The sequence below is a fragment of the Nylanderia fulva genome, unplaced genomic scaffold (genome assembly GCF_048542155.1).
Source record: "Nylanderia fulva isolate GAGA-0341 unplaced genomic scaffold, ASM4854215v1 Scaffold205, whole genome shotgun sequence".
NCBI lineage: Eukaryota > Metazoa > Arthropoda > Insecta > Hymenoptera > Formicidae > Nylanderia > Nylanderia fulva.
The window spans coordinates 1-55,000 of NW_028190270.1; the positions used below are offsets into that span (position 1 = coordinate 1).

Sequence of the window (55,000 nt, forward strand, 5' to 3'; positions counted from 1 at the left end):
GGTGGAATGAGGACATTGCTGCCAAACGCAAGGAATGCATTCGATCAAGAAGAGCGGAGAAACGTGGCAGGAAGAAGAAGAACCACGAAGAGTTGAAGGAGCAGTTCAAAAAAGCAAGACAAGAGCTGGCTAAAGCCATAAAAGCCAGTAAAAGGCAATGTTGGGAGAAACTACTTCAGGAAGTTGATAAAGATCCCTGGGGTAGACCATATAAGGTAGTCATGTCGCGGCTTAAAGGCAAGGCAATGCCCACACCGACATGCCCAAAACTACTGCAGAAGATAGTCACGGAGCTCTTTCCACAGAGGCCAAATTTTGAGTATCGGGTGGAAGTGCTTGAGGACAAGATATCCCGCCGGTGACGATAGAAGAATTGAAGAAGAAGCATGTTCCAAAATAGGAAATTCAAAAGCGCCAGGGTTAGATGGAATCCCTAATATTGCGCTGAAGGCGGCCATTAAGATGGCTCCTGAAATGTTCCGGAGCATGTACAATAAATGTTGGAAAAAGGAGTCTTCTCCACTAAGTGGAAACAGCAGAAATTGGTTCTTCTCCCTAAAGGGAAAAAAACCACCGGACCAACCATCGTCATACCGTCCTCTTGGCATGCTTGACACGGCAGGGAAAATTTTGGAACGCATTATTCATGGTAGAATCGAAGAGGTGGCGGAGAAGTACTTATCGGATAATCAACATGGTTTCCGCAAGGGTCGCTCCACGTTTGACGCTATCGACCTGGTAGTAAAAACTGCAAGAAAAGCAATTGCTGGTGAAAGATGGAAAAGTGGAGAGAAGGAATATTGTTTGGTAGTAACGCTGGACATAAAAAACGCTTTTAATTCCGCTAAGTGGGACTACATTATGGAAGCACTAAAGAAGATAAACGTCCCAGGACACCTTCAGAAAATGATAAGCAGCTATTTTGTAGATCGGATTTTGAAGTATGACACGGAAGACAGACCAAAGGAGTATCAAGTGACTGAGGAGGTACCACAAGGATCAGTTCTTGGGAACATAAGACGAAAGCGGTACTAATCACTAGCAGGAAGGAGGTGGAGATGATAAAGCTTCGAGTAGGAGAATACGACATTACATCCCAGCCGAACATACCTAGGGGTGTTGATTGACTCCCGGCTTAATTTTAAAGCACACATGGAGTATGTAAGTGCAAAGGCAGCCGGAGTAAGGTCAGCTCTATCGCGACTCATGCCCAACGTAGGAGGTCCGAAGCAGAACAGAAGAGCATTACTAGCATCGGTCATTACATCAATTATGACGTATGGCATTGCCATCTGGGCCGATGCATTAACAGCGGAGGAAACTCGAAGGTAAGTTGCATCAATAACCAGATTGAACACCCTTAGGGTAGCAAGTGCATTTCGCACAGTATCGAAGAAAGCTGCAGAAATCATCAGGTATTCTTCCTATAGAAGTTTTGGCAGAAGAGCAAAAACTCATATATCAACACGGAGGAAACTTGGACGCAGATACAGAAGATTTAAAGATAGAAGAGAGACATAGAAACATACAGCGCTGGCAAAAGCTATGGGATGCCTCTACTAAAGGAAGATGGACTCACCAATTAATCCCGCAAGTGGATAAGTGGATCAAACGTAGACACGGTAGTGTAAATTACTACCTGACCCAGATGCTGTCAGGACACGAATGTTTTCGGGTATATTTTTTCAAATTTAAATATGAAGATTCCCCAAAATGCCCATCCTGCACTGAAGTAGACGAAGATGTTAAGCATGTCTTCTTCGAGTGCCCCAGGTTCGAAGTGCAACGACATAAACTAGAGGCAATTCTTGAGCAGGAAATTAAGCCAGAAACTTTAGTCCAGGCAATGCTCAAATCCGAAGAAGCATGGAAGACTATAGTATTATTCACAACAAAAGTACTTAAAGAACTACGTTGCGAAGAACGAAGAAGGACCAAGCAGAAGCTGACGACGCAAACGACGGACTTCGTAGAAGATACGGATATGTAGGCAGAGCTATTAGCTAATGCCTCCCCCCGCGAAGCAATGCCTGACGGCGGTCCTGCAGGGAAGTAAATAAGGCCGGATGTAGGAGGGGTTATTTTTTAATGGGTATTGGTTTTGGCATTCAAGAGCCACACAAGATATGGTCAATGACAACACGACCAGACGAGTTGACTTCATCTAACTCGGCGAGTCCCACACAGCGTACGTAAAAGTATTTTTTTTCCTCTCATTGAAAAAAAAAACACGCACGCACGCACGCACATACACACACAACCAAGGCAAAGAAGGTTTGGAGTCGCTATAAATACTACGGGAGTGACGAACCGTGGGGGTCTTTATCTGTGCCTTGGGAACACACACACACACAAAACTCTCTCTTTCATATCTGCATGTGGGTTTAATATCAAAAAAGTATGGCTTATCATAATATATTCCTGTTGCAAACTGCCATTAGCTGAAACCTGAAACTCATTTTTCCACCCTTTAATGCCTTATATCTCGGAAACAGTCCATTTTTGGGTTTGGTACCCATGGACATTTTTTATCAGCATGTTATAAACTACATTATCCTACATTATTGTTAAATTTGACTGGGACCCAAAACCCATAAGGATCGTTGCGGGATTCTTTCCCCAAAACAAATTTAAGCAAAGCTTAGCAACCGAGCGTAAACCGGAATTTTGCGAGATGTTACGCTTATCAAGAACAATACTTTCGGTTTTCTCGTACTCCCGCAGGTATTACTCTTTAGCATTATCGTCCGCGCATTTAGTCGGCCATTCGCTTGCCTCCTGTTTAAGTTGTAAAAATGAATTTATATATTCGGCGAACAATCCACCCTGCCGTGTTTTGCGATTATATTGACTAATTTTATATCGCCAAATTTTATTTACTTTAGTCACAACCTTTTTGGACGGCCTTGCGTAATTCGCAGCTCACCCACGTACCCTCGAATTCGCGTTCGCTAGGCTCGTGCGTACACTACGTTTGCGAAAATGTTTCACAGCAACTACGACACAGTGCAAATAATAATTTTCCGTGCGCGCGATACGGGAGTACCGGATGAAATAAATCGCGCGGAGGAAGTATCGTACAGCGTACGAGACCTTCGACGGTGTCAAAATTATAATTCGGAGCCGTACCGATTAAAGTTGAACATTCATCGCCGATATAAATGTCGGGATGACCGATAGGGAAAGCACCCGTCTTCAATGCATATGGGTATAACGAACATACGTCTACGTAGCGTATTTTCTTCGCGTATTTTTTGTGATTTTACAGAGTCGCGATATTTCCCGTACGTCCACCAAAAAATGCGTCGCAAGGATCGAGCGGTGCTGTTTTCACCATCGGATGACTCTCGAGAAATTCGCGCATCTCACGATTATCCCGCATTTCTCGATCAAAGCTACACTCCCACTTTTCAGTCAGCGTGTACCCATACTGCCGAAGTCGCCACGAGATTGCGAGAGTTCGCTCGTATCGCGAGTCAATCGTATCTCTACGTTCCTCAGCCGACGAAAGCGATCTATTGCGATTTATCGGAAAGCACGACGTACATCCGTGCCAAAAGTAACCGTGGAATTGCAACACGTGACGCGACGTTACTCCCGTTTCTGATGTTTCTTCATAATAACCATCGACGAGTGTGCCATCGATCGTACGGTATTCGCGCGCACGTCCTGCGTGGTTTATAAGATGACCGAGCTCGCGCTCCTTCCATACCAACCACTGTAGAGCTTTGCGCAAATGTATGTTCGCTTTTCTGTATCCGCCCGCTGGAATGACGCCTATCGTATTCGGCTGTAAAAAGTTTTTCCGAAAAATTGTCATACACGTTGAAGCAATAGTTGTACATTCCTCGAACGGACATACATTTCCGCGAGCTATAAAAATTTTTCTAAACACCATGCACGCTCGTCGAAGTATATCAACATCGGTACGGCAATATTGTACTATCTCGCGTTGAAAATCAAACACGGTGTGTTTTAATCGCATGTCCGTATGCCACGCGAGAAAGCATTCGCGCTTTTTCGATTTCATGGTTTTGGGAGAGTAATAATGCGCGTCGGGTAATGGCCCGAAATACATTTGATTTTCGATAGTATTGAATAAATGCGGAAAAATGCCTTTACCCGATGTATCCTTCAGCCCGAAAGCTTTCGGCAAATCGGATAATCGCAATTGGCATGTAATTCACGCTATCGATAAACTTTGTATGTCCAACTGTTAATACGACGATTTTTGTTCCGTTCAAAATCACTTTCGGCACGAGATTGACACGATTTTCTACGATATATTTCAAAATAAATTGAGCGTCGAACGCTTTCGCATTGTGGGCTATGCAAATTATCTGTTTGAAATATTTCGTCCTTCGCGTAGCAAAATCGACAAAATATTTCACCGGATCATTACGAAATACAAACTCTCGCATCCCGCACCAGCGACAACGCACAAAGATATCATTGTTTTGCGCGCACGCTTCGCAAATTTGATGCGCGACGCAAAGTGTCGAGATGTGTCTTTTTACGGACGTCATACCTTTGAGCGTCTCGTCCTGCCGTGTTTCAAAATCATAATACGAATGCTACGCGTCCTTTTCTATCTGTCAATGCCAATTTGCTTGTTTTTTTGTTATCAATTATGCTTTCTTTCTCCTCGACGGATACACCTACCGTCGCTTCTACCTCTGGAGGATATGTCGACGACAACGGCTCGGTAGATGAATTAACGTCGTTGCGAAGAGGTCTCATATAACACAAATGATTTCGAGGTTGCTCCGAATGGCATAATCTGCAGTAAGAAACGCCGCATTCGTGCTTCGCTTTCGCTTTAACTATACATCCACATTCATTGCAAAATCGTATGACGCTACAAACACTCGCGAGCGATTTACCGTCATAAGATTTTTCCCTACAATGACGCTCAAAACACGAAGCACCGAAAAACGTCCGATTGCATGTATCACATTTTACTATTCACGCGTCGTCGGAGTGTTCGCACGGCGGCGCGGTAAAACATCGCGGACATTTATTCGAGCACCGGTGACCGCCACCTCTATTGTTCCGGAAGCGTACATTACACGTTACACAAAAATTACGAGAACCCGCAGCGGCTTTTAAATTTAATATAGGGTTAAAATGACGCGAATTCTCATAATACATAATATTTAGTCGATGAGAGGATTCACGCCCAAGAGAAGCGAGTATCGCTGTTCCGTCATAGTACGGTTTCGTACCGTGACCGAAAGTAATAAAATTATATACAACGATAGCGACATTGTCCGCGGCAAGATATCGCTGGAAACGCTCAATTTCATGAATCTCGCAACCCTCTTCGAGAATTATTACTCCGGCTTTTCTAGTTAATTCCAACGCCTATTCGCGTTGTAACTTCGATTGCGGATGTCTTACTCTATTTCATTTCTCGTGCAATTCCCCCGTACGTATATTACCGCGTTCGCAATAAGTTTGCGCTACTACGAGGAAGCGCGGAAAACACAAGTTGTCGAAATTATGTATTTCGACTATTGAGCGTTTCGCGATATTTTTATGCGTTAATGCAACGCGGCCGCAATCTGAAGAAACAGCGATGTTGAAAATGCGTATGTTAAACTGCTCCGCGATATCAAGTCCTCTCGCGCTCTGTGCTACCGCGGTCACGAGGCCCCAAATATCCTCGTGAGTCAAATCGCGCACCGAACGAAAAGATAATCCCGCGGAACCGTGCGATAAATTCAGCGAATCAAATGATAAACCTACGTAATTTCCTGGTTCACTTGAATTTATTGCATACGCGTTAATTTCGCGAAACGCATTTTCCAAAGACCAATAAATATCCCCGCCTTCAGGTAACTGTCGTATCGCGAATCTCGCTTTTCTCTCGACTATCCCAAATCTTCTAAACTGCCGCGCGTTTTCTCTAATTAAATTTATATAATTAAAACGATCATCGACCTGTCGATGTTGATGATGTTGCTGTTGTTGCTGTTGTCAATGCTCTTCCCCCCCCCTCCCACCTTCTCTTCACTCTCCTCCGTCTCCAGGGAAATATCGTTGCGATTTTCTGTAGTGTTGCTCCCTCCACCGTCTCCGCCTCTTTGTACTAAAAAAAAAAAGAAAATTGTAAAATTGAATATAAATTATATAAATTATATAAAGTACTGTTATATTGCTTTTATTTTTATGCTCAAATTTAATCTTTTACACAACTATTGACATTATTATTTGGCGAGATAACTCACTTTTTGACAATATCCGGTCTCGAGTAACGCTTCCGTACTCTCGAAGCTAATATTCCGGAGAATAATTAATTTGTAAGCGACGAATTGCTAAAAATTTAAATTTATTTATTAAATTCAAACATAAAAATTTTGGAAAAAGTAAAATAATTTGTAATAAATTTGATAAAAGGCTGTTAAGAGCAGTAAATATAAAAATTCAAATTATGTTAGACAGAAAGTCATATATAAAAATAATATTTCTTAATATAATGTTTACTAATAAATTACAATAAAAGGTGACAAAAAAGAATTAAACATAAGTACTTTTTAAATACAAATATAAAGCAAACGTTTCGGTCAATATTTTGACCATTATCAACGCTGATTAAATTCTGAATTTAACAAATAATAAACGATGTCATAACGGTAATATATAAATCAAGTATAGTAAAAAACGTCATAAAGTATGTAACGCATTAAAATACAATAATGATTAACAATTATTATCGTAAGGGAAAAAGAGAACATGATGTAAAAATGCAGAAAAGCGATATTCCTTCAACATAGTAATAATGTGATGGTTAAAAATCTTAAATTGTGTTTCTACTCCGGTTATTAGACCCGATAGACACATAATGATTTGAATCCTATAATATTATTAGATATTTATTGATTTATTTAAGCTTAATAGGTTGTACGAAAATTAAGAAGTTTGTAGACTTACATATGATTAGATTGCACCGTAAAAGCAATAGTGTAGGAGGAACATCGATTCTTGAGGTCCGCACACTTATAATGTCACAGACAAAATGATCGAAAGGTGAAAAATAAGCGGAGTTAACTTATTATATTTGTGTATCTATTTTCAGAGTTTCGGTAGTTTGTCAATACTGTCTATATATGTGTCAGGTAAACATTCTGTGTCCGTTTGCAAGTTGAAACTATTTGTTTGTCTTTTAATGTAAATCATCTCGGAGATTGATCTTTTTCCGAGGATACTTTCTTTATCAAGAATTTTTACTTCATTCCATTTAAATTTGTGGTTGAAATCGAGCCTATGGTTAGTTATAACAGATTTATTTATTGTATTTTTATTAATGTCAAGTTTATGTTCCAAAATCCTAGTACTTAATTTACGTCCCGTTTGGCCCACATATGATGCATTACAGTCAGCACATTCAATTCTATAAACAATATTGGTATTGGAAAAAATTGAAACTTTATCTTTATGCACTTTAATGTGTTTGTTTAACTTATTTAAACTGAAGTAAGAGAGTTTTGTATTAAGATTCTTTGTGATATTTTTAAATTGTTCAGATATGGTTGGTAGATATGGAATGGTCTTCCTGCTCCTCAAGCGCCTCCTCTTCTTCCTGCTCCTCAAGCGCTTCCTCTTCTTCCTTCTCCGGTTCCTCTTCCCGCTCTATTAATATTATTATAACATTAGAAATTTTGTTATAAAAATAATACATATATATTTTACAAGTTTTATATTACTTTGTATATTCAAAGTCGGTTGTTTTGTAAATCTATATTTTTTAAATATCACCTTATCTGGTGTAAATATTAAGCTATCCGCTGGGCTTACGACGATGATAGAATCGTATATAGAATCGTCGTCGTTGGCATCGTCGTTAGCTTCGGGAATAACGATGTTAGCATCATCGTCGTCGTCGTCGTCTGAAATAATATATTTATACATTAAGTTTCTTACTATATTTTTTATATTTCTTTTTAAAATATTTTATTATTTCTCTAAAATGTTAACTTACCCGCTATATCGACAACAATTGGAACCGGATTTTCCGCCGGCAGTATTCAGGCTCTCTCCCTTAAATATTTAATTTTTAACAGTAACTGTTATATATATATATATATATTTTTTTTACAAATAATTATATATTTTACGCGCATATAAACTTACGTGAGGGTCTTGCCTCGGACTCTTCTGCCGCTCGCCTCTTTTGAGAGGGACGAATTATTGCAAGATTTACTGGAGAGTTCGCTAAGGATTATTAATAACGATTTAGGCTTATAATGCAATCACCGGCACGTTAAAAGTATATAAAGTAATTACCTCTTATTTCCATTCTTCGTTAGTTCGCCAGCAGATAGGCGGCATATCCGCCAACATCCTCTTCTTTGTGCCGCAAATCTTTGCGAAACGATATAACTTCGGCGGCAATGTTCAATAATTCCTTATCACCTCCGAAATGCCCCAATCTGTACAGAACTCCGAGTAAGGAGTTTGAGATTGAATACGCGAATTTCTCGAAAATATAAAAGTTATTATCCCGATCTTCTGTCAGGCGGGGCAGATACGTCTCCAGCTTTATCTCCCGCGATAAATTTGCTGCCAAATTTATGCACGTCGATATCAGCATTTTCTGAGCCGACATTTTCACTTGCACTTAACTCGCAACACGTGACAATAACACAAACGCGTACGTTCGAGGAAACTGACAATCTCGAGCAATGTCGAACTTAAAATGCACATTTTCTTTTATACTGCGGGAAATTTATATTTCATTTCCCGTCGAAAAATTTGACATTTTCCCCCGTTTAGATTTTAAAAGAGCGGGAGAATCGAAAAAAAATTTCAATTTTCTCGCTAGCGATTTCTTCGTTTTTCACGAAGGAGGGGACGAAGAGTATTCTTAATCTAGTTTACTCACCTATCGGATAATACTTTTCTTAAATTCTCGGTATTTCTTAAAACTAAAATATTTCTTAATTTGTTACCTACCTTTGGAATGTGCTTTTTTCTTCACAAATAGGCGTGACAGAAAAATTTTTAGTTATTTTATTGGCGAGCGTCAATTTCCTTTCTGGCAAATATTTCAGATGGTGTTATTAAGTTTTACAACTATTTTCTAAGTGTAGTTCGAAAAATCGTAAAATATAATTTATTTTTTATTTTACAAGATACAATAAACTACAAAAGATCAAAAGGACTGATTTTTTATCCCGTCATATATTGGTGCATGTATTAAATCTCAGACCTTTTTTTTGACGAAGTTTATTGGTACTCCAATTTTTATCCTATTCAGGCGTTCTCGAACTCGTAAATCCCTTGCTATATTTTAAAAGGATAAAAAATATTTTCAAATCAAATCTTCCGAGCGTTTTCTTTTTGTTTAATACATGTTTGTTTAAACATAAGAATTCGATTTGACATGAAAAATTGATTTTTTGTTTATTCATTTACACACACAGATTTTTCTTTCGTCCTCTTCTCGCGTTACATGATCTCGTTTCTAGAAATTTCTAAATATTTCTAGAAATTTTTTATTTAACGCGTACAGGTCTGAACATGAAAAATCATAATTTTTTACGTAAAATACGTCTTCCCCACTTTTATTTTTTAAATTTTTGCGAGAGAGGGAGAACGGTAATATAAGCGAGTCGACAAGTCGTTCTTCCTCATTCATTCGAGTTCGAGTTTACAGAAATACAAGTTCAAGATACGAAGAAAGAATTTCTCGTAGTTTTGCCATTTTACCGGGTTGTCCTGACTATTCGTGAAATTTTACAAGTGAAAACAATGGTTACGCGCAAGGAAGTATTCGGCTTTGCGAAAAATCTGATCGCAATCGCGATATTCGCAAAATAACTAACAACGACGGCATCGATAACGCCAGAAGTCACGAACAACGTTACTTATTGTTATCGACGACGTACAGACTTAATTCTTCTCACACTGAGAAGATACATGTTGGATTGCAGTCAAAGAACAATGGCGGCTTCATGCCGATTGTTAAATTAACGGGCAATTACGCCGAAAGAATTTGTTTCGACCTCAACACGTGGCATCAGTTTCAAATCAATATGAAACATATGAATCTATATTTGAATGAGAATTTAAAGATTAAACCAGATCCTATTATTATCGAGAATATTTCGATCATCTTCACTACTGCTTACGGAGCGAGGGCTGTACTGGTGGCATACAAGAAAAACAAGGATCATGCAACGGAAGATAAAGCGGAAGAAGAAGAAGAATCTCAACCGCCGTTGAAAAAACAAGACTTACGCAGTTGCAATAGTGATGCAGAAAACTACTTTTCTCGGCTTGGAACATATTAGAAAATGCGTGGATGCACATTTGATGCAACTAGTTTCCATACTGTCGATACTGTTGATGCAACTGCGAGATATTTAATTAATGAAATATAATTAAAACTTCCCTTGTCTTACATTGATCGTGAAATTATAAAACTTACTATCAGAGGCAATTATCAGGAAATTAAACGTAATGTACAAACGCAAATAAATAACTTAACATTTTTAGATGTTTACTTTAACATTGTATTTGTAAAATTACTTACGCTTCGATTTAATGAAATTCTTCGTATTATTTTGCTAAAACGCAAATCTTAATTTTTTATTAAAAAAATATTACTAATAAATGAAATTGTTTTTATCTTAAGGGGATGCCGGAGTGTTGGCCAAACTCTATGGCATCTCTCTAGTAACTTTATACCGCGCACATGTGCACTAGCCAAAGATGGTTCCTATCTAGATATTAAGTAAGCTAAGTTCTTCCTCACCGAACACACTCTCTTTTGTCTGCCTTTAATACTGTGATACTGTCTGTTACCAAAGAAGAAATAAAGTATTTTTTATACATATAAAAAATATACTCATCACATACTTATCGATCCGAGACGCCTCAGCAGTGGTTTCCAAATAGTTATTATATATCTACCTGCATCCAAGACGCATGAGCAGAAATCTCTTTCCCGCTAAATATATATATATATATACACGTGCACGAGCGCTACAACTCCGACGGGTTAGCGCCTTCATTTGAGTGGAACTAAAATTGTCGATAATTACCGAGAATTTTAATTCCGCTATTATCGATAATAATCCATATATGTCAAAAAGCCATTTTAGTGTGTTCAACATATTGAAATCAGACAACATAATATATTTTTACTGTTGAATCATCTCGCACACGCATCTAAGCGTGTCAATGACAATAAAACATACATATACAGTGGCGGATTTTGGTTTCTGCCGCCCCTAGGCTGAATCAAATTTGCCGCCCCTTAATGACAGTAGAGCAAGGGGAAATTTTTTTATTAATTAAATAAGAAATTGATAATAAAATAGGAAACGGGTATCTTATATATAAGATTCTCTGAATAATAATAAATAACACACTCCATTAATTTTAAAAAATCTTTTTTGGAATATAAAATAATCAGCTTAAATCTTAAACTTAACTTAAACTAATCTTTGGAAATCAGGAACTACATTAACAAAACAATTTTCTTGTTTAAAAAAAGAATATCAAAGTTTAAAAAAAATGTCGCCTCGCTTTTATTTTGGCAAACGAATAAATAACGTCATCAAAAGATATTCTTGACATTATTTCCAACTCAATTGACAGAATTGCCGATGCGTTTAATCTATCTTATGACATTGTAGATCGCATATAATTTTTTATTCGTCGTAAGCACGAAAATGAACGTTCACCCGTACAGTTTGAGGATGCTTTAGTTCTAAATATTCTTGCTGCAATATTCACATTCGGATACACATCGTATAAGTCATTTTTATACATCCATGTGCATATATCTTGCACTGACACGGATATATTTTCGGGCAAGAGTAATTGTTCACGCAAATGTATTATAAGAATTCTTCAACAATACTGACTTCAATATCATCTGGAAAGCTTTCACAGACGCGGATAGCATATTTTCTTATTTCTGCTGAACTCAACTCTCTTAATTTGATGAGCACAATGAATCTATCATATATAATTTCATACCCAGAACACCGTTTTTCTAATTCAATTCGTAAACTATCTAAAATTACGAGGAATGTTTCAATTCAAAAACGATCTCTGCTGCTGAACGTTTCATCAGCATCGCCATCTCGTGATTCGTCAAGTTGCAATTTTCTTTTCTTTATTCGGGATTTACATCTTTCATATTTCTGCTCATTTGACAATAATTTCGCTTTGTTCTCAAATTCATCAAAGTCGTTTCTAATCCTTTGGACGAAATTAATAAAAGACTTATACAATTCTAAAACAATGGAGATATCAATATCTATACTTTGTAGTTTCTTGCTTGATGCGTTTAATCTTGAAAGTAAAGTACTCCAAAATACAGCCATAAACGCGGTTTCCAATCGTTCTAAACGAATTCGCAATCCCTTTGCTTCACTTCTGATTATATTTTTTTCTACTGCGTTATTTTCAATGAAGGATAAAGCTTCAATAATCTCCAACCAAGATTCATTCAAACTTCGGCAAGCGTCATCTCTAGCAGACCATCGTGTTGTTGACAGTCGCTTTAGTGTTAGTTTGGCTTTTATATATGATTGTAATATTTCCCACCGGTATGTGGATGCCGAGAAAAATTTAAAAAGTTCCTGGAGGACACCGAAAAAATTTGTTGCTTCAGTACAACAACTTGCGGCACAGTTTCCTACGAGATTTAAAGAGTGGGCAGCACATGATACATACTCAGCTAAAGGATTTAGTTCTTTGATTTTCATCTGAAGTCCCGAATAAGCACCAGACATATTAGCAGCATTATCATAAGATTGGCCTCTACAATTAGATATGTCAATTTCCAAATCAATAAGTATTTTACTGACGGTTTCTGCTAATTCCTGTGATTTATGTCCTGTATTTGGAAGAAACGTAATAAAACGTTCTACTGGTGAACCACATTCTTGAACATATCTTATAATAAAAGACAACTGATCGATATGTGATATATCGGGGGTAGAGTCTACTATCACAGAATAATATTTCGCTTTTTTAATTTCCGCAAGAATAGTCTTTTGTGTTTTCTTGGCCATTAGCTGAACTAATTCTTCATAAATCGTTGCAGATAAATAATTAGTGTGCCTACTACCTGGATTACCATACCTTTTAATATGTTCGGCCAAAAAAGGGTCAAATTGTGAGATCAATTCCAGTGCCATAAGAAAGTTTCCATTTTTGAGTGATCCAAACTTTTCTTCGTGACCTCTCAGTGGAAGTGCACGAGAAGAAAGTGACCTCACAACAGCTACTACTCTTTGTAACACTTTTCTCCAATAAGATATTTCTTCATCTAATTGCTTTATTAACGTTTTATCAACTTGTGCTATTTTGTTTCCTTTTATTTTTAATGTTTATGAAGTTAGCACCGCCATTTTGGAAAACAAAAAAAATCAAAGTTGTGCTAGATTGTGTTAGGCTTGTGCTATGTTGTGCCGCAAACCGCACTTCGATATCTCAAAAAAAGAAGCGAAAATTGAAAAAAATCGTTTTTAAGGCCCAACACCGCCATTTTGTCAGAATGAAAAAAACACAATTGTGCTAGATTGTGCTAGACTTGTGCTAGTTTGTGCCGCAAACCAAAGTTCGATAACGCAATTAATTTATTAGAAAATGGCAATTTAAAAAATAGTCGCAGCACCGCCATTTTGAAAAACAAAAAAAATCAAAGTTGTGCTAGATTGTGCTAGGCTTGTGCTATGTTGTGCCGCAAACCGCATTTCGATATCTCAAAAAAAAAGAAGCGAAAATTAAAAAAAATTGTTTTTAAGATCCAACACCGATTCTATGTCCATAATTCGGCTTTTCAATTACCCGACGAAGACAGTATTGCATATCTGAGTTGTGCTAGCCTAGCACAAGTCAGCACAACTGTCTATTTCCTCAGCACAGCGATATTAAGGACACTTTACTCTTGAGTGCGACTCTTTGCGCTCGCATTCTATGTCCATAATTCGGCTTTTCGATTATCCGACGAAGATAATATAGCATATCTGAGTTGTGCTAGTCTAGCATAAGTCAGCACAATTGTCCATTTTCTCAGCACAGCGATATTAAGGGCACTTTACTCTTGAGCGCGACTCTTTGCGCCCGCATTCTATGCCCATAATTCGGCTTTTCGATTATCCGAAGAAGACAGTATTGCATATCTGAGTTGTGCTAACCTTTTTTTTTTTTACGTCAGGAATGTGTTCAACACATACCCTCCACTTCGGGGGAGGCTTCGGGTTATGCGGGGATGGGAGAGGGCAGAAGGCCCAACTCCCGACCCGCTAAACCTGACGGTGGTTCTCCTGGCGCTACTCGGAGGCCCCGGGAATCGCTTTCGCATGCAGCCGGGGCCTCCGAAACGCCGTGACGCACCCCTTTCAGGTGCGTCCCCTCCGTTTGACGGGTTAAACCCGTCAGGCAGAGAGGAGTGGGGACCACCACCACTCCTCTCTCCTCCTTGGAGAGCCGCGTGCAATGAGTTCAAGGGCCCCCGCCCTTGATACTCTACGACTCTCCCGTCTCAGGTGTTGACGCTCCTTCCGCCCCCAAAGGGGGTTAGGATTCGGCGCCAACACCCGAGACTTCTCCCGGGAGACTCCCTCCATAAAGGAAGCCTCCCTCAGCGGGAGGGAGGGGACGCTTGATCCCGCCCTAGGGGCGTCCCCTCCGTTCCGCTTCTCCTGTTACATTTCTCCCCCGGGGATCAGGCGAGTTGTGCTAGCCTAGCACAAGTCAGCACAACTGTCCATTTCCTCAGCACAGCGATATTAAGGACACTTTACTCTTGAGCGCGACTCTTTGCGCCCGCATTCTATGTCCATAATTCGGCTTTTCGATTATCCGACGAAGATAATATGGCATATCTGAGTTGTGCTAGCCTAGCACAGGTCAACACAACTGTTGATTTATATGCAATACCGTCTTCGTCGGATAATTAAAAAACCAGCATAACTGTTGATTTCCTTAGATTGATGATGTTAAGAGTACTAAACAACAATTTATATGAGTCTCGCCTTGGCTATTGAAGAGATTATAAAATTTCTTTATCAAGCTCCAAACAAATCTGTCATTGCGGAAACTAATGCCCGCACGATCGACGTTAAGATCGATCCTTATCAAGATTTTCGATTGATAAGGAGAATTAAGGAGAATTGCGAGTTAAAAACCCCAGGTTAAACCAATGCTCGGTTACTCGATATATGCAACTTCCGAGAATATACTTACTTAAGATTATAAGGATAGATTATACGGCAGTAATTGAACAGAGGGACTAGCACTTTCATCACCACTCGTTTCAGTCGATAAGCGTTTTTCTTCTCTCGCGTGCCAGTGACTATCCTCTTCAGATTGTCGTTGTTGCTCCAACAACCGTTGTTCCAGTAACTTTTGTTCATTGTCAACACCACTGTTAAAACTGTCGATCGGATTGGCGCTACGCAATTGCGACTGCTCCGTCGTATTCTGTGGTTGTCGGGAGGGTTTTGGTGACGGCACATCATCTGCACCCCAGGACATGGCTTGTACTCTTCTGTTCTCTCGTCTTATTGTCTCCTGCTGCTGATGTTTCTCTTTTATCAAGATCTCATGAAGTTTCTCTAATTTCTTTAAAAGTTGGTCTCTTGCTAGATTCGTAACTTTAACATAAAGACATCAAGAAGTATAATCGTGACAGGCAGTGATTGGGAAGCACGAGTCGTTCTCCATTCTCCAGTTTACATAGCACTTCATTACTCTTCAAACCTTGGAATGGTTTGACGCCTAACATTAAAATCTCCCACATACATACACCGAACAATCCAAACGTCGGACAAAGTTGTAAATCTTCGAAAGTTTATGTTTTCTGGTGTCATCCACTTGATTAGGTAGTTTACACTTGCTTGCGGTATAATAACTCTGATCTTCCACTCATCTACTGAGGTCGAAATCTGCCAACGTAGATTATTGAGCAGAAAAACGGTGCTGAGTTGAGAAAAAAATCTCTCTAGGAAATCATTTTTTTCGTTAGAGCCAGTGCGGAAAAGTAAGACTTAAGGAAAAAGAGACCGCCAATATCACGAAAGTAAATTTCGAATTATAAAAGATAGATGTAAAACCTAATATATCGAGACTGTGGCAATTACTGGAGCCACCTAACGGTGCTCATGTCGTGGACGGAAATGGCAAAATCCTTCCACCGAGTTCGGCAGTTTTTAAAGATCTTTCTAAGACATTGATAGCCGAATACCCAACTATGACCCCAAAAAATATTTACACAATAATTCTAAGTCGTAGGTACAATGTTTACGACCGATTAGTGGCGGCTCTTGATATCGTCAATGCTGACATATCCACGAAATCGAAAACGCTCGACTCAACAGGCAATAATAGCATTAGTGGTGTCATTGTGTTTACCATTGATATCACTGAATTATGGCCAAAAATTCAACCTGAATCGATATCATATGAATTCCAGGATGGAAGAAAACGCGATTTATATTGCTTGAGAAGACACTCGTGGACCAGTATATTATATGAAAAGATATGGGCGGAAACTAGAATGCCATGTGCTATTTCTTTCCGTAACGCGAAAATTTCCGAAACTGGTATTTTTGCAACAATCTCAGGAAAATGTTCTGAGTGTAAGTGTGAGTTTCTTGGGCGTGTTGCGAACGAACCCCAACCAGACATTAGCATACTTATGGAATACACTATTCAGGGCTTTGATCCAGTCGTGAAACACGTTAAAAAACGGCAGCTCAGAGGCAAAACGCGGACCGCTGTCGCCAAGCAATTAGTTGAAGGCAACAGACTGCCTTGCCAATGGCGCCGTGCAGAAGCAGACAGACTAATGACACGCTTAGGCGAGAAAGAACCACCTCATCTATACAGCGGTAAGGTACTCCGCAAAGCCAAGCAAGAGCGACAGGATAAACTCTTAGATATTCAATCTGAGAATGTATTTGAAAGCCTCCATCTAATGATGTACAGCGAAAAGTTTAATGGCGCGATAAAAAGAATCGGCCTTAATCCACTGATAGTTATGTACTGGTCTAAGGAACAGGAAGCAGTGTACGACCACTATCACGATACCGTGTATATTGACGGTACAGGATCTTTGGTAAAAAAGTTGAAACTGCCAAATGGAAACCTGTGCCCGCACATATACTTATATCAAATCGTGACACAAGTAGGTAATAAGACTGCACCTATCGTCCAAATGTTGTCTTCTGCGCAGAGCACTGACGACATTCTGATGTGGTTACGAGTATTTTTGAAGACTGTCCATGCAAAATGATCCGTGATTCGTGTGCCCAAAGAATGTGTTACTGATTTTGATAAGGCACTTCTTGAAGCAGTAGCGCAGGCATTCGGTCAAGTACTCAGCCTCAAACAATATTTAATGATTTGCTTTGATCTTTTGATAAACAACACTGATACGTCCATGAACAGAATACCTCCATGCCTCATACGGCTCGACGTTTGTCACTTCTCAAACATGCTCGCGAGATGGAAATGCTTCAGTGACAAGCATCCTCAAGTACGGAAATTTTATTTGAGGGCAGTGGCAATATTACGAAAGCAGGAAACCTTGGAGAAGTTTACGAAAATAACGACAGCAATTCTGATGCTAGCTCTGAATCATAACGGGCAACCCGGTGGACACGTGGAACAATCACGGAATTTTCTTGCTGGGGAGATCTGAGGATCGTCATCAGTTGAAGTGGAAGATGACATACACGACGATAAGGGAACAGAAGAGATTCCGCATCCTGAGATTGATGAGAATTATATGGTGAACTCGAACCTCCATCAATGGATAGAAACGCTGTACGGAGACATTCTCGAACGGATCGAGGCTAAAAAGAACACTATCGAGATAAACGGATATTACTGTCCTAAATTCGCTAAAAAGTTGAAAGCATTGCTCATGTATTTTTCTCTGTTTACCGAAGTTATGCGCGGTGTATTTCGATCGGTCAACGCCACATCTGCAGCAATCGAATCCGAATTCAATGATCTGAAACATCGTACGTTCAAGAATATCTCCTTACCATTGCGCGTGGACAAATTTGTCGCGCGACATATCTTTTCACTACCAGGGAAGTTAAAGATAGCGATGGCTGATACGAAAATCAATTCGTTTTGTGATTCGATTAGTGAAAATGAACGCGATCGCCACATTAATTCCGAGGTTTCATTTGAAAATCGAACCTGCCAAGAGCAAGAGATATCGATGCTGATAGAAAAGAAGGCAGAACCGATAAAACAGGACGTTTGTCTGATTCCATCGAAAATACCGAATATTACAGTCCCGCTGACAGATGTTGAAGATAAAGAGAACGAGGGAAATGTAATTGATCTTGAAGAAATGCGAGCCGAACACAACTGGCGTAATAAAAACCCAAGCCAGAAAAAAACGTTTAGATACGCGGATCTGTATCCTTGGATTAATACCAGTACGACTTTCTGCACTGACTTACCGATAATTCCCAATGGAAACCGATGCTCAATTGTGCGAGATAAGAAACAATCGTTCATTGTCCGAAACACATGTGGCTTTGACAGTCTTTGTCAAATATTAGCCCTTACAGCATCGCATAATAACGTTTATGGAAACGAGATTAAAGATTATACATCTTCAATCTTCTCCTGTGTGAATGAATTGCTTAAGGCAGGTCTATCGACTAAGTTTTATTCAAGCAGAGTAAATGCCCTCAATATTCCACAACTGAAACAGGAGAATCGTCAGAATCGTCGCAATCGTATCATACAAATCATTGCTACGGCCAACATTGCAGACATGGCGATTTGGATGTTCAAAGATTATCCAAGCTGTATTATAGAAAAACGCTGCGCTACTTGCGAGAAAGAAAGCGTCAAACGCATAATTGTCATGTCTGTCGATTTTGACATGTGGATGAGAGATGGTGCGATCGGTCTTCCTGACGCTCTATGTCGAGGCGACTCCCGGCCCAGACCATGCTACGAAAAGCTTCCGATGTGTGAAATAAAATATGGTCTACACTTAATAATCGAAACAGCCTTCGACGATGATAAGCTGCAACGATTAAGAGACTTTCCAGATCGTCTCACAATGCCGGGGAACGCGATCTATCAGTTAGCCGGGATAGTGGTGTACGAAGGGAGCTACAATCCAAACTCAATAGGGCATTACATAGCGTACATTAAAACTGGCTCTATTTGGCTGTTATTCGATGATCTGAAAGTAAAGGCGAAGCCGCAGAATATCGATAGCGAAATCGAAGTTCAAGCACATTTGTGCATATACGTAAAAGTATAGCTTAACGCCAACACTACACTAATGCGATGAAACTCCATTTGAGAGATACATAAGAGAGATTTCATCATTACTCATATATTTTATCTACAATACAATACGTTTAAAAATTAACAAAAAAAAAACAAAAAGAAACAAAAAAATAATCCTATATTTTATCTACTATACATTTTAAATTCTTATTCATATATCTTATCTACTATAATTATTCATATATCTTAGCTAATATACATTTAAAAAATTAATTAAAAAACAAACAAAAAATAAAAAACAACGAAAAAAAAAAAAAACAAATGGGACACATCTGGTAATACACTAGGATTTCAGCGGTAGCCTCCACGTGGCGTGTCCTGGGCAGGCAAATAATGTACTGGCTAATATCGCTAATAATATTTCTAAGGTTGTGACTAACAATTTTCGATATGTGCTACACCTGAGAAACTAGATGTTTATGAAGTTAGCACCAGATATTGCATATCTGACTTATGCCAGTCTAACACAACTCAGATATGCCATATTATCTTCGTCGAATAATCGAAAAGCCGAATTATGGACATAGAATGCGGGCGCAAAGAGTCGCGCTCAAGAGTAAAGTGTCCTTAATATCGCTGTGCTGAGGAAATGGACATTTGTGCTGACTTGTGCTAGGCTAGCACAACTCAGATATTCCATATTATCGTCGTCGGATAATTGAAAAGCCGAATTATGGACATAGAATGCGGGCGCAAAGAGTCGCGCTCAAGAGTAAAGTGTCCTTAATATCGCTGTGCTGAGGAAATAGACAGTTGTGCTGACTTGTGCTAGGCTAGCACAACTCAGATATGCAATACTGTCTTCGTCGGGTAATTGAAAAGCCGAATTATGGACATAGAATCGGTGTTGGATCTTAAAAACGATTTTTTTCAATTTTTGCTTCTTTTTTTTGAGATATCGAAATGCGGTTTGAGGCACAACATAGCACAAGCCTAGCACAATCTAGCACAACTTTGATTTTTTTTGTTTTCCAAAATGGCGGTGCTAACTTCATAAACATTATTTTTAAGGTTAATATAGATGATTTATGAAAACTGCAATTTTCGTGACATTCTATAGATTTGATCATATTTTTCCAGTTATTGAAACCTTCTTTTGTAAAATAATTTTCCATATTTAATAATTGACATGGTCCACAAAATACACAATTTGTACTTTCAGAATATATGAGCCACGTTCTTGAACTTTTTTCACCATTTAATAATTTACGTTGAAATAAACTCGATGAAAAATAGCGTGCTTGATCAGAATATTCTCGTTTCGATAATTTAAAATCAGCATCTTTATTTTGTATAAATCCGTTGACAGCAAAATAATCGCGAGTTGATTCATTTAATATCCATTTAGCCGGGTCTTTATCGCACGTACTTACGATTTCGTTTATCGTTGTTGTCTCTTTTTCTACCTCTTTTATTATCATGTCATTTTCTTCCTCGCGAACTGTAGTGGACTGATTTATTATAATATCACGTTCAAGTGCTTCTGTTTCACTATTATCATTTCTTGTACTAGCACAAGCAACACTAGTACTGTTTGATTTTGAAAAAAATGATTCTAGTGTAGCAGTTTTTTTCAATACTTTTTCTTCTTTCTCCTTTTTTTCTTTAGCATTTTTTCTAAATTGATAACCGCTTAATCGTTTTCTTCCGTCACTCATCGTTGAACTTTGTAAAAAGTAGATCTATATAAATTCATAAATATATATCAGTTTCTAATAATCGCACAAAACATACTTTTAAAAAATTAATTTTTTCAGATTAAAAAAAATGTTCTAAATTTTTTCTGATTTATTATACATACCTCAAACACTTCTGGAACTATTTACTAGAACGTAATTCGCACAATAATACCATATATTTATGCCATTGAATGTACTGAGGAAAAAAGGCATAGAAAAAAGATTGATTCTTAAAAATGTATTTCAACGCTGTTCATTCACTATTTGCAATGACAATCGAGTCACAAGTCGCTCGCTCCTTCTGTAGGTTAATCTGCATATGCATGTAAGTTTCATTTGTTGGACGCGTGGTCGAATTCAAGCACGCGCCAAACAAATGAAACTCATATGCACATGCACATTCTCTCTCGCGCGCGCGCGCGTTTCCAGTTTATCTTCTCGAATTCTCAACCGATTTTGTTCACATTTTTTTTATGAAATTTAATTACCCCGAGCATATAAAGTCAGAAATGTAGATAGATAGATAGATAGCTATATTTATTGCTGCCCCAATTGTGGATTACAAGGCGCTTTTTTTTTACAGGAGCGTTCCCAAACCTTTCCTTCCTTTACCCTTTTTCCTTAGCCTAAACTTACATCTATAACTTAATCTAATTACATGTTTTTCGCCACGCCTCTCCTCTTCGCCGCCTTTCTCATCTTCTCTCGCATTTCTACCCTACCTACACACACACACACGTCCGCCTTTCCCTAACCTTTCTTATTCTACATTATCTTAACCTACGCAATCTTACATTCTACTTAGCCTATGTTGGACCTCCGCTTCCGGTTACCGTTATTCTTCCACTCCTTTCCTCTCCCTCCCTCTCTCTCTCTCTCACACTCACTCACACACTCACTCCCTCCCTCTCTCTCTCCCCCTTATCCCTACCCTCTCTCATCCCCCTGTCCTCCTTTTACCTCCTTCTCCTTCTCCCCTTCCCCCTTCCCTCTTGCTTCCTCTAACCTTTTTAACCATATTTCCCCTTCCCCCTCCTCTCCTAATATCTCCTTTACCATTTCCTGCCAGCTCTCTTCCCTTCCCCAATCCATACATTCCTCCCACACATGCTCCCACGTCTCTAACCCTCTCCCACATATCCTGCACTTCCTATCCTCCTCCTTTTCCCAATACCTATTTCCCTTCATTTCATTCCCCAGTCTATACCTTGCCATCCTCCTCCATCTACCTTCCGCCCACCCTTTCTTCAAATAGCCCGGAATCCCCTCCCCTTTAATCTGTTTGTACCACTTATTATATTCCGATTTTATCATTTTTCCTACCCTCTCCTCCCTCTGTTCCTTTCCTTCCCATTCCTCAACTTCTTCCCATCTGAACTCCCCCTTTTCCCGTCTTTCCTCTATCTCCCTTAATCCCATCCCCTTACCCTCAAACAATTCCCTTCTTTCTCTCTTTCACCCTGACAATTCCCCTCCTTTTTTTGCCCTTTCTTTAATCTCCCCCAAACATATTCTCGCCAACCATCCTCCCTTACCCTCCTCTAACCTTCTCTCATATCCCCATGCTCTTCTTCCCATCCTTGTCCTTATCTTTTCCCTTTGCAATTCCTCCCTTACCATATATCCAGGCGTTCTCCAATCCACCCCTAACATCCATCTCAGATACCTTTCTTGTATCCTTTCCAATCCCTCTCTCTCTTCCCATCCCCATATCTCCACCCCGTATCCTAAAACCATCCACACTAACGCATCGAAGAGCCACAACCTCCTCCCCCAGTTATTCCCAAATCTCCTCTTACCTATTCCCCATACCTGTTCCATAATTGCTGCCCCTCTCTTTATTCTGTCCCTTACCTGTCCCTCTTGCCCCCCATTCCTTTGAATCACATATCCTAAATACTTGTACTCCTTTACCTCCTCTAATTTTTTTCCCTTCCAAAACCAACTAGCCTTTTTTAACCTCCCTCCCCCCCTTCTTCATCTCATCACCTTCGACTTCTTCTCATTCAGTTCCAGTCCCTTCCCCTCCAGATATCTCCCTAATCTCTCCATCATACACCTCATCCCCCCCTCATCTTCTGCCAACAGCACCACGTCATCTGCGTACGCTAATGTATAGACCTTGCCCTCTCCTAATCTCACACCCCCCCACCTCCCTTTCTCCATTTCCTCCTCCAAGTCCGCCATCAACATGTTAAACAGGAGCGGGCTCAGTGGGCATCCCTGTCTCACCCCCCTCCCCGACCAAAACTTCTCCCCCACCTCCTCCCCTATTCTAACTCTGAACCCTATCTCTCCTAGCACTTCCTCGCACCTCCTCACCGTCTCTTCCTTCACCCCCCTCCCTCTTAACGCCGCCATCAACTTCACTCTGTCCACCGAATCAAACGCTGCTCTCAGGTCCACAAACAGTAGTACCATTTGCTTTCCTTTCCTACTTATTTGTCTGTTTATTAAATAATTTAATACATAAATATTGTCCACCGTTCACATCCCTTTCCTGAACCCCGTTTGATTCGGTGGCAACATCCCTTTTTCCTCTATCTCTCCCCTCAATCTCTCTGCCAACACCGTCGCATATACTTTGTATAAAGACGGTGTCAGAGTTACCCCCTGAACTCCGAAACCTCCTTTCCCTCACCCCTCTTCAAGATTGGCACCACCAGCCCCTCACTCCACTCCCTTATCCACCCCTCCCCCTTCCATATCCTATTGCACAACTCCCATACCCACTTCTCTATTCCCTCTCCTCCAAATTTCCACACTTCTCCCGGAATCCCGTCCACCCCCACCGCCTTTCTTTCCTTTATCCTACCTATCGCCCTCCTAATTTCTCCCTTTTCTATCTGATCTTCCCCTCTCTCCTTCTCCGTCCTTCTTCCTCCCATTATCACTCTCGACTCTACCCCTCCTAATAGATCTCTAAAATATCTGTTCCATTCTTCCATCTCAATCCCCTCACCCATTCCTCCTTTTCCTTTTCCCCTTTCCCTCCTAACCACCTCCCAAACCTGCCCCTCCGTCCTCGCTTCCATTGCTTTCTTCGTCCACTCCTCATTCTCCTCCTCCTTCTTCTTTCTACATAATCTCTCATACTTCTTTTTTCTTTTCCTGTATTCTTCTCCTTTCCCCCCTATTCTCCTCCACCTTTTTAACTCCTTTACCACCTCCCCCTTCTCTCTTCTACACTCCCTATCAAACCACCCTCTCTTTCTTTCCTTCTTCTCCTTTCCTTCTCTCTCATTCCCCTTATCTAACACTTCCTGTATCTTCTTTTTCTTCTCCTCCCACTCTCCCTCTACACCCTCCTCTTCTTGTTCATCCCTCTGCTTCCCCCAAATTTCCCCTATCTTCTCCCTAAATTCCTCCTTCCCTTCTTCCGTCCAGTTCCATCTCCTCCTCTTTTTTCCTTTTCTTTCCCCTCCTCCTCCTTTCTCTTCTAACCACACTATTAACGGCATGTGATCCGAGTCCATCCTTTCACCTATCTCTAACTTCCTGATTTCCTCTCTTACCTCCTCATTACCTATTATGTAATCTATTACCGATTTCCCATTCGGCCCCATATATGTCCACCCCCTTCCTCATCCCCTGCTATTCCTCCATTCATTATCGCCCATCCCTTTTCCTCCAACTTCTTCACCAACCTTCTCCCTTCCCCATTTACTTTTGTATCTCTTGATTTTCTCCCCTTCCCTTCCTCTCCTTCCTCCTCTCCTATCTCCACTCTTCCTCCTAAATTTCCCGTTCTTGCATTAAAGTCCCCCCCTATTATCGTTCTTACTCTGTCTCCCTCCTCCTCCATCCATTCATCCATCTCCCCTAGCTTCTTCTCCATCTCCCCATTTATGTACACTCCCTCCACTCTCCATCTCTCCCCTCCTTTTCCTATCACCACCTCCACCATTCCCTCTTTATCCGCCTTACACTTTCCTTCTATTCCTACCCCTTTTCTCACCCCCACTATAATTCCCCCCATAGCCCTTCCTTTTTTACTCTTCCTCCTCGCATATTGCACCTCCCATTTATATCCTCCCGGCATCCTCCCTTTTATCCTCTCCCACCCTTTTTCATCTACCCATGTCTCCAGAAAAAACATTACATCCCATTCTCCCACCGCTTCCCAGAAGTCCGCGTCCTTATTTCTTAATCCCGCCACATTCCAGAATGCCACCTTCCATCATTCCTCCCATCTCCTTCCCCTTTCTTCTTCCCCTTTTCTCCCTTGCCCTTTATCCCACGTGCCCGCCTCTCTCGATTGCTCTTTTTTTTCACCCTCCTTCCCCACTCTTTCCCTCCCCTCCTTTCCCGCACCTGGAGGTGTCCACCCCTCCTTCGATTCCCTCCCCTCTCCTCTGCGGCCCGTGCCGCGCATCCCCTTGCGGTCTTCCGCCTTTAGCTCCTCGTGCACCTCGTTCCCATCTCCACATGTACCCGCGCATCCAATTCGTCCCATACTACCCATGCCCCCTCCGGCCCTCGCGTGCGGCCCGGGCGCCAACGCCCGAAGCGCCACAGCACGGCGGGCGGCCAGGGAAGCAGCGGCAAGCCGCCGCCGCCCGGCCGGGCGCAACCGCCGGGGGCGGGGCCAGGAGCGCCTCTGGGGAACGACAGCGCGCCCACCCGGACGAAGGTCGAGACGGGGCCCGGCCCGGCGCCCTCCCCGAGGCGCCGCACGGCCGCGACCGGCCCGCCGACACACGAGCGCGGGCAAGAGGTGCGCCACGACCCGGCACCCCCCTGCGGCGGCGGAGAGGCCGGGGAGGACAAGGCGGGCGCGGGGCGGCGCTTGTCGGCTGCGCCCAGGGCCAGGCCAGCCGAAGCTCCTTTCCCTGCTCCCCTTTCGCTCTCTCCCCCTTTTTTCCTATCTGCTAATCTCTTCCATTTTCTTCCTCCATCTCCTTAATTCCTTTCCCATAAATTTCCTCCCTTTCTCTTCTCCCAACTTTTTCTCCCTCCTCCTCCATTTCCTTTTTGAGCCCCTTACCTCCTCCCTTAACTCCTCCCTGCCCTCTTACTCCCTCCTTAATCTCTTCTCTAATTTCTCTTCTTATCTCTCTCATCTCCTGAATTATCTCCTCCTTCCATTCCCTCCCCATCTCTTTCAATATCTCCCCTATCCCTCCTGCCTCCTCCCTCCTTTCAACCAGTGTTGTTAGACGGGCTAGGTTTTTTCGCGCATGCGCGTATTACCGTGACGTAACCATGACGACTACAGTAACATATGATGTTTGCGCGCGCAACTACGGACCAAGACCCTGGACCACGGAGTTTTGGCGGAATCGCAGGAAACAGATAAATTGAACGTACGTAAAAATAAATAAATTATTACAATATATGTAATATAAAAGTGTATTATTATAATTTATGTATATTAAAATTAATCAATAATTCAAATTATAAATTGTATAAATAAAAACTAAACTCGTAATTTACGTATGTTATAACATAGGTACACGTATATGTATATATTTTATAATTTCATTATTTGTTTATTGTATGTTTATATTTAACATTTTTAATTAAATTTATTATATTTATAATAAAAATTATACGATTCATTAATTATTTTAAAAAATTTTCAATAATTTAAGAAAAATTAAACAGAGGGGGAAATCAGGACCCCATTTCATGCGAGTGACTACTTCATTAATACTACATTCAATGCGCATGCGCGAAAAAACCTAGCCCGTCTAACAACACTGCTTTCAACCTCCGGCGACCTTATTACCTTTTTACTTCTCCTGAACGCCCACTCCAAATCCCCTTTTTCTTCTCTCTCCTTTCTCAACCCTACTTCTTCTAATTCCTCCCTTTTCCTTTTCAAAACCTCCTCTGCCGTCCCTGTGCTCCCTCTTCTCTCCCATTTCTCCGTCTTCTTCAATCTTTCTATCTCCTCTATTTCTTTTCTTTCCATCTATATCTCCTTTACTCTATGTCTAGTGACTTTCCCTATACCCTATTTCAGTTACTTTCTCCTCTGCTAGTGACTTTCCCTATATCCTCGACTGGATCCTCTGTCACTAGAGACTTTCCCCGCACCTACACCTATCTCCTATCTCTCCTCTCCTTTTACACCTGCACTCCTCTTTCCTATTACCTTCCTCTCCCCTCGTGCCCCTGATCTATCTTCCAAACTGCCAACTCACTCTACCTGCATCACTTCTCTTCCTTCTCACCGCTCTATTCCCTTCTCACCCCACTTGCCTGCACTCCCCTTGCATTCGCCACCTCCAGCTTCTCACTCTCTCACTCTCTCTCCCCCTTTCTCTTCCACACACCTCTAATATTCCACTCAAATACACACACTGACAGCACCTCAACCTTCTCACACGCAACCGGAAACGGAAGTCGTCAAGTCAGAAATGTAAAAAACGTAAAAAAATTTTTAATAATAAAAAAACTCAAAGAAAAAATTTCAGTAAAATCGGTTGAGAATTGGAGGAGAAAAACGGGAAATAATTTTCGCCGAAAACGCCGGAAAAAGTAGCACTTTAAACGCTCTTTAACAGTAATGATCACGAACATATTTATATTATGACTCTTTTAATGAAAATCAGAATGTATTTCAAATATAAATCTAGTGTTAATAAATTTTTTTAATTCAAAAATTTTTTTTAATTTAAAAATTGAAAATTTGCCGCCCCCTAAAATCTGCCGCCCTAGGCTATAGCCTATCCAGCCTAATGGGAAATCCGCCCCTGTACATATATAAATGTCTTTATGACATAGTTGAACACAATTTCAATATTGCTCTTTTATATATTTTGATGATATATGCATATTTTCATGTATTTTTCAAAGGAAATATACAATCTACCATATATATATATATATACAAGGTGGTTCAAAAGTCCGGCAACGGTCAATTATGTCCAAGAAATAGTGGTCTTATGAATAAAATATAAAAATTGCAGGGTTCAACCCGGGAAAAATTTTTTATATATAATTATATAAAATAATTGTATAATTATACATAATTATATGTGAAATATGTTTATTTTATATATAATTAAATTTATTTATATATAAATTATAAAGTTCATGTATAATCTCATGTCAAGTTATATATGAAACATTATATATATTTATATATGTGAATACTTATTTATTATATATATATATATATATATATATATATATATATATATATATATAAATTTATATAATTATATGTATATAAAAAGCTCTTTTATCTAATTATATATAGATATATTTCATATATAATTTTGCAATTATATGTATAATTTTATATATTTTTATATAATTTTATATTGTTATATATAAAAATTGTTTCTAGGGAAAATAAGATATTTTATGGTGACCTTGACTTTGACGTAGGGGTCAAATTTAGAGGTTATTTCAAGGTCAACTTTTATTAAACGAAACCCCCTATTTTTATTAGATATTCTTGTAGCTTATCTCGAGAATTTTACAAAACACTAATAAAATATTTTTTGATGTGCTTATTGAGTTATAAAGGTTTAAAGTAAATTTATAAAATTGACAATATCTTGTAAAACATTCGATTTTCGTTATACATTTATACTTTTTATGCACGGAATAATGAGACCAATCAATAGGTGCAAAGAAAACACAGTTGCAAAAGACGTATGTAATTTTCAAGAAGCAACTGCCCAGCAAACAACATTATAATTGCTATATAACACGTAATTAACGTGCATGTAACATGTAACATACACGTTAGTTGTAATTTCCCACTTATGGATTCTATTATTTATTGTAATTATATCCTAGATAGAATAGTGACTTAGCGAAAGATTATCTTTCGGGATCTTACAATATCCATGCTATCTGGGATGTAATTACAATATATAAATAACATACATATGTCATATTACAAATGTTACATCTATGAGTGAGAAATTACCGTATATGTTACATGTAACATGCACGATATATAGTATTATATACATGTAACATAGCAGTTATATTTTGTGTTTGCTGATTGCATTTTCTTTACACCAAATTGGTCTCATTATTCTGTGCATAAAAATAAAAAGTATGATAACGTAAAACTGAATATTTTACAAAGATATAATTTTATGTCAAACAATTGCTTTGAATCTTTATAATTCAAAAAGTACTTCATGAAAAAATGTTTTATTATAATGCTTTGGAAAGCTGTCGAGATAAGCTACAAGAATATCTAATAAAAAATAAAGGTTTTAAAAAAGTTGACCTATAAATAATCTCAAAATTTGACACCTAGGTAAAAGTCAACACCTTTAGTATTTTTTTCATAAGACCACTATTTTCTGATATAATTGGCCATTGCCAGACTTTTGAATCACCATGTACATATTATATATATGTTTATGTATAAATATATGCATCTACCATATATACATGTATATATATGTATATATTTCTTACATATATAAATGCATGCATAGATGCATACATATATACAAATACATATACACATACATGTATACACATACGTGTATGGTATAAGCATACGTGTATGGTACGTATATTGATATTACCTGTAATTTTAAATCGGAATATTTGATAAAAAAAAATATATATAAAATATATGATAAAAAAAAATATATATTATATATGTATGTATGTATATATATATATATATATATATATATATATATATATATACACATTGTATATACACATATATATAATATTGGCATATTATACCTACATACTTTAATTTTTAGAAAGCATATTTTCTCTCTCTCAAATCACTCGCATACAATTATGAACGAGCAATTTGAGAGAAAGAGAGAGAGAGAGAGAGAGAGAGAGAGAGAGAGAGAGAGAGAGAGTCAGAAGCATGGTCGTATACACACCGTGGTCAGAAGACAAGACAGCATGAGAGAGACGAAGATAATATGACTGTCTGTCTGAAGATAATATGACTTTCGATTTTAACGAGCTTTTTGTCGTCGTCATTATATTGTATCTACATACCGATTTTGTGATAAAACCACGCAGGCAATAAGGTAGGTACAGCGGGCTCGCTATCGAGTTGAACAAGATCTCTACGTTTAATGTGTATATCGAAACCGAGTATGCGACGCAGTTTGTCGGAAAAACTTATATAATGTATTATATTACAACCATTTTCTTTACAGTTGAGTTTCATGAAAACTTTACCACCCACGAAAACGCCGTAATGAAAAACGATATGCGAATCGACAGATTTAGCTGCGAAATTTACACCAGCGACAATATTTTGCATACTCAAATAAATACTCACGGGTACTTGAGATCTCATAGCCTTAACTGATTTATTGTTTTCATTGATATCGATAAATCTGATTATTCCTTCATTATCGCGTATATGTAAAAAACTACACGGAAACTGAATCTCCGTGAGCGCTACTTCCCAACGCCTATGCAATTCTATACGTTGGGGTAATTCAGTGGTGAAACACGTGGTTGTATTTTCCGGAAAGTAACGCATGCTACTGTTGCTCGGGAGAATCATATAAAATTCGTCCTCCCTCATTTTTTTAATTCAAAGATCTTAAACTCGAAGCGGGTATCCAAGAGTCAAATTTTGAGGGATATTCTTGCCAACTGACTAGCAATTGTTTATTGTTGCCGCGACCCCTGTTTTTTATTACCCGCTCGACGATAAATTCTTCCTCTTGCAAATCTTTATTGACCGGAGTTAATTCTTGTTCGTAAAATATTCCGTCTATATTCTCACCCGTTAAATCGCTTAATTCGTATACGCGAGGTTTTCTCCATTCGAGAACGCGGTGAATTCGGAATATTTCCTCGCTCCACTTTGCCTCGTATTCTTTCTCAAAGACTACAAAGACTACTTTTACCCTACTGACACGCACGAGATCTCCCTGATTGTATTTAGCCTTTTGTTTATCGCTGTGCTTCTTTTTTTCTTCTCGATGTTGTTGTCGTTGTCGTCGTCGTCATTGACTTTCCATCGCCGATTCATATTTTCACGCGCGATACGGGCATTTTCCCGCGTGACGGCAGCGGGTTGCATTTTAGTAGAGGTATGTCGGGTATGATTGTAAGCGTGAACGATATCCTGTAAAACATCGATGTAACGTCGCGTATTTTTATGAGTAAAATTACGCCACATCCGTTCCTTGAGTGTTCTATTAAAACGCTCAACTATAACTGTTTTGACATTGGGATTACGCGCCACGCGAAAACGAATGTCTTTTTCTTTTAAGAAGTTTTGTACAGGCTGAGCTATAAATTCTTTACCTTTATCCGTCTGCAGGTAGACGGGTCGACGCTCTTTGTTTCTCAAAAGTATACGTTGGAAGGCTTTTGTCACGCAGGTAGCTGTTTTGTCGCGTAATGGTTCTACCCAAACGAACTTACTAAGAACATCAATAATAACCAGTAAGTAAGAATATCCGTCATTATAGCTCTTGAGATTACGAATATCTATTAAATCTACTTTCCATAAATTGTCGATATTTGACACGTTATAATGTAAACGTGGAAATTTTCGACGCACCGGACGATGTAGCGTATATGCATCCTGAGATTTAAGCCATTCGACGACATCGTTACGCGTAAAATTCGGTTTAGCAGCTCGAGATAAATTCTCCGTTGCGAAATAACCAGCGTAATGCGAGGGAACGTAATATAATTTTTTCGAGTTCCATTATTATAATTTGCGCCAATGAAATAAATTCTCTTTTTTTCAGGTGAAGAATTCCCGTCACTTAATGTTTTATTATTGTCACTGTCGTCAGTGACGGATAAATACACTGATTGTGAGTCTCCTTCGGTCTCGTCTAACTTTCGTCTGAACGATCTTGAATGCGCGAGCGGAGTTTTCGGAGTGAAACTTCCGCGCAGTAATGACTTTTTAATACGCAGAGATCTATGCGAGTGCATAGTCATCAAATCACGATTTCCTATAAGGCCGGATGGCGCACCTATGTCATACAGCAATTGAGCAAACTGAATTCTTTCGACTGCTTTCACCGTTTTTCTCTCGCGTATCGCGTCGTTTATAAGATCGCCAATTTTCGACCCTTTTACAACGACACCATCTATAGTCACGAGTCCGCGTTTATCTCAGCTAATCTTCGATGGCGGAATTTTTAGCAAATATTTCAATAGCGCGTTTGCTTTAGAACGATACGTTCACGGTACGCTGCTGAGTATTTCTTTGATCTTTTCCGCGGATTGTGCACGTTTTTTTCCGAAACTACTCTCGCTAACAGCTCCGCTACTGCTGATCGAAGTATTATTATGAGTTAGTATTTCCATAAAGTTGTCATCTGTGCGCGACTCAATATCTTTATCCTGATCGTCGTCGTCGACATTAGTAACGTCATCGGAGTTATTGCGCGTATCGTCACGTAAGCGCTTTTTCGCTTCTCGAACAAAATGAAGATAGCGCTAAAGTACTTCTTTATACAATTTCCATCTTTCGGCTTCATCGCGGGGAGTCGCGAGGTTAAGAATACGCCACATTTCCGCGTCAAGTCGCGATAAGGGGGTTCCAAGAGTTCGTACGCTGAAATTATTATTATTATCATTTTCCTCATTTGTTATCGTTGTATTTTTTTTCTTTGGCAAATTATTCAACAATGTTTCCGTTATTTCCGGCTGTATTTGACGTTGTCACATTTGCCGCATTCTTTCGAAATTTTCCGTAGAAATCAGTACCATTTTTTTCGCTTTCTCCATTTTTCCGTATGACGAACGAACGTGTCAAATATTTTTATAACTTTTTTCTAACCCAGAGAAAAATCAATATTTATAGCGCTATATATTTTTTATTCACTGCTAACCCTGGCTAATATAACGCTTAACAATGGAGCAATAAGGTAGAGTAAAAAACCTCCGCGTTGTACCAACAAATTTCTTTTACCTATTATTGCAGATATAGTACTTCAGGACATTGAAAAGCAACCGCTCAATCTTTTAACATTTACACCATCTATTTATTTTAGATACGTAGATGACATTATATGTGCTGTTCTATCTCATCAAATTCAACAAACTTTAGACATTTTCAACTCTTTTCACAATAGAATTTAGTTTACACTAGAATATAACAATAATAATAGCCTTGATTTTCTCGATGTCACGCTCATTTTAGAAAATAATTCTATTAAGACTGACTGGTACTATAAATAAACTTTCTCTGGTAGATATTTACATTACTTTTCACAACATCCTCCTTGTCAAGAAAGAGGAACAATAATTGGATTGGTTGACAAAGCATTTTTATTATCGCACTCAATTTTCCATACCAAGAACTTAAAGTTGATAATTGATATCTTAATTAATAATGGCTATCCTACTAAATTAATTTTTTCAAACCATAAATCATCGTTTAAAATTACTAATCAATAAAAACAACAACATTATTAACAATTGTATTTCTACTCTAAAATCACCTAATTCATACATTACCATTCCTTATTTACCAACCATATCTGAACAATTTAAAAATATCACAAAAAATCTTAATACGAAACTCTCCTATTTCAGTTTAAATAAGTTAAACAAACACATTAAAGTGCATAAAGATAAAGTTCCAATTTTTTCCAATACCAATGTTGTTTATAGAATTGAATGTGCAGACTGTAATGCATCATATGTGGGCCAAACGGGACGTAAATTAAGTACTAGGATTTCGGAACATAAACTTGACATTAATAAGAATATAACGAACAAATCTGTTATAACTAACCATAGCTCGATTTCAACCGAATTTAAATGGAATAAAATAAAAATTCTTGATAAAGAAAATTTCCTCGGAAAAGATTAATCTCCGAGATGATTTATATTAAAAGACAAACAAATAGTTTGAACTTGCAAACGGACACAGAATGTTTACCTGATATATATAGACAGTATTGATAAACTACCGAAACTCTGAAAATAGATACACAAAGATAATAAGTAACAAAAAGTGCTAAATGCAAGGCCAACTTATCGAGCTGAATATTCGAGTTGTTCAATCAAATGACATTTATTTCATATATAAATCATAAAGTTACAATCATTGAATATTAAAACTAACGCAAAAATACAGTCATTTTAAAATAAACGTTTCAACCGCACGCGGTCTTCTTCAGTACATTGTTAAAATATAAATTCATAAAAAAATTCATATAATGTCAAAAATTAATTCTAGTTCTTCAGAGTCGAGAGTTTATGAGCAGTTAACGCGTGTTTCAATCCATCGTGTGTAGGAAAAATGTCGAATCAATGTTCGCCTCGATATGATCTTTGATTTTATTCAGATCTCGAAAAGTTTCGTCGTTAATAAGCGAGAAATTAGAACGTTCCGTAGGCACTGCGATTAATAAAAATTAACGATTAACGTATGTCGAAATTACAATATATATCCCCAACAATTAGCAATGTGCTTACCTAACATCGTCCTTCTTGACAATTTTCACCACGTCTTAAAAAAGTTATTGAAGATGACACACGACAAAACCAACAATATAAAAAGACAGCTCATTTTAAACTCTGCTTGATCGGAGAGTGTGAGTGTTTATATATGCTCTAATACCTATGTTTAAATCGTAATGTCCTATTTGTCTTATTATTATTTATTGTTCGCTAATTTATCCAAAATATCAAAATATGACTCGCTAAGTAACTCAATATCCTTGTTTAAATTTAGTCCATTTTTTTGTTCTTTAATATATAGCATCTCAGAAATGAGTCTTTTATAATAATTATTTTCGTTGTCTAGAATCTTTACATTATCCCAATTAAATGTGTGGTGTTCATTTATTATGTGTTCAGAAATTACTGAATATTTCGTTGAGTCCAACCTGATATTATTTCTATGTTCTTTTAGTCTCGTCTGTAATTGCCTCTTCGTTTGGCCTACATAAGATGCATTACAATTATTGCAACTGATCTTATAAACCACATTCGAATTGCATGGATGTTTAGTTTTATCTTTCTGTGCTTTAATAATATTATCAAGTTTGTTGAGACATCTATATCCTACAATACATTCTGTATTTTTTACCGAGGAAACAATCATTTCTGAGATCCTATTTATATACGGAATGACAAAGAATTTTTTGTTAACTGATTGTGAGTCCTTTTCTATAATTTCTGTTCTTTCTATGTTGGTTTGTCTCTCTATAATGCTTTTTTTAGATATGATGTGTTCTATCCGACGATTGATTTTGTTAAAGATCAGATCAAAAGGGTAACCATTGCTTAAAAGTATATTAATGATTAATTCCAAATTTTTATTGAAAAATTGTGGGTGTGATAACAACAGACATCTGTCTACAAGATTATATATTATTCCAATTTTGTGGCATAATGGGTGGTTTAAATAAAATGATAAAGTCCTTCCTGAGAAGGTTTCTTTTTGATACCAGTTTATGTATATTGTGTTAATAATAATTTTAAGTGATAAATCTAAGAAATTCAAGCTACAATTAACCTCTTGTTCCACCGTGAATTTAAGTCTATCATGATAGTTATTAAAATTTTTAACTATCTGAGTCATATTAGTCATAGAAGTGGCCAGTATTATGTCATCTAACGGAAATAAAACAAACATTTTAAATTTAACGCTTTAAGAACTGTATCCTCAAGATCTTGCATAACCAGGTCAGCTGTAATTGGTGATAACGGAGACCCCATAGGGGTCCCAAAAGTCTGTTTGTAAATTATGTCATTAAATGTAAAATATGTAGAAGTCAATATGAATTTTATACCACATAAAAATTCGCTTTTCGGTATTCTAGTATTTATTTCAATGTGATCCCATCTATCGTTAATACCGTTAATCGCAAGATCTAGAGGTACGTTCGTAAATAAAGAAGCCACATCTAAAGAAAACATCCTATCGTTCTCATCAATCTTTTTACCAGACAACATGCTGTACAACTCAAAACTATTATTGATATGACTTTTCGCTCTGGGTAGGCTAGTTTGTAAGATGTTTTGTAAAAACGAAGCCAGCGAGTATAAAGCTGTATCAACCGATGAAACTATGATTCTAACTGGATAGTTTTCCTTATGGACTTTAGGTAATCCGTACGCTTTTGGAAGGAGAGAATCACTACAACGTAATTTATAATATTCATTTTTTGAGATATAATCTTCCTTAAGCCATTTCTTCAACAAATTATTCAAATCATTCTCTATTTTTTTGCACGGATTTTTTTTAACAATAGTGTATGTGTTGACATCTTTTAATACATTTTCCATTTTATTAATATAATAAGATCTTTCCATTGCAACCGTAGCGTTACCCTTGTCCGCGCGTGTAAACAGAATATTCGGATTATCTTTACAAAATTTTATTGCATCTCTGTGTGAACAAAGTAGTTTTTGTTGAATTGAGTCATTTTTATCGTTGGTGTAGAGAAGTTGTGCAAATTTCGGAACCGCGATATTTCTAATCGTTGTGAGATTATTAATATTATTCCGTTTATGATTACTCTCTATGTCCTTGATAAACTCATGTATCGCTATTTTTTTATTAATGTTTGGGAGGCAGAAATTATCACCCATTTGCAACAGATTAGAGACGTTAGGGGGAATATCTGTATTAGACAGATTAATTAACCATTTTTTATTCGTATTTTCCAAAGAATGAATTGTATTACTACGAAATTTATTGGCTTCTATGTGTATACTAATCTCCTTAGCATCATTAGTGATTGCCCTAGGAAAATTTTTTAATATTTTTGTCAGTTGTGAGGTTGTACAGTGTAAAAAACAATGTATATCTATGGGCTTGATGCTGTTGATATACTTGTAATGTTGTTTTCTCTTAAGCCAATTAAATTTCTTTTCGTGTGCAGTAAACAATCTGTTGTGGCAATTTTTAAAGGCAATATTGTGATGTTAAAAGATTCTATTCCACGCGTGCACAGGCAAACGATTAAATAATTTGTTGGTGAGATTAAAAATCCTATTATGTTCAGGCAATATTGTGAATTATAGAGAGTAGCATTATAGAGAGACAAACCAACATAGAAAGAACAGAAATTATAGAAAAGGACTCACAATCAGTTAACAAAAAATTCTTTGTCATTCCGTATATAAATAGGATCTCAGAAATGATTGTTTCCTCGGTAAAAAATACAGAATGTATTGTAGGATATAGATGTCTCAACAAACTTGATAATATTATTAAAGCACAGAAAGATAAAACTAAACATCCATGCAATTCGAATGTGGTTTATAAGATCAGTTGCAATAATTGTAATGCATCTTATGTAGGCCAAACGAAGAGGCAATTACAGACGAGACTAAAAGAACATAGAAATAATATCAGGTTGGACTCAACGAAATATTCAGTAATTTCTGAACACATAATAAATGAACACCACACATTTAATTGGGATAATGTAAAGATTCTAGACAACGAAAATAATTATTATAAAAGACTCATTTCTGAGATGCTATATATTAAAGAACAAAAAAATGGACTAAATTTAAACAAGGATATTGAGTTACTTAGCGAGTCATATTTTGATATTTTGGATAAATTAGCGAACAATAAATAATAATAAGACAAATAGGACATTACGATTTAAACATAGGTATTAGAGCATATATAAACACTCACACTCTCCGATCAAGCAGAGTTTAAAATGAGCTGTCTTTTTATATTGTTGGTTTTGTCGTGTGTCATCTTCAATAACTTTTTTAAGACGTGGTGAAAATTGTCAAGAAGGACGATGTTAGGTAAGCACATTGCTAATTGTTGGGGATATATATTGTAATTTCGACATACGTTAATCGTTAATTTTTATTAATCGCAGCGCCTACGGAACGTTCTAATTTCTCGCTTATTAACGACGAAACTTTTCGAGATCTGAATAAAATCAAAGATCATATCGAGGCGAACATTGATTCGACATTTTTCCTACACACGATGGATTGAAACACGCGTTAACTGCTCATAAACTCTCGACTCTGAAGAACTAGAATTAATTTTTGACATTATATGAATTTTTTTATGAATTTATATTTTAACAATGTACTGAAGAAGACCGCGTGCGGTTGAAACGTTTATTTTAAAATGACTGTATTTTTGCGTTAGTTTTAATATTCAATGATTGTAACTTTATGATTTATATATGAAATAAATGTCATTTGATTGAACAACTCGAATATTCAGCTCGATAAGTTGGCCTTGCATTTAGCACTTTTTGTTACTTATTATCTTTGTGTATCTATTTTCAGAGTTTCGGTAGTTTATCAATACTGTCTATATATATATCAGGTAAACATTCTGTGTCCGTTTGCAAGTTCAAACTATTTGTTTGTCTTTTAATATAAATCATCTCGGAGATTAATCTTTTCCGAGGAAATTTTCTTTATCAAGAATTTTTATTTTATTCCATTTAAATTCGGTTGAAATCGAGCTATGGTTAGTTATAACAGATTTGTTCGTTATATTCTTATTAATGTCAAGTTTATGTTCCGAAATCCTAGTACTTAATTTACGTCCCGTTTGGCCCACATATGATGCATTACAGTCTGCACATTCAATTCTATAAACAACATTGGTATTGGAAAAAATTGGAACTTTATCTTTATGCACTTTAATGTGTTTGTTTAACTTATTTAAACTGAAATAGGAGAGTTTCGTATTAAGATTTTTTGTGATATTTTTAAATTGTTCAGATATGGTTGGTAAATAAGGAATGGTAATGTATGAATTAGGTGATTTTAGAGTAGAAATACTATTGTTAATAATGTTGTTGTTTTTATTGATTAGTAATTTTAAACGATGATTTATGGTTTGAAAAAATTAATTTAGTAGGATAGCCATTATTAATTAAGATATCAATTATCAACTTTAAGTTCTTGGTATGGAAAATTGAGTGCGATAATAAAAATGCTTTGTCAACCAATCCAATTATTGTTCCTCTTTCTTGACAAGGAGGATGTTGTGAAAAGTAATGTAAATATCTACCAGAGAAAGTTTATTTATAGTACCAGTCAGTCTTAATAGAATTATTTTCTAAAATGAGCGTGACATCGAGAAAATCAAGGCTATTATTATTGTTATATTCTAGTGTAAACTAAATTCTATTGTGAAAAGAGTTGAAAATGTCTAAAGTTTGTTGAATTTGATGAGATAGAACAGCACATATAATGTCATCTACGTATCTAAAATAAATAGATGGTGTAAATGTTAAAAGATTGAGCGGTTGCTTTTCAATGTCCTGAAGTACTATATCTGCAATAATAGGTAAAAGAAATTTGTTGGTACAACGCGGAGGTTTTTTACTCTACCTTATTGCTCCATTGTTAAGCGTTATATTAGCCAGGGTTAGCAGTGAATAAAAAATATATAGCGCTATAAATATTGATTTTTCTCTGGGTTAGAAAAAAGTTATAAAAATATTTGACACGTTCGTTCGTCATACGGAAAAATGGAGAAAGCGAAAAAAATGGTACTGATTTCTACGGAAAATTTCGAAAGAATGCGGCAAATGTGACAACGTCAAATACAGCCGGAAATAACGGAAACATTGTTGAATAATTTGCCAAAGAAAAAAAATACAACGATAACAAATGAGGAAAATGATAATAATAATAATTTCAGCGTACGAACTCTTGGAACCCCCTTATCGCGACTTGACGCGGAAATGTGGCGTATTCTTAACCTCGCGACTCCCCGCGATGAAGCCGAAAGATGGAAATTGTATAAAGAAGTACTTTAGCGCTATCTTCATTTTGTTCGAGAAGCGAAAAAGCGCTTACGTGACGATACGCGCAATAACTCCGATGACGTTACTAATGTCGACGACGACGATCAGGATAAAGATATTGAGTCGCGCACAGATGACAACTTTATGGAAATACTAACTCATAATAATACTTCGATCAGCAGTAGCGGAGCTGTTAGCGAGAGTAGTTTCGGAAAAAAACGTGCACAATCCGCGGAAAAGATCAAAGAAATACTCAGCAGCGTACCGTGAACGTATCGTTCTAAAGCAAACGCGCTATTGAAATATTTGCTAAAAATTCCGCCATCGAAGATTAGCTGAGATAAACGCGGACTCGTGACTATAGATGGTGTCGTTGTAAAAGGGTCGAAAATTGGCGATCTTATAAACGACGCGATACGCGAGAGAAAAACGGTGAAAGCAGTCGAAAGAATTCAGTTTGCTCAATTGCTGTATGACATAGGTGCGCCATCCGGCCTTATAGGAAATCGTGATTTGATGACTATGCACTCGCATAGATCTCTGCGTATTAAAAAGTCATTACTGCGCGGAAGTTTCACTCCGAAAACTCCGCTCGCGCATTCAAGATCGTTCAGACGAAAGTTAGACGAGACCGAAGGAGACTCACAATCAGTGTATTTATCCGTCACTGACGACAGTGACAATAATAAAACATTAAGTGACGGGAATTCTTCACCTGAAAAAAAGAGAATTTATTTCATTGGCGCAAATTATAATAATGGAACTCGAAAAAATTATATTACGTTCCCTCGCATTACGCTGGTTATTTCGCAACGGAGAATTTATCTCGAGCTGCTAAACCGAATTTTACGCGTAACGATGTCGTCGAATGGCTTAAATCTCAGGATGCATATACGCTACATCGTCCGGTGCGTCGAAAATTTCCACGTTTACATTATAACGTGTCAAATATCGACAATTTATGGAAAGTAGATTTAATCGATATTCGTAATCTCAAGAGCTATAATGACGGATATTCTTACTTACTGGTTATTATTGATGTTCTTAGTAAGTTCGTTTGGGTAGAACCATTACGCGACAAAACAGCTACCTGCGTGACAAAAGCCTTCCAACGTATACTTTTGAGAAACAAAGAGCGTCGACCCGTCTACCTGCAGACGGATAAAGGTAAAGAATTTATAGCTCAGCCTGTACAAAACTTCTTAAAAGAAAAAGACATTCGTTTTCGCGTGGCGCGTAATCCCAATGTCAAAACAGTTATAGTTGAGCGTTTTAATAGAACACTCAAGGAACGGATGTGGCGTAATTTTACTCATAAAAATACGCGACGTTACATCGATGTTTTACAGGATATCGTTCACGCTTACAATCATACCCGACATACCTCTACTAAAATGCAACCCGCTGCCGTCACGCGGGAAAATGCCCGTATCGCGCGTGAAAATATGAATCGGCGATGGAAAGTCAATGACGACGACGACAACGACAACAACATCGAGAAGAAAAAAAGAAGCACAGCGATAAACAAAAGGCTAAATACAATCAGGGAGATCTCGTGCGTGTCAGTAGGGTAAAAGTAGTCTTTGTAGTCTTTGAGAAAGAATACGAGGCAAAGTGGAGCGAGGAAATATTTCGAATTCACCGCGTTCTCGAATGGAGAAAACCTCGCGTATACGAATTAAGCGATTTAACGGGTGAGAATATAGACGGAATATTTTACGAACAAGAATTAACTCCGGTCAATAAAGATTTGCAAGAGGAAGAATTTATCGTCGAGCGGGTAATAAAAAACAGGGGTCGCGGCAACAATAAACAATTGCTAGTCAGTTGGCAAGAATATCCCTCAAAATTTGACTCTTGGATACCCGCTTCGAGTTTAAGATCTTTGAATTAAAAAAATGAGGGAGGACGAATTTTATATGATTCTCCCGAGCAACAGTAGCATGCGTTACTTTCCGGAAAATACAACCACGTGTTTCACCACTGAATTACCCCAACGTATAGAATTGCATAGGCGTTGGGAAGTAGCGCTCACGGAGATTCAGTTTCCGTGTAGTTTTTTACATATACGCGATAATGAAGGAATAATCAGATTTATCGATATCAATGAAAACAATAAATCAGTTACGGCTATGAGATCTCAAGTACCCGTGAGTATTTACTCGAGTATGCAAAATATTGTCACTGGTGTTCGCAGCTAAATCTGTCGATTCGCATATCGTTTTTCATTACGGCAATTTCGTGGGTGGTAAAGTTTTCATGAAATTTAACTGTAAAGAAAATGGTTGTAATATAATACATTATATAAGTTTTTCCGACAAACTGCGTCGCATACTCGGTTTCGATATACACATTAAGCGTAACGATCTTGTTCAACTCGATAGCGAGCCCGCTGTACCTACCTTATTGCCTGCGTGGTTTTATCACAAAATCGGTATGTAGATACAATATAATGACGACGACAAAAAGCTCGTTAAAATCGAAAGTAGCGCCGTCATTTTACCGTTGTGGGTCTACGATAAAGAAATGCATTTTCTGCTATTTTACGAACTTGTTTCCACACAAATGTTAATAGCCGACGAACCGGGTAGTTTATTGCGCGGTATTCCCGACAAACTCTTTGTTTATTGTGACATTTGCAAACCTTATATCACTGGCGATGTACAGTCTTCTCTTCTTCGAGTAGTTGCGCTCGACTCGCAAAATGATTATGCGTTCGCATCAACTCGGATAAAATATTTCTCGCCCGCCTAATACATCACGCTGCGTCAAACGTGTTTCCGTATGATAGAAATAAATATAAGAGATCATCTGGGACAAAGTATACGATTCGAACTCGGGACGCTGACGGTGACATTGCACTTTAGACGTATCTAATAGATATCGTAAAAACATTCGGTGTCTATGACAGAGAAAACGAGAAAGAGAAAAGAAAAGAAAAAAAAATAGTTCGTTCGTTCTTTGTCGATGGATTATTATTCGGCACATTACGACGAATTACAGAAGGGAGGAGCTCGCGGTGGTGGAATTCCGAGAGTTTTCGTCGGATTGCCCTATCAACGCGGGCACGGTATCGGGAGTTTTCTCGGAGGATTATTCAGACGCGTGCTGCCTTATCTAGGCGTTGCTGCACGGGCTGTCAGTAAAGAAGCTTTACGCGCGGGTGCTAATATAATAGAGGATGTAGAAAATAATACTCCGTTTAAGGTAGCGACTAGACATCGTTTTAAAGAATCGCGTAACAAACTCAAAAGACAAGCTAAAGAAAAAATAACTAGTCTTATGAAAGGTTCAGGATATACGAGGGCGGTCCGATAAGTACTTAGCCTACAAAAGAAAAACGCAAATTTTGGAAAAGTGGCAATTTATTTCTCAACATAGTCTCCTTTTAGCTCGATACACTTGACCCAGCGATGCTCCAACTTCTTTAACCCATCTGAAAAATACGTTTTCTCGAGGTCTGCAAAGTAGGCCTCCGTGGCGACGATGACCTCCTCATTCGACTCAAATTTCTGCCTGGCAAGTGACTTTTTCAAGTTTGGAAACAAAAAAAGTCGCACGGAGTTAAATCTGGAGAATACGGTGGATGGGGCAGCAGTTCGTAATGCAATTCGACCAATTTGGCCGTGGCGACGGCGGAGGTGTGAGCCGGTGCGTTGTCATGGTGGAAGAGCACTTTTTTCTTCGCCAAATGGGGCCGTTTTTTCTGCAATTCGGCGTCGAATCGGCCCAATAATTCGGCATAGTAAAGCTCTGTGACCGTTTTGCCCTTCTCCAAGTAGTCGATGTAGATCACACCTTGTGAATCCCAGAAAACGGTGGCCATCACCTTTCCGGCCGATAGGACAATCTTCGTCTTCTTCGGAGCACGTTCGCCGGGTGAAGTCCACTGTTTCGACTGTTCCTTGGTCTCTGGTGTGTACCAGTAGATCCATGTTTCGTCGACGGTCACGAAACGACGCAGAAACTCCTTCGGATTGCGCTTAAACAGCGTCAAATACTGCTCTGAAGTGGTCTCACGGTTGCGCTTGTTGTCCGGAGTGAGCAAACGCGGCACCCATCGCGCCGACAGCTTTCTCATGCCCAAAATTTCATGCAGGATATGACCCACGCGGTCTTTTGAGATGCCTACTGTTTCAACTATCTTGCGCACCTTCAATTCGGCGGTCTGCCAATACGAGATCGTGGATTTTTGTCACGTTATCCTCCGTGGTAGCCATTTTCGGGGCACCTGGGCGTGGCTCATCAAAAACCGACGTGCGACCACGTTGAAACTCGTTAAACCAATTTTTGACGGTCGCCATCGAAGGAGAAGAGTCACCGTACACAGCATCCAAGCGCTCTTTGATTTCGCTGCGCGATTTCCCTTCCAAAAACAAGAATCAAATTACCGACCGATATTGCTCTTTTTTCATTTTTCTAAAATCCGCGGACACGCCCACTTCCACACGCAGTCAAAACAAAACTACGAGTCCGATTTGGCTGAAATTTTGACAGTAGCCGTCTACGAGAATGTATTACACGATAGTAAATCTCTCTTGCGATACTGGCACCATCGGGCGGTGAGGCTAAGTATTTATCGGACCACCCTCGTAAAGCAGATGCGAAAATGCACGTAGCGCATCGTTAAACGTCGTCGCGCGAGTAAGAGAAGTTCATCGAAAATCAAGACGAGAAAGAAGAAGAATACAAAATCTACGAAGAATAAGAGGACGAGGAAAACCCGTGCGGGTGTAAAAAGACTCAAGACATCGGCGAAACGACGCAAAATTGGCAAGAAACGTACCGTATCCGACATATTTTCTTAAATAACGATATTTTTATTCGCTCACATTTAATCACGACGAGGACGACGAAACAATCGCCGGAGAATAAGTATGTCTTTTCTTCATACGCATTTGAGCGAGTGCTTAAAGAGTGAACTCGATCTCTTTTCTTTACCGCCTACGCAAACCAGTATCGAGAATTCGCAATGGATTCATTACAAACCCGTGACCTCTTTCTCGGATGATTCACCGATAGAATTCATCGTCCCAGGACACGGAGAAGAATATCTAGATCTCACGCATACCCTGCTGAGTCTTCGCGTGCGCGTGAAATCAGGCGACGATTCAACGGCTCGAGCTCCAGGAACGAGCGGCAGCGCTGGCACGGAGAGCGTCGTAGGCCCCGTAAATTATCTACTTCATTCCATCTTCAATCAGGTCGACGTGTATTTCAATCAATAGCTCGTGTCACCTCCAAACAACGCTTACGCGTACCGCGCGTACATCGAGGCATTGTTAAATTATTCTTTATCCGCAAAAACTTTCCATCTAACGTCATGTCTATGGGACGCGGATACACCAGGTCGTATGGACGATTCGCTAGAGTCGAAAAACAATACCGTTCTCGCGAGACGCGCCCATTACATTCGAGGCGGGCGAGCGATAGATCTTATAGGACATCTCCATTGCGACGTCTTCAATCAAGACAAATTCTTAATTAACGGTGTGGAAGTACGTCTGAGACTCGTCCGCTCGAAAGATTCGTTTTGCCTCATGGTAAGTAACGGTGCGTCGAAAATACATATTCTCGATGCTAGCTTACTAGTGAAAAAAGCAAAAATAAGCCCTGGGTATCGATTCTGTAATTCAAATGAGATTGCTCACTTCTCGCATTTTCATTCACGTGAAATTGTTCGCGCGATTCTATAACGTCGTAGTGAAAAAACAAAATCACTAGATTAATCACGATGGTGAATTGGTGAAAAGTATTTTGTGAAGGACTGTACGTGAAATAACGTGAAATAATAATTGACAATTAACCTATAAATACATTAATATCATATATGTAATTACATATATGATTGATTAATATTGTGAGTTTTAAGTTTAATAAAAAATAATGAACGTAACAGAAAAGCAAAAACAAATCCTGATAAATTTTATGCGTTCTCATCCGAACTTCGGAAGAGGAAGATTAAGATATAATCGTGAAAATAAAAAACTGGTAAGTGGTTTTCATAAACGCTAAATAATAAAAATAATAAATTCAAGATAATTATAAAAGAATATATTTTGGGACGGGTTATGGGAAGAAATAACAAAAATTAAATTCATCAGGCTGTGGACCACAAAAGTTACCGAAAGAATGGGCTAAAGTAAAAAATTAGAATTTTTATTTAGTGTTGTAAATAATGCAGTTTTACACAATATTATCTAATTTTACATAATTTCATATTGTTGTCATTTTTTGTATTACAGACATGGCGTGATCGGAAATCTAATTTATTAAAAAGGGTAGCTACATACAAGTTATGCAGGAAGTACTGGTGGAGGACCACCAAAAATTTTGGATGCAAGCCCTTCCGAAGAAGATTTATTAGAATTTTTAACCCCTGATGCTAGTGGAATGTCTGGCATTTCTGAAGGAGGAGCTATTGATGATTCGTCCTCACAAGATTATTCAATTTTAACGAAGTTGCGATCCCGAAAAAATGTTGCTTTCCATGGTCAATTAAATTCTTCTTCAACTCAACCCTTAGCTACTGAAAAGACTTCAGTAACACAATATACAAACAACTTCCAGCTGGCAAAGGATCAAGAAGTCTTTACAAGGTTCGCAAACCAGCTCCCAGAGAGTGCAAGATTTCTCAAGAGAGATTAATTTTGAGGTAGGCATTGCTTTATAAAAAGATGTCTCAGTTGCGCACAATGTAAATCAGACACTGCCAATCAAATTGCTTACTTAAGCAATACTAGGATAGATTTAGCTAATCTAATTTAAAATTATTAATATTGTTAATATATGGTTAAACTCTTAACTTATACACGCTGGCTCAAAGGCGTTTGTTTATCAACATTATTATTTATATCAGAGAAAAGTATAGAATCGAAAGGATCTGAATAGCTCAGTTAAAAGAGCAGTCGCCCGGCAAGCGAAAGGTCTCGGGTTCGATTCCCGATTCAGCGACTTTCGGATCAATATTTTTCTCTTGCATTTATTTATTTCCGTAGGGGGGTTAAAGGATTATTGGAATTAAATCTCAAATATGAGATTATTTCATATTTTAAAATCTTGGCAGTGACCAAGTAAAATTTGGTGCCTTGTGCACAGATATTTAATCCTAACGAAAAAATTTAGTTTCGTTGGGATAACGCACTGTCTTCCGCGATCGGCTCTTATCGCCTGTCTTATACTTTAAATTTATATTGTTAATATATATAAATTTCAAAAACATTCCCTTTACAGCGACCTAATAATTACTCCTTCTTCAAGATTGTCAGTTAGCTCACTGATAGATAGTAGATATTCTAAATCATCTTTGTACACACTAAACAATGACATAGAGGATTTTCAAGATACAGAAGATACAGAAAATATACAAAAAGTACAAGATAGAGATAATGTACAAGAAGGTACAGAAAATGTACAAGGTACAGAAAATGTACATTGCAACAAGTCTACACAAAATAAAAGATTTTCTGATATTGAAGGTAACAAAAATCCTTATAATTAATTATGATTTATATTCCTGTGTGATATTAAAATATATTTCATTGTATTATTTAAATCTTTTGATATCTACATATTAAATAAATATACAGAAAGGAACTCGATACTAATAATATTATATTTTCAGATACAAATAAAAAGAGAAGAAAAACCAACGTTAAAAGTTTATTCGAACAGCATACTTCTGATTATAACTATACTCAAGAGCAAATGCTGCAAATAAAAAAGAATAAATTGGCTTTAGCCAAAGAACAATTCGAATTTAAAAAAAAAGTAAACAATAAACGAATCGAGGTCTTGACAGCATTAGTAGAGAAGGTGGATAATTTAACAAATATTGTGCAATGTCGATTGCTCCGCAATATTTAGAATAACAATTAAGTAAGATAAAATATATCTCTTGAAAACATGTCTTTTGAAAAATTATATATTTTCTCACAGGATTGTTTACATGTCAGTATTTACAAGTATCAATAAAATATTATTAACCTTTAGACCGCCGGAAAATCTAAATATAGACTCTTTGGAATAACTCACCTAAACACTCAAAAATGTATACAGAAGGTTCAATACATACCTCCCCCTCCCTCCCCTCCCCCCTCACCCTTCTCACACACACGAGTTGCGCCCCTAACAGAGAAGTCAGAAGCTCACCGACCGTCAGACACTCTCACCAAAGAAAAATCGCAAATAAATTCAATGATATTTTTTGAGGCTGAATTTCGAAGTTTGATCATAATATATCTTTTCTTCAATATTCTTACAATTTTCAAAATCTAATTTCACAATAATAATAGACGCTGAATCTGTAGACTGGAGTAGTGGCGAATCAGAACCAAATAAATCTGATGATAAACGAGATATGACTGGTGCATCTGAAGCTATAAATACTGATTTACCCAATGATATAGATGAAGAATATCCTGATATATTTTACGACAGTTTATTTTACCCTTCTGTAAAAGATTTTACGAGTCTATCCGGTATTTGCGATAGTATTCTTGTTCAAGGTGATACTCCACACATTAGACTATTTTGAAATTTTCTTCAATTCGACTCTTCTAGAAATGATAACAATGCAAACTAACCTTTATCAGGAACAAAATCCTGAACCCTTGCGTTCAAAAATGAAACCCTGGAAACCAGTAACAGTAGATGAATTACAAATTTTCTTCGGACTTACAATCAATATGGGACATGTTCGAAAAGGCATTCTTGAAAACTACTGGAGTAAAGATCCTCTGCTGGCCACTCCACTTTTCGGGAATATCATGTCTCGGAATAGATATGTGCAAATTTTACGTTACTTGCATTTTACGAACAACGAAGAAATAGTGAATCATCCTTTGAAAAAAATAAAACCTATAATTGACGATCTAAAAAATAAGTTCTCTAATAGTATAAAACCAGGAAAAAATCTTTGCATTGATGAAAGTTTGGTTTTATGGAAAGGAAAGCTAAGGTTCAAACAATATTTACCATTGAAACGAAACCGTTTCAGTATCAAATTGTTTGAACTAGTTGATTGCGAGGCTGGATTTTTACTAGATTTCATTGTATATACAGGCTCAAATACCGATTACGAAAAGTTTGGGTTGGGTATTTCTGGTGACATTGTAGCTCATTTTCTAAAGCCATATTTTAGCAAAGATCACGTTATCTATATAGATAATTGGTATTCATCTCCACAGCTGGCTAAATTTCTACACGACCGTGATACAGGAATTTGTGGAACTGTAAGAAAGAACAGAAAAGGAATGCCAAATCTAAACAATAAACTGAAGAAAGGTGAAATACAGATTGGTCACAATGACGTCTGGTTAGTCATGAAATGAATGGATAAAAAAGAAGTATATATGATTACATCAATTCATGAAGTTGGATTTTGTTCTACTGGTAAAAAGGATTGGAAAACTGGAGATAATATCATAAAACCAGTGTGTATTCATGAATATAATCAAAACATGGGAGGTATCGACAATATTGATAGGCGACTATCTCTGACAGAGGCCATCAGAAAATCGATGAAATGGTACCAAAAATTGTTTTTCCACTTAGTTGATTTGGCTTTGACAAATGCCTATGTACTGTACAAAATAAGTTAAATACGAAAGAGAACATTTCCTACCCTGAATTCCGTTTACAGGTGGTCAGAAATTTGCTCAAACTTGACTCTAATGAACATTCGTATTCAGTTTACTCCAGTAATCTACGACTAACTGGACGTCATTTTTTTCATCAAATTTAAAATGAACACTCGACAAAGATATTACAGCGTCAATGTGTGCTCTGTGCAATGAATAAAATAAAACGACGTTCTACCTATGAATGCAATAGTTGTCATCAAGCTTTATGTGTTACACCTTGTTTCGAGATTTACACTCTACACTTTTATTACACCTTACACTTTTCACTGCACTTTTACACTTTTTACATCTTTATACATTTGTAATAACTTCAATTCATTAATATACATAATGTTTTTAAGAAAAATCAATATTTCCATAACAACACATTCATTCATTTATTTGTTACATATTAATTCTTTTTGTTCTTTCGCTTTATACTTTCAATGAATAAACATTATTTTCTTAAAAGATCTGGTGAATTTATTCATAAGTCGCTACATTTTTGGTGATCCCGACGTGATATTAAAGCCGACGTGATATTAAAGCCGACGTGATATTAAAGCCGACGTGATATTAAAGCCGACGCATTTTAAAAGCTGATACGGAATAAGTGCCAAATGATCGTCGTATTTGAAGTCTGCGAAATATTATCATCGCTTGGAAGAACTGCTAGATATTCTGATTTTAAGAGATTCATTCTCCGGATCTTTGAAACATCAGAGGCGGATTAGTCCTTCACGGAAATTCTCAAATCATATAATCGGATTTCTGGAACAAGAAGAAAATGCCAATCGATAGATCACCAGTTAGGCCCTGTACGGATACACAGATTAATATGGATTTGGCGAGCGGATCAAATCAGGTTGGATCGAATAATATTAATATTTTACCTTCTCAAACTGGACATCAGGTGAGTGATCCTATGTTACAAATTCACTCAAATGAGTTTCGTTTATTAAAACTACCGACTTTCTGGCATAAGCAACCTAAACTCTGGTTTGCTTCTATTGAAAGTGAGTTTACGGTTTATCGAATTCGATCAGATGATATTAAATATAGTTCTGTCATTCGTCATCTTGATGAACAAGCCTTAGTAAATATATCTGAAGTCATTGAAAATCCACCTGAAACAGATAAATATAATTATTTAAAGAAAATATTAATAAATCGCTTTACGGATTCAGAGAAAAAACGTTTGAGACAAATATTAGCTGGAATTGAACTTAACGATAAAAAGCCTTCGGAATTACTTCGAGAAATTTGTCATTTGTTTGGAGGATCTTTAGCGGATAGTGTTTTGCAAATGATTTGGCTTCAACGCCTATCACATAGAATTCAAACGACTTTAGCCGTAGTAGAAGATGTTCCTCTTGTTAAACTTGCGGAATTAGCCGATAAAATTGCTGATCGGGACGGCGGTTTACAAGTCGCGGAAGTTTCCAATAATGCAAATAATAAATCTTCGGATTTCGCGGATTTGCTACGAAGAATCGAAGCTCTTGAAGTTTCTCGTCGTCGAGATCGTTCCAAAAGCCGGTCTAGAGAGAATAGAAGATTTAGATCGTTATCGCGTAACAAAGACAAATCAAATAAAGATATTAAAGATACATCAATTTGCTTTTACCATAAGAAGTTTGGTGATAAGGCTAAACGATGTACTTTACCTTGTTCTATGTCCAAAACATTCTTGGCTTCACAGGAAAACTAAAAACGCCGTTTAAGACTGAGGCTGCTTACGACGGTGTTTCTAACAATCGCCTCATTATTTTCGACAGACATTCAAATTTGAATTTTCTTGTCGATACGGGCGCTGATATATTGTTGTTACCTAAAAAGTTTTATTGAAGCCGTGGCATACTAATTTAAAACTTTTTGCCGCAAATGGTACTCAAATTAATACTTACGGTTCTAAAACTTTAATTTTGAATCTCGGTCTTAGGAGAGAATTCAAATGGAAATTTTGTGTCGCGGATATTCAACGTCCTATTTTAGGCGCCGATTTCCTTTGTCATTTTAATCTCCTGATTGACATTAAAAACAAGAAATTGATTGATAATGTTACCGGTCTTATGAATACTGAAAAAATTCAAGAAATTGCGCATTTGTCAATTTTTACCACATCTCCTGATTCTGTGTACCACAAATTTTTAACCGAATTTCCAGGACTCACCCGTTTTTCTCCAATTTCCTCGGTAAAAACGCATGGTGTTGAACATCATATCTTTACGGAAGGTTCTCCTAAATTTTCAACTCCCAGAAGACTTACTCCTGAGAAACTTAAATGTGCCAAAAAAGAATTCAAGTCTATGATGGAGCAAGAAATTTGCAGGCCTTCAAGCAGCTCCTGGGCAGCCCCTCTACATATGGCACCTAAAAAGGAACAAAATTCTTGGAGACTGTGTGGTGATTATCGTGCACTCAATTCAGTGACTATCCCGGATCGTTATCCCTTACCTCATATTCAAGATTTTTCTTTTTCACTTTTTGGTAAGAATATCTTTTCTAAAATCGACTTAGTTAAAGCGTACTATCAAGTACCCGTCGCTAAAGAAGATATTCACAAAACAGCTGTCACTACTCCATTTGGGCTTTTTGAATTTGTCGTAATGCCTTTCGGTTTACAAAACGCAGCCCAAACTTTTCAACGGCTCATGAACTCTTTACTTAATGATTTGAGTTTTGCCTTTTGTTATCTTGATGACATTCTTATCGCTTCTAAAGACGAGAAAGAACATATTGCTCACTTACGCATTATTTTTGATCGTTTTCAACAAGCTGGAATGACAATCAATGTTGCTAAATGTCTTTTCGGTCAAAGCGAGATTTCTTTTCTTGGTTACTTAGTTTCTAACCAAGGAGTTAAACCTACATCCGAAAAAGTGAAATCAATTATTGATTATCCTAAACCTAAGGCACTTCATGAATTACGCAGATTCTTAGGAATTATCAATTATTATCGTCGCTGTCTCAAGGATGCTGCAAATCATCAAGCTCTGTTAACAGAATATTTAAAGGACAGTCGCAAGAGGGATAGAAGAATTATTTCTTGGACTAAAGAAGCGGAATTAGCTTTCGAGTCATGTAAAGAAGAACTTTTACAAGTTACTACTCTTTCTCATCCTGCTCCTCATGCTCCTCTTATTTTAACTTGTGATGCTTCTGACTTTGCTGTTGGTGCATCACTTGAACAGTCTATTGACGACGATATCAAACCAATAGCATTTTTCTCAAAGAAACTAGACAAAGCTCAAAGAAATTATAGCACTTATGATAGAGAACTTCTTAGCATTTATTTGGCTATTAAACATTTCAGACATTTTGTTGAAGGAAGACAATTGATTATTAGAACTGATCATAAACCTTTGATTTTTGCTTTCCGTCAGAAATTGGATAAAGCGTCACCAAGACAGATCAGACAATTGGACTTTATTGCTCAATTCTCTACAAATATTACCTATATTTCTGGAAAAATGAATTCAGTTGCTGATGCTCTGTCAAGAATTGAATCTATTTCAATGCCTATTATAGTTTCTTTAGAAGAACTTGCTAATTATCAGAAAGAAGATGAAGAACTTCAAGTTTTACTTTCTTCAAATTCTTCACTTCTGTTGAAGAAACTTACTCTTTCAGGATCAACCATACCTATTTATTGTGATTGCTCTTCGGAATTAATTCGTCCATATGTTTCTAAACTCTTACGCAAGAGAATTTTTGATGTTGTTCATGGACTCGCTCACCCAAGCGGCAGATTTACATCTAAACAATTACTACTGAAATTCATTTGGCCTTCTTTAAAGAAAGATGTGAAGGAATGGACTCGAACTTGTCTTCCATGTCAACGTGCGAAGATTTCAAGACACACCAAGAATTCTCCAATTAAGATTGCAATTCCTGATCAACGCTTTCAGCATGTGCATTTAGACATTGTTAGACCACTTCCTATTTGTCAAAATTACCGTTATTGTCTTACTATGATTGATCGTTTTTCCAGATGGCCTGAAGCTGTTCCTATTTCTGAGATTTCTGCTGAAACTATTTCTACAACATTTTATTCACATTGGGTAGCACGTTTTGGTTCTCCTATCAGCATTACAACAGATCAAGGTCCTCAGTTTGAAGCAGCTTTATTCAAAGCTTTAACAAACCTAATTGGCTGCCAAAGGATTAGAACTTCTGCTTATCATCCTGCTTCAAATGGAATTCTGGAAAGATGGCATAGAACTTTGAAAGCAGCGATTATGTGCCACGAAACAACCAACTGGGTAGAATCGTTACCTTCAGTTCTTTTGGGATTACGTTCGTGTTTCAAAGAAGATTTAAAAGCTTCACCAGCAGAACTTCTTTATGGATCCACTCTTCGTATTCCTGGAGAATTTTTCATTGAAGAAGATTTTCCTGCAGATCCTGAAATCTTTCTTGAAAAACACAGGATTCATATGAGGAATATCAGATCATCTCCTACAAGTCATCATTGCAAAAGATCACCTTTTGTTCACAAGAATCTTTTTGATTGTACTCATGTTTGGATTCGAGAAGATACTGTTAGGAAGTCACTACAACCTCCTTATTCTGGCCCTTTTCCTATTGAGAAACGTATCTCTGATCATTTATTTGCAGTTAATGTTTCAGGAAAAGTTGTCAATATTTCGACAGAACGTCTCAAGCCAGCCTTCATTCCTAGAACTTCAGATTCTACTGAACTTTCTACCAGATCTTCAGCTCCTGTTCCTGCTACTTCAGCTCCTGTTTTTGCTACTTCAAATCCTTCTTTTTCTTCTACTGTTGGAAGAGCTTTACGTACCTACCCACCAAAAAAGAAGAAAGTCCATTTCGCAACGAATATCGTCACTAGGGGGGGAGTACTGTAGCATTCATCATCCACACCTTTCATTTACACTCTACACTTTTATTACACCTTACACTTTTCACTGCACTTTTACACTTTTTACATCTTTATACATCTATATATATAAGCACCGTCTGTCTGTATGTATGTACGCGAACTACTTCCGCATTTGTGGACCGATTTTCGTGAAACTGGTACCAAAATGTCGCAAATTTTTCGGGGGTGGCTGCTGTGGGGTTTTTTTTTTAAATTTTTAATTTTTTTTTTTTTTACAGAGGAGGGTATGTTTAATCTTTTTTTGCAATATTTCTGAACACATGGTATCAAAATGTTGCAAATTTTTTTGGAGATAGCGACGATGCGGTTTTTTTAAGTGTTACACCCCCACCCACGCACCCACCCACGCATCCACCCACGCGCATGCGCATTTATGGACCAATTTTAACAAAATTAGTACCAAAATGTTGCAAATTTTTTTGAGAAAACTACTGGTTTATTTTTTTAAGTTTACCCCTCCACCCACGCACCCACCCACGCAATCGTATATTTATGAACCGATTTTTTTTAAATTGGTACTAAAATGTTGCAAATTTTTTGAAGATGAAGACGATGTGGTTTTTTCAAGTGTTACACCTCCACCCACGCATTCACCCACGCGCGTGCGCATTTATGGACCAAAAGCACCGTCTGTCTGTATGTATGTACGCGAACTACTTTCGCATTTGTGGACCGATTTTCGTGAAACTGGTACCAAAATGTTGCAAATTTTGCTGTGGGGTTTTTTTTTAATTTTTTAATTTTTTTTTTTCTACAGAGGAGGGTATGTTTAATCTTTTTTTGCAATATTTCTGAACACATGGTATCAAAATGTTGCAAATTTTTTTGGAGATAGCGACG

The 55,000-nt window shown here is 37.7% G+C and overlaps 1 long non-coding RNA gene and 2 pseudogenes across 1 annotated transcript; 2 read left to right on the forward strand and 1 right to left on the reverse strand.

Annotated features, from left to right (window-relative positions):
* Nucleotides 1–3,262: 3,262 nt before the first annotated feature.
* Nucleotides 3,263–8,299, reverse strand: LOC146723344 (uncharacterized; annotated as a pseudogene).
* Nucleotides 8,300–8,422: 123 nt separating this feature from the next.
* Nucleotides 8,423–10,589, forward strand: LOC146723345 (uncharacterized; annotated as a pseudogene).
* A 15,626-nt stretch (nt 10,590–26,215) lies between these two features.
* Nucleotides 26,216–26,644, forward strand: LOC146723346 (uncharacterized). The gene is made up of 2 exons (XR_014924627.1): nt 26,216–26,284; nt 26,573–26,644. It is a non-coding gene; the product is annotated as an uncharacterized LOC146723346 (long non-coding RNA).
* The last annotated feature ends 28,356 nt before the right edge of the window (nt 26,645–55,000 follow it).